Here is a 72,089-nt window from a genome sequence, read left to right on the forward strand (position 1 = left end):
CTTGTTATCACTTCTACCATATGGCTTAGAGCGATATGGTTTGTACGAGGATTCTGACTTCCTGTTAGTCGATTCGTATGTTGAGGATGCATTCATCCTTTCTTGCATCTTTTTGTCATCCTCCAATCGAATATGTCTTAGAGCCCTGTTTTGAGCTTCGTCCAAGTTCCTGCATGGGTTCATCACAAGGTCTTGGTAAAATTGAGAGTCTTTTTGCAACCCCATCTTGAAGGCTTGCACAGCTGTTGCGACATCAAGATGTGGGATGTCTAAAGATTCCCTACTGAACTTGTTAACATAATCCCTTAGGGACTCTTGAGGCCCCTGTGTTATCCTGTAAAGGTCACTTGTTAGTTTTTCAAAGCTTCTACTACTAGAAAACTGACTATTAAATAAATTGACTAGGTGAGCAAATGATGTAATCGAATGTGGAGGAACATTTAACAGCCATTTTAAGGCTGATCCTGTCAGAGTAGAACCGAAACCCTTGCACAAGCAAGCTTCCTTGAGCTCCGGAGGGATAGGGTTGATTTCCATCCTCTCCCTATACTGGGCAATATGCTCTTCAGGATCCGTGGTTCCATCGTAAAGCTTCATGTTTGGAGTCTGGAATCTTTTTGGGATTTCAGCATCACAAATAGGACGTACGAACCGAGATATCCTGTGGCTATCCTAGGATACTTAAGGAATTGGCTGAACCACCCCAGGCACACTGGATATCATATCCTTTAGCTTCTGAAGCTCCCTGGATAATGCTGACGTTACAGCTGTATCCTGCAAAGATCCAACACTGTTAGCGGCAAAAGTATTATCATTATTAGGTACGTTACCAGTCGGAGGATTCTGCCCATATCCTGAAGCATATCCTGAGCTCCTCACGGTTGACATCCTAACCGAGGAGGGTATTTCAGGAGCATGATTCTGAGGAAGGTTGGGCACAATATTCCCCCTGTTATCTTCAGTATACACAGCTGAACTAAAGTTCAAAGCTCTGGGTTGTAGAGGAGTGACGATATCTTCAGTGGATCTGCTTGAACCAGCTTTTAAGAGTTGTATCTCTCTTAGCAGCATTTGGTTTGTTTCCTGTTGTTGCCTCATTTGTTCCTGCACACTTCCAAACAAGGTTAGAATTTCATCATTTGAAGCTAAAATCGGAGCAGATCCCTGAACATTCCGGGTTGGGAGAATATCCTGAGGTTGTGAAGGAGATTGCATCCTTGGAGGAGGTGGTGGAAGCACCGGACCAGTAGTAGCAGAAGTCATAGCAGACACAGTAGAAGAGCTCATGCTTGATCTTGAGGCCATTGCAAATAATGTGGCAAAAAGTTTTGAAAACAGAAAACCTATTAATGATTTCACAAAGATTTTTAGTAAAGATAGCACCACCTGCCCCACGGTGGGCGCCAAATTGTTTTGGTCAAAAATTACCGAAGCAATTAAGTGATCAAATTAGTTAAGTGAGGTAGTGTGCTGAAAAGTGTGTTAAAATAAGTTGTTTATGTTGTTTGGAAAAACAGTGTTCAGGATATGGCTCAGGATATTGAGCTATATCTATGATCAAACGATGAGCAAAAAGTAAAGGGGTTGACACGAGATGTACGAGGAAAGCCCTTAATCAATCTAGATCGCCAGCATAAAACCTCGGGAGCTGACAACCGCAGCTGCCTAGTTCTTCTTATTACTTCAAACTTCAGGATACAGTGCAGGATATTGACCAGATCGCTAAGTGTTACAATGATTTGTGCAAGTTGCGAGAGAACAAGTGTGTAAGTGTAGTGAGTGTAGCTGTGATGTCCTATTCGATCCGGTATACCCACCTATTTATAGTAATCAAATACAAACTGAAATTCCTACAAATATGGGATGCTTCCGAATATTCCATTGTTAACGTTGTAGTCCAGGTAATGCGGCTTCAACGTCTTCATTTGAATGACTTGGACCGAGTCTCTTGGAGAAAGAGTCTTTGTGAACGTTGGGCACCTTCACGCGTACTCCTGCACTCAACACGTTAGTAATCCTGAGGATACTATTCAGGATATTCTAGACATCCTGAATGAGCATCTCGGATATAAGCAGATATCATTTATTCAAGATATAACCCAAGATATTTCCCAAGATATGAGGAGCTCAGAATTTTACCCATAACAGAGATTATTGATCCAAGCCACAGGAAAGATCCTACTTTACAACTTATCTTGGGATCAATTCGTTGCATTAATCAAGGAAAACTTTTGTCCTCAGCATGAGGTAGAAAAGATAGAAACAGACTTCTTGACTCTGGTCATAAAGGATTTAGATTGTCAGGCATACGTGACAAGTTTCAACACTATGTCCCGCCTAGTTCCCTATTTAATCACCCCTGAACCTAAACGCATAGCGCGTTTTATTGGAGGCCTAGCACTAGAAATTAAGGGAAATGTCAAGGCATCTAGGCCTATCACATATAGGTCCGTGGTGGACTTATCCTTATCCCTCACTTTAGATGCAATCAGGAATAAGTCTGTTAAGGCTTCTGGCGAGGGAAAAAGGGAAAGAGAGGGGGAGAACTCTCATCAATCTAACAAGAAGAAGAAGGGAAGTTTTGAGCACAGGAAAGATTTCGAGTTTAGGAAAAACTCGAGTCAGTCCAATAACAGACCCAGATGCAGTAACTGCAGAAAGCAACATTCTGGAAAATGTACAATTGACCCACGTGCTAAATTGTGTGGAATTTGCAAGACCAAGGGTCACAAGACTTTAGATTGCAAGGAGTTGAAGAACGCGACTTGTTATAACTGTAACGAGGAAGGGCACATCAAAACCAACTGCCCAAAACTTATAAAGAAGCCTGGAGAGGCCAGGGAAGCAAACGCATGAGTCTTCCAGAGGAACGCCCAGGAGATGGTGCAGAATGGTGACAATATAGCAGGTACCATTCCTTATCAAGAGATTTATGCAGAAATTTATTTGATTCTGGCACAGATAAGTCTATTATGAACAATAAATGTTGTAAACTATTGTCTCCACCTGATTAGGACTCTGGTCATATAACGCGAGGTAGAAATTGGTCGATGATACTTTAGAGACTGCTTCAACAAATCTTAGATAGATATTTTATATCTATTAGGAATTACTCTTTTCTGATATCCTTATGGCAAGCTTTCAAGCTATCCAAATTCATCAATACAATAAAGACAGATGTGACATTTTGATCCCCTGTCAAAAAGGTGATGGACTAGGTCCAAACCTTAAATGCCATTGATGGTCTTTTTATGGCCTAGGCTAAGTATAATTGATATATATATATATATATATCTAAATAACGTTTATCAAGAATGTTCGTACTATATTAGCCTGCATGGTTTAATGATACCATGGTTAGTATATGTTAAGGCCATCAGGATGATGAATAGCGGTTGTTGGATTGCAACTAAGTAATTATTTCATTTGGTGTTAGGAACCAAATCTTGAGTATGACAAACTCGGATGAGGCAACCGTCAATCGCACCAATGATGATGCGACGCATGCTAATGATGCTACAATTGTGAACCTAAAAATTGACAAGGATGTTCTCCAAGCTATGATTGACGCAGCTGTTGGAAAAGCTATGAGAAAGGCCGTGAAAAAGTTCAAAGAGCCTAATGCTACTTGCTCCAAATCCCATTTAAGACTACACTCCCTTACTCACAAGAAGGATTTTGTTCCTGCCTTGGATGCGAAGAATGAACTAAAAGGGAAAAGGGAGAAAGATAACTCCCATACTTCTAAGAAAAAGAGCAAGCTTGAACTTAAGAAGAACATACAAAAGTCCGACAAGAAACCTGTATGAAAGACCTGCAAGAAGCGCCATTAAGGGGAATGCAGATTTAAATCTCAACCTCTACCTTGTGGGATCTGCAAATCAAGTGAGCATAAAACGTTGGATTGCAAGGACATAAAGGATGCAGTCTGCTACGGTTGTAACGAGAAAGGCCCCATCAAGACTACGTGCCCTAAATATGCCAAAGGAGGTGCGGCTAAGGATAGACAGTCTGAGAATAAAAGCGCTTAAAATGCCTGTAGTAGTTCACATCAATAATGACACCAGGTACATTCCTTATCATTTATCAGTGATAGAAATGCTAAGAGTTTTATTTTGGTTCGGGTACCAATAAATTCTTCATAAATTGTAAGTATAGCAAACTTCTAAAATCTTCCTTAAGAAACCTAGAATTTAAGCGTATGGTAAAACTTACAGACAAAAATCAAAGGAACCATTTCTTTTGTTCCTGTCAGAAATCTTCAGTCATAAAATTCTAAAGTACCCTCTCTCCAGATGATGAACGTCAGTATATGTTAGTTTGATATCTCTTTGATCTCTATCGATTGTGAATACCAGATGGTATGACAAAAGCGCCATATGAGGATTGGTGTATCTTAATATGTTCCATAGATTGCTTCCATGCCTGATCAGTATGGAGGTTTAATGCATGGAACCAAAAAGATATTCCAATGGTCATATGGTACTAAAGTCAGCTAATGGTATTCAAAGAAGATATCTAGAATGGAATTGTCCAAGTAAATGTCTCTGATTAAGGAATCCGTGGACTCGAAATGTGTCGCTTATCTGACACGGGCAATGATAGATGAACTAGAGCCTGAGATTTGGAAAATCTTTGTAACCTCCTTGTGTCTTGATTATCTTCTCCAAAGACTACCCTGTTTACCTCCTAAGAGGCAAGTAGAGTTAAGATTCATAACCCGCTTAGGGCTGCATTATTGTGAAATCTCCATGTTGATTAGTACCACCAATTATGGAATAATCGAAACCCTGATTAAGTGAGTTTTAAGACATAGGTTTATAAAGCCTAACTCAATATTCTGAGAATTCGGTATTGTTAATTAAGAAAGACGGTCCATTTTGCTTATGCATTGATTACAGAAACCCTATTTAGGCAACAATTAAGAATCGCCATCAGCTGCCCAGGATCGTCGAATTGTTCGACTAGCTGTGAGGATTAGCTATCCTTTAAGATTGGTTTAAGCAGTAGCTGGAAAGATTATCCCACCTTAAATAAGCTCTCCTGTAACTAATAATTAGTATGTAAGTATCAAGGTTTCTCCTTTGGAGACCTTGTATAGATGAGATGTTAGACATCTGTTGTTGGACAGAAGTTTGGTGAGTCCAATTATCAGGATCTGAAAGTTGCCTTGGAAACAACGAATAAGATCATGCAAATCCGTAATCGTCTAAAAGTTGCCGGTAGTCGGCAGAAAATTAAGGATTGATGAAAGTCGCAAACCTCTTAAGTCCTTAATAAGGAATAAGGTTCAATTGAAAGTATCGCCCTAAGAAGGGTGTGCTAAAATTTTTATACAACAGGCTAGTTAAGCTCTGACTATATATAGGATCATTCGAGGAAATCGAATACATCAAAGGTCAATAGCTTATAAGCTAAAACCTATTTAAGGAACGTGGTGGAGCTCGCAATATGACCCACACTAGTGATTTAAGAATATGTTTCGCCGATAAGTCGAGACGCGCTATCACATAATGATATGCAAATTGATGATATGATAAGAAACCCGTATCGATTAAGGATCGACAGGTTAAGAAGCTCCAAAAGGATACATGAACCTATTATAAAGGTCATTTGGATGCCCTTAGAGGCCCAAATAGGTTGTGGAAGTTAAATCCATTGTCCGACAGAAAGTACATCCATTACTTTAGCAAATCTCGAGGTCGTGATTTCTTTTAAGGGGGCGAGGATGTAACACCTCGTAAAAACACGTCCAATGATAAACCCTAATAAAGTCAAACATTGAATTTAAGGGACTGATTTTACGAAAAATCAAAAAATTTGATTATGAATGGACTGGAAGTGTTATCATACCAAAAATAAGTTTTTGAATAACCTCTTAGAGTATTTATATTCACAAATGAGCCACTTGTTGATCGAGTGTAGCCATTTGCGTAATTAATTGAAAGTTTGCGCAATGAAGGGTTAAAAGCGTCAACATGTTAATTCTTACCTCTGAGTGACCTTTTAACAAACCAGGAGCTTCATGATATTTGGTTATACTCTCGGGAATGCCAATTATTGTCCGTCTAAGGTTTTTATGCCTTTAGGTGACGTTACGCGCAACTTTGCAAGTTTAAGGGGTTAAAAGCGTCAATATGTTTAATTATACCTCTGAATGACCTTTTTATGAACCCGAAGCATTATGATGTTTTATAATACTCTCAAGAATGCCTAATATGGATTAGATAAGGCTTCAATTCTATTAAACGATGATATGCGCAAGTTTGCGCATTAGAGGGACTATTTGCGTCAAACTGCAAAAGTCTATCGATTCGTGTGGTATCGAACCTTCTGGGATATGATCATAAGTTAAACATGCCCTAAATATCCTTTACATAGCTTAGAAATAGGTTTAGAGGTGTTTGGTGCGCAAAAATAAACTTATTTGATCAACAGGGACTAAAAGCGCCAAAAAGTGCACAAGTTTGCATTTTCGCGCATATCTTACGTTCTGAATATATCCGGGCATCCAAAAATTTATGTAAGCATTAAAATATTTTATTTTAGTGTTTGGCTTGATAAAATTTCATTCGTCGCGTAATTTGGTTCGTTTTTCGCGTCCGTCCGTGTTTCGTCGTAATTAGCCGAACAACGTGACCGTACGACCAAACGAACCGACATCCGGCATGTTTTTGAGCATGTTTCATGTTCCCTATGTTTGGGCATCATTGTAGAGCCTTAAAAATGGTTTAACGGGCCTTAAATGTGTCGGAAATGGCATTTATCAAGTGCAGGGACCAAATGTGACAACAAGTGAAAGATGTGGTGAGCTGGCCTGGTCCTTACGGACCGTATACCTGGACCCATACGGTCCGTATACAAGTGCCAGTAACAGAATTTGAAAACCAGCTTTGGTTTTGCTTCCTTGTCTCACACATTTGATTCTAGGGGCCTTTGATGGTTTAGAAAAATGGTATTACACCTGTTATGATCTAGTTAAACTTCTCTAACACTTGTAATGATCCTATGCAATCCAAAAACCTATATAAAGGGCCTTGAACTTCATCTCATTTCACCCAAACTCTTGAGTTCTTGCTCTCCTACTCAAATCTGAGGGTCCTGACCTTAGGGAAACTCCTTTTGAGTTATCTTTTGTCCCTTGGACCGTTTGTAAGTGTCCTATTTTGGCTAGTTCATTTTATTTGGCTCTTAAAGCCGAAAAGTAAAAACGTTTCGATAAGCGCTTTGACTTTTAGTTAGACCTTGTATGGTCAAGCCATGGTCCGCAACGAACATGGCTACGTGATCGTAATTAGGTACGTGTTAAACCCTCATAAGGGCACCTCCTAATTACCACGTTTACTTAGTTAATTGTCGGGTCAAAGTAATTAAAATAAAAGTCAAACGACTTGTTTTTAAACAAAATTCATAACTAATGATGTAAAGGCTATAAAATCAATTTTGTCACTTTAATACCTTGGTAAATATTAGTTGAACATGTCTAAGCATGTTCAACCCGACAATTCTAAGTTTAGAATCGGTTCGGAACCGAAAGTCGCAAAAGTAGACTTTTGCTTTGACTTTCAGTTCTGACCCGAATTAGCTTAGTTTGATTATGCCTTAGGGTTCCTTTGTGACCATATTATATGTTAGTATAACCCCCAGAAGTTATACTACTTGGTCCATAAATGGTAAATTTCACATATGTGAGATATCTTACTGATATAACTTATTAAAACAAATATTTTTACTGATCATTTTAGACCAGAACGTCATTTAACCTCTGTTATAATCTTTAAAATGACCAAAATGCCCTTTCGGTGCTTAATTTGGTTTTAAATTCGTTTTGGGCATAATGGAAGATATCCTACTGATATCACAATATATTTAAGGCGTATTAACTTGTGGAACATGTTCATGACTCATTTGGTTACCCGTTATGCATTTTTCGCGTTCGGTACGGTTTATGTAACTAGTTTGCATAAATTAACCGAAACGGGTCAAACCTTATCATTTTCACTTCAAAATCCAAAATGTGTTTAGTTTACCCATATTATATAAGTCTTCGTACTTGTCGGGCCTAAATCACATTCTAATCCGGTCTGCGTTTAAATCTTGCGTTTTGAACAATAAACCTTTCCTTAAACCTAACCGGTCTAAGTTACAACTTAAATAAGACCGTTAGGAATCTAATAGGTTAATAAAACCTTCGTTCCAGATTGAGAGCCCCAGTAAAGGTACTTGTGCTTGCTGATTAGAATATACGGCTGAGTATAAATTGCATTTTAAGCTCAGGTAAATACTTTTAACTTATTTTCTCTTATACGGGCTTGGGATACGGTATTATAAAAATTCCGCTTGGTCGGGTGTAGAAACCTTTTAATCGGAGATGATTAAATTGCATAATCCCGTTTTAATCACTGTTGCTTGATAACAAATAGCATTGGGGGTTAATGACCGTGTCCTGGAAATCCTTGGCTCATTTAAAAAGTGAATGGCCACAACTTAAGCACAAGGTGTAGGCATAACACCTCCTGTTGCGTATGTAAAAGATATACTCACTCATAAGGATAACTTCTTGTGAGATTATATTTATGGTGTGTCGATTAATCTTGATCGGTTTGTATAATCACCGGCCCTAAATGTTGGACAAACATGTAAATCTGATACAAGATTGTTATTAATATAATTGTCCCAAGTTATAAAAGAATATTTGTGCCTTGTGCATTTAAATCAATTTTCATAAAAGATTTTCAAAAGAGTCAGTTAATTGTATTTACCAGTGTAAACTGACGTATTTTCCAAAAATGTTAAGTGACAGGTACTGTACGTAAATTGGCTGGGAGCTCAGGGCGTTAATAGGGAATCTTGCAAGTTCTAAACGTCTAAAGTCTGTTGAAGAGTGTTATATTTCTGTTTTAAGATCCACCTGTGGATCCTCTTACATTCCGTTTGTAATACTTATGTTACTTTCACTCTGTTTGTAATATATTTTACTTTAGACTTCCGCTGTGCATTGAACTGTGATTATTTGACTATGATGATATCAACTACGTCACGATACTCCCCACCGGGCCCACCGGTAATACGTGGAAATATTGGGGTGTGACAAGTTGGTATCAGAGCCAACATTGAGTGAATTAAACACTAGCCTTTTGTGTTTAATCTCAATGACACAGTAGCACATTTCTTAACTTCTGAGTCTAGACTTGAACTAGGAATGATCTCATCCCTATTATATGTGTACATTGTTTTCGATATTTATGCATCTCATGTTCGTGTCGCCAAGTGAAGCTGCCATTGATGGAAGCTCTCCAGATCCGAAGTATAAGAAATGCTAAGCTTCATACTACAGCTCAAATAAGCGTACGACCAGTATGGAGAAAAGATCTTTTTGTACCCATTTCAAAATTTAACTAGTTGAAACCAATAACCATATTTCAGATTCTTTACCCAAGACTTTTGAAACTTCAAATGAGAAACCAATAACCATATTTCAGATTCTTCACTAATTTCATCTTAAAGATTAGACTTGTATGGACTAAACATTGCACCATAAGAAATAATATCAACACTTTTACCACCATCATCCTGTAATAAAACACACATATAATAAAATAACGAACATGTTAATATGAAAGATATACGCAAAAATAATACTTAAAAACCAGCAAAATCAATACCTTAGAAGCTTGTTCGACAAATGGATTGTTTAAATTGACATGTTCATCATGCATATGAATCTAAAAAATCAAATAAGTTAACATTCACATAAAAGTAAATAAAAGAATACAATTATTCACTGCTGCGACCTTAGAATTTTAAATCTCGCATGCTTGGTTTTTCGCAACAATTGAATTCAGAACTGGATCTATTTTTTAACTTTGTTTAGCAATAGATATAGGGTGTCCTGCTATGTATTTATAGTAGTAACTATAGAAGTGCATTAGAGTTTAATTTTAGATTTGACACCCCTTTATTTAGGAAGTTTGTTGTAGTTAGTTTTAAGTTTTTATAAGATATATCTAAGTACAGATATTAGGCAGTTTTAATAAAATAAAATGTGACACATAATATCTTCATTTTATGTTACGGTACTTTTAGTTCCTTTTGTTTTTGTTTGCATAACTGAAACCCATCTTTGTAGATTAGGCGCATTAGATCACAAGTATTAATTACGTGTACTTAAAGCATTATCGACTTGTACCTTTTAATCCGTGTGTCGATATTAAACAAGATAACTACCAAAACGTTGACAAAAATGTGTAGGTCGTCATGCTATCTTTGGATTTTTTTTAAATAGTATAGTTTATAAGATATGTCAAGAATACGTAAAAAGATTATAAGTTTGTTATGGATGAGTGAATTGTAACTAATTATCTATAATTTTGTTAAAACATTAGGGATTTAAGTGTAATAAGTTTAGGGGCTAAAAAATAAATAATGTTTAAAAGAGTAAACTATCCTCATTTTAGGGGTCCTTCTATAAATAAACTGGGGAAAAAGTTCTTTTTTTGTATCATAAAATATCCCTCACTCGTGCATTATAATATAGATAGATTTACTAGCCTAATATCTCGCGAGTTTCGCGGGTAGCTTAACACAAATATATAATATCTACTGGCATTGAATCCTCAGGTAGAACATCATTTTTGTTCTAGGCCTTTCCAAACTTAGGCTTCACGTCTAAGGGTCACTAGATAGATACCTTCTGGACCAAATATTAAAGCAACAAACAAAACATTAGAATGAAAAGGTAACATAAAGCATTGATGAAGCATGTCGGAACATTAGAATGAAAAGGTAACATAAAGCATTGATGAAGCATGTCGGAACTAAGTCACGACATAACACTATATTTTGCGCTTGAATATATAAAAACTCATGGTGTATCAACTTAAAATTAGATTTATATACACTAAAATATACATATAAGTTGCCTAATATGCAGTAAGTTGTCATCCCATTCCAATTTAAGGAGACATTTTTAAAATCATTTTGCTGAATTTGTAATACACTTATAATAATAAAAAAAACTTTGAAGACATTCATTCACCTGGAAGCTGAACACAAATTGTCGCGCTTTCTTGGTCACACCCACATTTGGGTGAGATTGCAGCTTCTCATACATAGTGCGAGCTTCATTGGATCTGTCAGCACAGGAAACAATTAAATATCTGATTCTGACAAAAATATATGAAATAACAATGAGTAAAATGCCAATTTCGTCCCTGAGGTTTGGCTAGTTTTGCGACTTTCATCCAAATGTTTGTTTTTCCACATCTGGATCCAAAAGGTTTCATATCTTGCCATTTTCATCCAGCTCATTAACTTCATCCATTTTTCTCCGTTAAGTTAAAGGTACTTCCCTTTTTTTGTTAACATAAAGGGAAATTCAGTCTTTTTCACTATATGTTAAAAGACCGAATACCCCTGAAAAAGATTGAATTGCCCTTTAAGTTAACAAAAAAGACAGAATTACTCCTGACTTAACGAACAAAAAGGATGGAGTTAATGAGCCGGATGAAAATGGCAAGATTTGAAACCTTTTGGATCCAAATGCGAAAAAAACCTTAGGGACGAAAGTCGCAAAACTGGCCAAACCTCAGAGACAAAAATGGCATTTTACTGAATAACAGTTTTGATTTGAAATTTCCCATAGTTTGAATGTTACCTTTTAAAATAAAATCCTTAAATATACTAAATTTACCAGATTGCAATCTGCATGATAACTAAGTAGCAATAATAGCAAGTCTAAACCTATTGAGGGAGTCTTGACGAATAGACCAGTGCGATGCAGCTAAACCATGAAGTTGAAAAGGATTTATAGGCGAATGGAACAGTGAATGAAGGGTGTTTGAAGGCTCTAAATGAACCTTTTGGTAATTTCCCACAACTGAGAGCCACCAAACCTGCAACCTTAAGCATCACACCCCTATTGAACGCCTTTAAATCTGGCTTAGAACCAACTCAAGAAGCTGCATTAGATGCGATCTTTCTTCTCAGGCAAGCTTGGTCAGCTTGCCCGCCTGATGCAATATGATAGGAACAACAATAGTCTTATTAGTGACTTGTCAAAATCATCAACCACATAAGTAGTATGAAGTACATATCGACTTACCAACAGTAGTTATGTCACACTTCCGATCATGATAAGTATCTTTGATATGTTGCACAACCTCTAGCGCTTTAGCCCTTTCTTGAATGTTTGAATTGGAACCGTTAAAGTGGAATATCTTATTCGCAGTATCCAAGATAAAGATATCATCATGATTGAGTGAGGATCAATCGATAGGAACTGCATTTGCTGTCAAGTTCCATCTACAATAAACAGATTGGTAAGTACGGTTTCCCATAAGTGCAAATTTGGGGACTAAAACATAATTAGTTAACCGGTTACCTGATCGTTCTGGCCTAATTCATGGACCAGTGAACCTGGTAGGTTGGTGCAATGGGCAATGGACCAGTGAATCTTGATCTATTTTGTCATATCCTTGTCAATGAAGGCGACATTCAATTCTTGAGAATAAATGCGTCTCTTGAGTGTCTCTGATTCCAATAAATGAAGGCGTCTTCGATTCCATTCTGGCCTCTTAAACCCCTAACGGCGCCTTCATTCCCATACACATTAACATATCACCTTTGAGTGTATGCCACCTTGCGAATAATCCCAAAATCTCTCCATCCCCTCCACTTTTAGCAATTTTCTACAAAACTGAACCATTCAAATCAATTAACTGCTCTGTTTCTCGACTTCTTTCTAATCCAACTCACCAACACCATCTACAACAAAATCAACATCATCATTTTGTTTTGAATGTTTAATGGTTAATCAAGAACATACCAATTAGGTTACCAAAACACAAATACAATCTAAAATCACACTCAATAATGGTAAAATCCTGAAATTCAACATCATATATGCTAGTTCAATTAAATTAACTAATGAAACAACCTTAAATCGACTATAGTCAACAGATTAAGCAATAGAACCACAATCAACATCAAGTAAAGATGAACGATGGTTCACGTATAATGGAGAGATGAAACGTGTAGGTCCAACTGAACAATTATGAGGCAAAATAGATGCAAATACCAAAAGAAGAAGGTAGTTTGGGAGTAATGATGATACTTACCTGTCACAGAACCCTAACAACAACGCCGACGTTGATGCGTTGAAGATGAAAAATGGTTCACAAGAAAACTTAACCAACAAAAAATTAGGGTTTTTGGTACTCTTGTAAAGATTGAAGAATCCCTTTTGAATCGTCAGTTTCATGGTGAAATAGAGTGGCATGCGACAGTGGATGATTTAGGGTTATGGAAAAGGAAAATTGATAAAGGGAATTACTGATAATTAGGGTTTTTAAATGATGCGGATGAAAAGAGTGTTTGAGAAGCCGCTTATTATTGAGAAAACAAATTGCCGCTCAAAATCAATTGGGGAGGAATATCACATTGCCACGTGGCAAGTAATGGTTTAAGCAAATGCCATGTGGCATAAGTTTGTTTTGCTTTATTAGAAGTAGTATATTAAGAAGAGGATGCTAGGGTTTAATAAAAGTACCGGAAGATGGGCGGAAAATCCCAACAACTACAATTTCAATATGTTTAGATCATGGTTGTCATACTCCTCCTACTCCTCTTCCTCCTCAGGCAATTATTAAGTCACCAAAAGAAAGCATTTACATTTTTAGTACAAAGTTCATGACTTAAACATGAATTTTAATTGTGAAGGTAAAAGAGATGCTAATAATCTAATTCTAATAAGCTAATGGGCCTAACCCAACCCTAACGTGTTCTAACAGGCAATGAAGTCAACCACATTATGAGTTAGAAATCTGGAAATAACCTGTAATCGCATATATCTAATACTTTCATGAATATGACACATCTTAAAAGCATGTCCCCTCTTCGAACTATCATTCTATTAGAATTCAAAATTCAAGTAATATTAGGAAAAACATACCTAAAATTGGTTCTTTTGAGGACTGATCTAGACTTCGGGAAGGCTGTTCGGGGGCGGCAACGACCATTGGTTGTTAACACTTGTGTGAGTATGCTTTTTTAGTTAGAACGAACCCATAATGGCCCGGATTGCCAAATTTTCCATTCAAATTTGAAGTACGGAACTTAATAAATGCTAAAACCAAAGAAAATGAGAAGAACATTCGAATTCATGTATATTTTTGTTGATCAAAACTGCACTGGGCTAATAATTCTTTCCAATAAAATAGCTTGAATCCAGATGTTTAAATAACCAAAAACCATTTGATTTCAAATGTTAAATGAGGCTCATTCACTACTAAGACCATTTGCAGCCATAACAAACTCAACTGCCAGTATATAAAATACAGATCTCAACTCAAAAAAACCAATGAAAGTTATGAAAATAAAATCTTTAAAAAAGATCAAAAAATATCTCTTGATATCTTCAATAAAACTTCAAAAATAACTAACCAATATTCCTAAATTACCTAAAACAGCTGGCCACATATTCTCTTCACTTTTTAACAGGCTTTTTTATTCCAATTACTATATCACTTATGTAATGAAATAAGAAATGATTTGCTTACTTGCCAAACTAAGTGGGGAAGAAGAAGCTCGGGCCGCGGGCTTCCCCTAGGTCTTTCGATAAATGTAACATGTAGATCGTTAGCAGCATCGCAAACTTTCACTCTAGCATCGTTAGCCCATGCGATTAGATTTGTTCTCCATTTCATTGCATGTATTGGACCTTCTCCGGAATCCAAAACCTATGCAAAAAGATGTATTTTGTTTTTAGTGAACATGTTTTATATCAGATGATGGGTCAAAATGGGCGCAGGCCGGAAAGGGCAATTTTGGAAAAACAGGTCAAACAGTTTAGGGTCAGGTTGACCCGTTAATCTTCTAACTAACAGAACAAATGTGATCATAAAACTATATACATTCACTAAAAATTAATAAGAGTATATGTTATAGCTTTTATGGATTATTTTGTGTATTGGGATTATTATTTACAGATATAAAACAAATATATTATAGCTTTTATGGATTTTTTTTTTCGAAACGGCGATAAATGATAAAATGCACTACAAAATACCTGATCACGGTAGCCTAACCATTTTTTAACATTAAAATATAAATTTCGAGCCAAACCACCAGCAACAAATCTTCTAGATGCTTTCCTTGAATAATCTGGATCTAGTGCAATAGCCTTCAAAGGGCGATGATACTCAAATGTCAGTTTCTCATCTGCGAAAAGACTGATAATTACTACAGACCTGTCGTCTGGACAGCTTCCAATGAATTCATCCTCCAAGTCAAAGTAAAGATCATTGACTGCAGCAGTATGAGCCCTAAATTCTTTAATCTGTCAAGAACATCAGATATAATAGAGATTCAAATATGAAGAAAATAGTATTGATGTGAAAATTAATTAGAACTCACAAGGGATGTTACTTGCTAGATATAGATATCTAGAATGCTCAAAATTTGATGTGTTTTTTCCACATTCTTAAAAAAACAATTTTTATATAAAAATACAATTTGTAAAGGATATATGAGTTATACAATAATATAACTTGGAGGATATATGGTTTTTGACTATTTTCTCATAGGCCTTTTGAGATTTAATATAGCCTGGCTATAGGACTTTTAGGTTGCATAGGGTGGGGGAGTGGGCGCTCACGGTAGAAGTCATCATGTAAAAGAGTATAATTAGAAATTCAATTATTGGAACACTTTACATACTTGGCTCTACAATAAAGTCATTATGCAAAATATTGTCGTTGCAAAAGTACATTGCTAATAAATGTCATCACCTTATGCAAATAAGAGTGAAATAAAACACATGGTAGATTATACATACCAGTATACCACATAGGCAATTACGTTATGAAAAAACTAAACAGAAATTTAACAATTACTTTGAAACATATATAGAGAGTAATTAATCTTCACCATCTAACTTGTTTACATGCTTTATCTTTACCAAAGTTTAGTTGATATATGAAATGAGATGTCTATTTAACAGTGGTTTACAAATGAGAAAGGACAACAATGTGAACTTACATCTGTAGAGAAATGTATATCTCCTCCATCTGAACATTTTTAATACCGATTACAGCATTAGTTTGAAGGTCAGTTTACTGTACAATAGTGCTCATATCTTTCTAGTTCTTATACAGGTGAAGTTTTGCTTCTTACTTTTGTTTAATTGCTTACTTTAGTCCAACTGTTTGGTTGCAACATTCGTTACCACGCCAAAACCGCCACCAAACGCATGGTTGACCAAGAAGCCTTTAGATGAACTAATTGTCTTCATCATCAGGCAGCAGAGCTGAAAAGGTAATCAAATCATAATTAAATCATCGAAGGCAACAAATTTTATGAACTTCCATGCGGTCTATTTTTTTAGGCATTTCCTGCAGTAAGAAGTAAAAAAAGTCACTAAAATTTCAATAAAAACAAAGATAGCAACAACTTCAATGAGGCTAACTGCAAGTTCATGCAAATTTACCTTTTTCTCCTATTCCTCCTAAGATATCCATCTTTTTGTACCTCTGGAGAAATATACCTCTGGCCAACAAACAGTTAAAAACAATCTACAAATTGTAAATATGGGCTACCTTAGTTTGACAGTTTAATGAGGGAAGGGTAATAAAGTAATCTCACAACCATGCATAAGCCGTAATAAAGTAATTTCAGGATACAGGTACTTCATCATTGCCAATATGGTAGTGAAGGGGTAAGGTCCCAAAAACCCCATAAAAGGCAATGGGAACCATACCAAAACCTTACGGATCAAACCTTATACCTTGCGCGGCCGCGCACTGGTCTTACAAACAGAGATCTAAAGAACAGTCAAACTGTCAACACTTGCGCGCCCAAAGGAACTCATAAACCTTTGCGCTTTCTCCCATAAATAAAGGATGAAAATCCTGAGATAAATACTCCCGCCTTTATATCCGGACTTGGATATTATTTACCCGGACTTGGGAATTATTTATCCATCTGTCTCCACACGATAAGGTGACACACCAGATTACAGCAGTAATCTTCTAGAAGGAATACAATCGTGCACCACCAAGATGGTTACAACCAAATGGACACGTGTCACCATCTCATACGTCCCTGGAATCACAACGGAAGCATGCAAATAAAGAGAAATCTCCACTTGATCACTTTACACGTGGCAGATTCCCAGCCTTCGATCTAAGTCACAATCCGTGTGCTCTCACGTCAGATCAGAAAGCTTAACGGAAGGAAATGTAACCACTTACGGGGTTAGCATCTTCCGTTAACTTTTCACTAACAGGTTTTCCCGCCCAAATGACTCCCGGCTATAAATAAGAGATAAAACCCATGTATGAAACAAGTTACACACACTTACCAAATACATCATCTTCTTCTCCATTGCCAATACTTATTCTCACACCGGAGTCGGGTCAAGGAGAGAACCCCCTTCTCCGCTTGACGAGGGTAACGGTGTTCTTTTTTGCAGAGTTATCAGCGAAGAAGGTCAATCGGATCTGAATCAGTCGAGTGGAAACTAACCTTTTATGCGGATTCAAACCCCCTAGATATTTCGGTTCCGACCATTTATCTAGTGTTTCTTCATTGGCGCCCACCGATTCCTCTGTTTTTTCAGTTTTCATCTGGTTTCGATTCAGTCCTTTTTTATTCTCTGTTTTCACATGGCAGAAAAATCATCATCTTATCGACAAACCGGTCTTCGACCAAACGTCGGAAACAATGTTCAAATAGAAGGAATTCCAGAGGATGCCTCGGATGACAACGAAGTTCAGTCTAACCGGGCAAATGACCCTCCAGGAATGTTACCAGTAAACCCTGCCCAATCAATTTTGCCACCAGGAGAAACTCCAATATCCTGGTATGTCAGGTCTCAAGGGGCACTAAACGCAGTATACACACAGCTGTGTGCTCAGACTGTTCCTTTAACTCAGTCACGAAGACCAGGATCTCGGGCAAATGCTTCCCAACGAGAAAATTCAGCTTACGGGGGTACAGAAGTTTACGTCAAATCCACATCACAACATGAATACACTCAGACAGAAAGTCATCAGAGAGAAAATCATGGTAGATCACATCCTCACCAAAGACGATCGATCCATGACAGGTTAGGTTCCCAACAAGACACCTACACTGACGAAACTGACCCAACATATCGTTTAAGTGCAAATACCAGTGTGTTCAATCGATTACAGCCAAACTATAATAAAAGCAGGCCTCGAGCGGTTTATAACCCTGAGGCAGAACACAATTATGATTTGATTTACCGCCCTGCGGAAGCAGCGGAAAATTCAAAGTTCATCATGGAAATAGCTTTGGCTCCACTTGAGAAAGCCAAATTACCATCCAATATGGGAAAATTTAATGGGCTGACAGACCCCGACGATCACCTAAGAGTATTTACCAGCGCAGGTCTGGTTGGGGGTTGGACCCTCCCACTATGGTGTCATCTGTTCGTTCAGACCTTGACCGGACCAGCGCGAATTTGGTTTGATAACCTACCAATCGGACAGATTGAGTCCTGGAAGGATCTGCGTGAAAAGTTTTTGACACACTTTAGCCAGCAACGACGTTCCATTCGTGATACATCTGACGTCATGAACATTTGGCGTCGCGATGACGAGAGTCTGGAGGATTTCATCACCAGATACAATAAAGAAGTATTGGAGATTGGCGTAGTTCATGAGCAACTAATCCGCGCACAATTCAAATATGCGGTTAGATGTGACGACATGATTAAGGTCTCATCTGGAACCGAAGGCCTTCCCAAAAGCTGGGAGAAGATAATGGCGGCAGCCAAGGTTTACGCGCAAACGGAGAAAAACCTTACTACAAATAGGCCACCGCCACCACATAACAGGCCTACGGACTTAAGCTCAACCGGCGAAAGAAGGTCAAAGAAATCATGGCGTGAATCTGGAACAGGAAGTCGTTCGTCTGAAGATGTCCGCACGACAATCAACAAACTCACCGCGCAGAGGGAAAGCAAACATGAAAACAGGGAGAGGCAATGGACTCCCCTAACAAAAACCCCGACGGAGGTCTTAAGTACTGAAGACTATCAATTCAAACCTCCGATTCCAATGAAAAGCAAGCGTGGACAAGACCCGGCGCAATACTGCGAATATCACAAAGATAACGGGCATACCACTAACAACTGCATTTCTCTGCGCACAGAAATAGAAAAGGCCCTCAAGAGCGGCGAACTCACACATTTACTCCAAAATGTGCGCAAAGAGGTTAAGCAGATAACCCGGGGTGAAGAAGGCCCAAGCAAACGGGCAAAAACCTAAGAAACGACTTTAAGTTCCCTACGGAAAGACATGGTTCATCAAGCAGAGCAGGAATATCAGAGAGTAAGTTAAGTTCCACATAATTATTTTAAGCAAAACTTTGTAAAAGCCTCTGTGCTCTATCCGTAAATAAAATTACAAAGTTTTTATTATTTCTATGTTTACAAAGTGCATGCAATTTCTTTTAGTAAGTGCAAAAACATTATGGTAAGTTCTAAAACAAGCTTCATGACGGTCAGTGATAACATCACAAACGACCACAGGTTCAAACATAAGCTTTATACCAACTTCATTCGCCTTACTCAACAAAAGCAATCGTACTCACGCAAGATATTGTAAACAGACAAATAAAAACATCATCCAAATTTTAGCGTATGAATACGCCCTAAACAAAGAAAAATAAAAAAAAGCTTCAAACACGGCAGTGTTTAAGTTACTTGCGCAGCAGCGCATCGGCAGAAATAAGGATTTACATCCCAAACATTACAAGAAAATTGTTCAAAACATTTTTCAACCTATGACAAATCTTCACCCTCATCCGGGAAGATTTCTCTTAGTTGCACTACGTGATCATCAGATTGCAGCGCAACATTTATCAAATCCATAACCGGCAGTTGCAAGTTGCTGAACTCTGTCTTCAAGGCAGCAAGCGCGGCAGTAGTATCCACACCAAAGGTTGCAGACTTACTATTATCCCACTCAACCTTTAAAGCGCTGTTCACATGATGGGAACATTCAGCATATCCTTGCGCATACCCATCTTTTCGCGCAGCAACCACCAAACGAGCAACAGTTTTATCTAATTCTTTAGAGTTCAACACAGATTCAGCAACCTGCAAAGAGAGAAAAAAGATGAATGAACAAAAAAAAGCACGTTAACAAGTTTTACAACAAAAAAGGAGAAAAGAAACTTACGCAAGCAATACCGCGATCTTTTAACCAAGCCATATCGCTCTTCAAAGGTTCAAGCTCGCTTTCCGCCGTAACTCGCGCCATTTCTGAATTCTCCAACTTCTCTTTAGCTTCAGATAAACGGCGGGAGCTTTCACTATTCTCGGAGTGCGCAAGCTCCAGATCTTTTCTAAGTTGTTCCTAATCAGCAACCAAAACAGTAAGTTCTTCTAACTCTTTATCTCTAAGGGCAAGAGTGGCTAAAGCTTGTACCTCTCGTTGCTCACTGCGCTCCCTATGAGAACGCGCTTCCGCTAGCGCAGCTTCTACATCAGCTTTCTCCTTCTTCAACCTGTCTACTTCCGCATCCTGATTCTTCATCTTTTCAACCTCAGCTTTAAGGTTATTAATAATGTCACGAAGGTTTGACTTTTCAGCATTATCTTTTTCGCAAATTCTTCTCCAGTTTTTGCGTTCCTTAGAAAGGAGAGCAGCTTCAGCTTCCGCCTTTCTTTTCCAACCAGCTACAGACCATTCTTCAGTCTTGCTCTCAGCTTCAAACTTGGCTTGATCAGCTTCTAATTTAGCCTTCAACTGAGCCAAGCGTTTTTCATCCTTGGCAAATTTCTTTTGAGACGCCATAAAGGATTCCTGGTCTTTATGCATACTATACCACTCACGCACTATGCGATGAGTGGTAGACACGTGAGAAGCAGTCTCTTCAAAATAAGATTGGAAGGTTTGTTCATAAGACCGGCTTTCTTGAAACTTGACTTCTCTACCCCTGCATCCAATCTTGGCACACGCGCCAATTCGAGAAGGTGTCACCCTTCTTTAAATTCCAAACAGGAGTGTGAGGGTCAGAGGCATCTTTCTCCGCATAAGTCCGGTAATAATAATCTCCTAGAGATTCTTCCGGACGAATTGGAGACTGCTTACCAACATTAGCAGATGAGCTTTGCTTTTCAACCGTCACCTTCTCAACTTGCTCGAGCATAGCATCAGAAGGAGTAGGCGGCGAAATCGAAATTTTTTCAGCAGACGCTTTTTTCCCAGGGTCGTCAGCCACAGTTTCAGGGGTACGCGGCTTACCAACATCATCCGCTACACCTGGATCAACAACCTTTTCAGCCTTTTTAGCAGTGTCAACAGGCTCCTTAGCCTCAACAACATTCTCCGCACCACCATCAACAACCCCTGTAGACTCTGACTGGTCAACCCCAGAAGCATGCGGAGGGGTGGATGGAAGCTCTTCATTTACCACAGATCGCAGTTCTGTGGGAATAGGAGAAACAGGAACTTCTGGGAAAGCAATAAAAGTTTTAAAAGAAATTTTTCAACGCACATAAAGGGAACATGAAGGGCAACACTTACCAACAGATTCTGAAATAAAAGAGTCAAGATTCCCTTTTCTGGTAATTTTCTTCCTCTGAACTTTCTTAGGAGGTTGACCCTCCGTATCAATATCAGCTTGTTTCCTTTTACCAGTTTTCCTGTGCACCAAGTGTTCGGGACTAGAATCCAAATCGATAGGATCACTTGGATTAGATGGGGGAATATCAGCAGGATCCTTCGGTTCAGGTTTCGGCTCTCGTACAGTTACTGCAGGGGTAAGACCCTCCAAAGAATCAGAAACCACCACATAATCACACCTGGAGTCAGAGGAACGGCGCTTACCTTTCTTCTCTCCAACATTCTTTGTCTTCAAATTATGGGATTTTTCAGCGCCACCTTTCTTCGGCGCAGGAATAGAAGATACTGCACGTTTCTTCTTTTCCGGACCTATGCCCAAATTCAACAACTCACCTACAAAAGAGCACATAAAAATTTACCCACAAAAGTGTGAAAAGGAAAAACAAAGCAGATATACAGCACCAGCGGTCGGTTGGACGGACAGATCCGCATCTCGCGGACGAGCAAAATTTCCTATAATACGATGGTACCAAAGTTCCTCGTCAGGTTTCTTCTTAATGGTACCCATCTTTCCGCCTTCCCTCTTGAAGGCAACAACATACAAAGAAACAACTACAAGGGAAAAATATCAAGTCAAAAAAAAGAGAGAGAGAGAGAGAGAGAGAGAGAGAGAGAGAGGAAGGAATGGGGAAAAACCCCAATCGTACCATGACCATCCTCGGTGTATACCGGTTTGTCATCACGATCCATCTTCCAATTCAAACTCAAACCAGCCCCAATAAGAGCTCTCTCTGGTAAAGCAATATTAGGCACATCCTTCAAATCTTGATACCAAGTTTCATCAACAGGGGTCTAAAGCGTCTCGATCGGAACGTCTTCCTTCCCCCTTAGAACCATCTTCACCGGAATTATCCCGGCCTTGATAAAAAAGAATTTTTGTTTCCAGTCGTGAAAAGATTTTGGGGGTTGATGTAGAATCTTCTTCGCAGAAGCCCTCTGAACAAACGAATAAAACCCTTGGGTACAATGCATCTGATGAAAAAACCTAAATCGGGAAACAGTTGGCTCAACATGCATCGTCCGACACACAAATTCAAAATAATGAACCCTAACCATACCGATTGGATGAAGTTGGGAAAGGTGCAGGTTGTTAAACCCAAGGATTTCAAGAAAAAACTTAGTAACAGGCAAGCGAAAGTTACCCTCACAAAAGAAATCCCAAAAAAGTGTAATATACCCAACCGGAGCATCCGCTGCAGTCCGGCCCTCTTCAGGATACAGAGCACCCCAGCTTTCCGGAAATTTGAGATTCCGAATCAAACCATCAAAGGCCGTTCTGGACCACTTTAACGGTGGAAGAGCAGTTGACATTTCTTCAGCAAAATCCTCGTAGTGTTCTCCGGTCGACATAAGAAGAGGCACTGATAAGCTTTTTCTCAAAAGAACGAAAGAAGAGAAGTTTTCAACAAAATAATGATTACCCAAAAAGAGGAGTCACTCAATCGTTATATATACTCATCGCAATAAATGGCATGGGAAACCGCCACAGCAACTTTTTCGAAAAACACAGTTCTCCAGGCAGAACAGAGAACAGTAACTGACGCGAACGTGCCTACAAACGCGCGTGTAGGACACGTGCAGTAAAAATAACTGACAATGACAGACTGTCATTTAGGTTTACTATACCAAGTCTTATCCAAAACCAAAAAATTGACAACACCTTTACGAAAAATCAGAACGAATCTTCCTCCGGAAGATATTCCCTCATTTTTCGTAACAAAAAGCATTTCCCTCTCAAAAGTCCAGTGCTCCACTTACTTGCATAAGTACAACACTAGACTGGGGGACTTGAAGGGGTAAGGTCCCAAAAACCCCATAAAAGGCAATGGGAACCATACCAAAACCTTACGGATCAAACCTTATACCTTGCGCGGCCACGCACTGGTCTTACAAACAGAGATCTAAAGAACAGTCAAACTGTCAACACTTGCGCGCCCAAAGGAACTCATAAACCTTTGCGCTTTCTCCCATAAATAAAGGATGAAAATCCTGAGATAAATACTCTCGCCTTTATATCCGGACTTGGATATTATTTACCCGGACTTGGGAATTATTTATCCACCTGTCTCCACACGATAAGGTGACACACCAGATTACAGCAGTAATCTTCTAGAAGGAATACAATCGTGCACCACCAAGACGGTTACAACCGAATGGACACGTGTCACCATCTCATACGTCCCTGGAATCACAACGGAAGCATGCAAATAAAGAGAAATCTCCACTTGATCACTTTACACGTGGCAGATTCCCAGCCTTCGATCTAAGTCACAATCCGTGTGCTCTCACGTCAGATCAGAAAGCTTAACGGAAGGAAATGTAACCGCTTACGGGGTTAGCATCTTGCGTTAACTTTTCACTAACAGGTTTTCCCGCCCAAATGACTCCCGGCTATAAATAAGAGATAAAACCCAGGTATGAAACAAGTTACACACACTTACCAAATACATCATCTTCTTCTTCATTACCAATACTTATTCTCACACCGGAGTCGGGTCAAGGAGAGAACCCCGTTCTCCCCTTGACGAGGCTAACGGTGTTCTTTTTTGCAGAGTTATCAGAGAAGAAGGTCAATCGGATCTGAAGCAGTCGAGTGGAAACTAACCTTTTATGCGGATTCAAACCCCCTAGATATTTCGATTCCGACCATTTATCTAGTGTTTCTTCAGGTAGGTATAGCCCTTTGCATTACATGAATTTAATTTATCTCAAATTCAGTTTTCAAGTTGAAACCAAACTAATTGGAATACACATTCAAATACTAATTTGCGGCATCAAACAAATAAACAAAAAGATATCCCTCCTAGCATAGATACAATGTTTGTATATTCGAAAACGATCTTTTAACCAAAATTGGAATACATAAGTACCATTTCAGCAAAGAATCGAGACACAAATACCAATTCAGAAAAGATTCAAATACATAAATACCACTCGTGTTGACACTAATCGCTACAACTAAACTTTGATTCATAAGCACAATTGACAATGACAAACCAAATCACTCATGGACTTTCGCCTTTCGACTTCTTTAGCAACAGAATCTAATCAGATCTAATCGAAAACAATACATGACCCTAAATCAGTTGTTTATGAATCATATATATTTTTCTTCAAATGACAAACATACCCAAACCTAATAAATAAAATGAATTAAAAACAGATCTTGATAACATTGTATTGTTCTATGAAAACCCTAGACAGAATCATTGTCTCTAACCCACTCATCCCACATCAACATACGTGGCAGTTCTGTATCCTCTGATCGGATTTTGTTAAGTTTTTGTGCAAAATAATAAACAATAAGAGGTGCGACCTCACCTGCCATTTCAATTTCAAGAAGATAGATTTAGGGCTCGCCATTTCAATTTCAAGAAGATAGATTTAGGGCTCAACTTCTATGATATGGGTATCGATTTAGGGTTTATCAATTTCAAGAGAAATATGAGACAATAGGAGGTGCGACCTTACCTGCCATTTCATTGGATAGGCCGCCGGTGGTCCGTCGGAAACTCATCGGTATCTTTCTAACCTGATTTGTGAACCCTTTCTCTCTTTAAATTTTGTCTCTATAGCGTCTATTTATCACAGGAATCAAATGGATCTTCAAGATCTGAAAGCAAGTTGAAGATGATAAAGAACCTGGATTAGAGTTTTTGTGTTTGAGATAATTGAGGAAGTATGAAATCGTCAGAGAATCACTATATGATAATTAGGGTTTTTGAATAATGCGTGTTTGAGAAGCCGCTTGTAAAGGAAAAAGAATGAGAAAACAAATTGCCGCTCAAAATCAATCTGTGAGGAATATCACATTGCCACGTGGCAAGTAATGGTTTAAGCAAATGCCATGTGACATAAGTTTGTTTTGCTTTATTAGACTGAAGGGAGTGGGGCAACCTTTAGAGGGGGCGTCTTGCGACACGTGGCGCCACGTCAGATCAGAGGATTTTAAGCAAAAAAGGGGGCGTGGTGTTTGGGGCAACTCAAGTTGCCAAAGAAAGATGTGATTGGTTGTTTGAAAAGTTAAGGTTTTTTGATTGGTTGTTTGAAAAGTTGGTTTTGAAAAGTTGGTTTTGAAAAGTTGGTTTGTTGTTGGTTTGTGGCGTTCTCTGCAAGACGGGCAAGCAAAAATTTTCAAGAGGTTGCCATAGGGGGCGGTGTGGAGGGCGACTTGGGGGCAACTTGAGGGTGGGAGTCGCCCCACTCCCCTCAGTCTTAGAAGTAGTAGATTACCGCGCTAGATTACCTAAACATCTATACAGTACACACGTGAATACCCGTGGAAATACACATTACTCAAATCCCGATCTTAAACTCTACTTTAAGGGTGTGTTCCCGAGTTAAAAATCCCTCCCCATCCCTCCCCTCCCCTCCATGTCTTTCCAAATTGAAAAAACTATTATCAGGCAAAAAAAACTCCATTTTCCCTCCCCTCCCCTCCCCCTGTTAAGTGGATCTCTGGAACACAGCATAAATATACTCAAATCCCTAAACGGTAACTACAACATAATATCTTTCATATTTTTTCATTTTTCATAAATTATATCATATAACCCGTGCTTCCATACGATATCTAGATCCCATAATTTTCAAACCGCGTAATAAACACCCACCCAGATTCAACCGACACTGGCTGGCCCCAATCTTTTCGATTCAATTTCCATGAACAATCCGATTCTTCCCACTTAAGTATAACTTCATTAATAATTTCTCCCTGTCTTAATAATTTTCTATTCTATTTCCCCCTATTATCATCCATTCATTTATTGAAACACAAACCCTAATTTCCTTTTTCACCATACGCATCGCCGATCCAGCAGCAGTTCTTACAGCAATGCTTCACAAACGATTCAAGTCCGCCAAATGGTATAATTTCTCTAAATTCGTATTTGAAAGATTTTTTTTTTTTTTTTTTTTTAATTTTGACTATTTATGCGAATGTTTTGTTGTTTGATTCAGTAAAACGGCGTTGAAATTAGCTACATCTCGGATTAAATTGATGAAAAATAAGAGAGGAGTACAGATTAATCAGATGAAGAAGGAGCTGGCTCAGTTGCTTGAGACTGGCCAGGAACGTACCGCTCGGATTCGAGTATGTTGTTTGATTTTCTGAATATGATTATTGAGAACTACTCTATTTATAAATTGAATTTATCATTATGTTTATTATTTTATTAGGTTGAACATGTAATTAGGGAAGAGAAGATGGTGGCTGCATATGATTTGATTGAGATATACTGTGAACTTATTGTAGCTAGATTGCCCATTATCGAATCCCAAAAGTAAGTTAATTCCTAAGTAGTTAATGCGGTAAAATATTGGATATCGGTCAATGACCAATATTTGAGATATCGGTTATCGCGGTGGGATATCGGTGATTTTAATATCATGCTAAATTTATATATATAGAAATTTAACACTAACAATTGTAACAAGTAAGAACTGACTAAGACTTAAAACACTAACATTTAACGGTAACAACTAACAATTAAGACTTAAAACACTAATAGCAGCAATAAGAAGAAAAATGAACGGTAGAAATAAGAAGAATGGTACTGATATCGGGAAAATCGGTGATTTAACGATCAAATATTGCTCCTATATCGGACAACATCGCTGATATCATCGGTACTGATATTCTGACCAATATTTTGTACCGCTATCTCGGCAGAGGACCGATAACCGATATCTCACTGATATATCGGTTGATATATCGGGATATTAACTACGTAGGTTAATTCATTTGCTTAGAATAATAATATATACTGATTACTGTTGAATGATATATGCTTGTAAATTGTAATATTGTAGAACTTGTCCCGTTGATCTGAAGGAAGCCGTCACGAGTGTGATATTTGCAGCTCCTAGATGTTCTGATATATCTGAACTTTATGATGTTCGAAAACAGTTCACTGCAAAATATGGAAAAGATTTTGTTTCTGCAGCGATTGAGCTGCATCCTGATTGCGGTGTGAGTCGCATGGTAAGTTGGATGTTAATGTCCTAAAGTTTCTACGTTTTAGAAAGAGTAAATTATGATTTTGGCCTCTGTGGTTACATCACTTTTACGCTTTTAGTCTAAAAAAGATTTTTTTAACATCTGAGCCCCCAACATCTTATTTTCTAACCCTTTTGGCCCCTAACAGTAACCCCATCCATTAAATGTTAGGGGCCAAAAGGGTTAGAAAAAAAGACATTGGGGGCTCAGATGTTAAAAAAATCTTTTTTGGGCTAAAAGGGTAAAAGTGATATAACCACAGGGGCCAAAATCGTAATTTACTCTTTTAGAAATATTGTTTTTTACCATGTTTTTGCGTTATCTTGTTTACAGTTGGTTGAGAAGTTATCTGCAGTAGCTCCTGACTTGCAGACAAAAATTAAAGTGTTAAGTGCTGTGGCGAAGGATCATAACATTGATTGGGATCCTACTTCGTTTGAGGAGAAAGAGTCTAAGCCTTCGAGTGACTTGTTGGTGAGATTCGTTTTTTTTTTTTTTTTTTTGATAACATGAATTCCGTTTTTTAAAAAAACTTAGTGTTAGTATCTTTTTGTATAAAAAAGTCTGAATTTATTTACTTGAGCAGAATGGGCCCGCTAGTTTTGAGAATGCCAGCATGGCAAATGTTGAGCTTCCGAAGATTCAACCTGTGCATAGCCATGAAGAGAAGCAGAGTGCACCTGTTGACTTCTCTGAGCAAAACCGAAAATACACACTAAATACTCAGAATGTAACCTCTACTAATAGTGGTGTTGAAACGTCATCTTCAGGTATTTATTTTTTAATTATCGATCATCATAATAACAACCTTCGTCATGCAATTTTTTCATGTTAAATGACTAAGTTATGTTTCTCACTCGATCAGGAGTAACTCATGACTGGATGGAAACGAAACAGAACTGGAACATGGAGTTCAAGGATGCTACTTCTGCAGCACAAGCAGCCGCTGAGTCAGCGGAACGGGCAGCTGTGGCTGCCCGAGCTGCTGCCCAGTTTTCGAGCCAGGAAAAGATCGCCAATCGCCCACCAACTGGACCCCACGTGTTTAATAGCAGAGACGAATATCCTCACGGGTCTACCTCTTCAGGATATCATGGTGAAAGCTTCTTGGATGATGGAAAACCTAATATGTCGAATCAGGACATTGGTCAAAGTCAACATGCTACTTCACAAAAAGCTACTGAGAGATTTAATAGATCAAACAATGATTCGGCTGGACCCCATGTGTCTAACAGCAGATACGAACCTTCTCATGTTTCTGCTCCATCAGGATATAGTGGTGAAAGCTCATCGGATGATAGCAAACCTAAGACGTCGAATCAGGACATTTATCAAAGTCAACATGGTACTTCACAAAAAGCTACCGAAACATTTGATAGATCCAATAATGATTCAATTGAGAATGAGACATTAGTAAACAATTTCCACATGACAGATGGATATTATGAAAACTCCTTGCATGAAGATCAAGAAGGTTCTTCCTCTCCTGAAAGGGAATCTAAAACCGAGTTAGTGAGTGATCGTAAAGGAAGTATTGAAAATGAAAATATCAATTTCTTTGCTACTGAAAAGCAACCAACTATTCATTCATCTCAATCTCATTTTAGCTCGTATAGCGATGGACCTGATGTTCGTAAAAAAGCTGTTGTTGGTAATCCTTTTGCTGTAGTTGATCAAGAAAGCCCTTTTAAAGAATCCGTAAAAACAAGCACGAATGTTGATGATGATGTCATCTCTGATGACGACGACGACGTTGGCGGTGGTCCTAGGTTTGATACAGGATTTGAGTATGACGAAATGGAGGCTAACATCTGGAGCCCTAAAATGAACACCATTGACAAACCAAATTCTCAATCGCATATTTTTTCTGAAAGTGTATCCTTTGGTGACCAGTCTATGAAATCTATAGAACCTTCGGAAACAGATAATTTTGCGCCCGCAAGTTTCGATCATTCCGACGGTCCAGATTCCGGAAGTGAAAATGAGCTTTTGTCTATGAATCCTAAATCATCATCTGTTACCGAGTCTTCACAAACTTTTAATTCAAGAAAAACCCGAATCGAGCTGAATGATTTGGTTGAAGAGGGGACATCGTTCGAGGATGAAGAAAAACAAATGCAGTCTCAACATGAGTTGAAGAAACGTAATTTAGACCAAGAATTTTCTGATTCATCGGATGGTAATGATAATGGTGATTCTACAAATCAACGGTTGAACTTTGGAACATTGACAGGTGGCCTTCGAAACAAAGGTGGTCTTAAGTACCCGCCTTATACAAAAAGTGGAACAATCGAGAAGTCAACAGCAGGAAGTCAAACTTCCTTTCAGAGCTCGTTAGATTCAAGAGCGAGTAGGATAGAAGATAAAAAACCGAAGGTTCCTATATCAATTTCAGATTCTGATTCAGATTCAGATTTGCAAGCAAATAAGAAAGTTAGCACAAGACCGATATTTTCGCCTCCTGCTGCGTTCTTTAATGATGACGGAATGGATTCCGAGGACGAGGCTCCAAAACAAGTGACGAATAAGGTTCGGTTGGGTTCGGGTCTTTCTAGAAGGACAAGAGGATCTCCTTCAGTTCCTTATTCGAAGACTAATGTTGAAACTGGTCAAATCAAGTCAACCACTTTCGAGCCTCAAGTCAACCGCTTTGCACATACCAAACAAGAAGCTGTTCAGACAATGCCAGAGTCTAAAAATCCAAGGGGTGAACGCATTTCTTCAAGAATTGTTGTTGAATCGGGAAATATGAAGGATGTTAAAACACAGAATGTAGGATCTGAAATGACGTCTGAAGTCAAGAAAGCGAGCCATGTTCATCCAAAGCTTCCTGAATACGACTCTTTAGCTGCTCGTTTACAGTCCTTGCGAACTGATCGGCAGTAAGTTTATAATATTATACTGCGTTGTGTGGTTACTGGTATATAAATTAGACTTGTTCGTTTACCTTTGTTATATGAATGATTAGGTTTAAACCTTTGTTAAAAGGTCATAATCGGTTTTGAGTTGTTTGAAGATATAAAATAAATGATATTGACAATTCTCCACTTTTTTGGAGACCACTGTTTTGCCCTCATATGGGTTGCACATGACCTCACTTAACTGAAAGTCTTAACCAGGTTAGGGTCAAAGGACCTAAGGTGTAACAGGTTTTGCAAATAAAGGACTGTGACTGTAATTATTAAAGTTAAAGGTCATCCATTGCAACCCGCTACAAAACATAAAGGACGAAAAGTGTGTCAAATTTTAGGTTTAAAAAGTTCATTATCTTTTTGGTTTTTCAGTTTGTTTTTTTCTTGGCTGGTGGATTAGTTATATACTTGACTCTAATTATCAGTCTTTAGGAAGTATCTATACCTCCTAACATTTCTGTAACTCTTATTATTATATACACAATCGTTATTCAATTACTCCTCGTGGTTTAACGTGGCTTTGGCACAACAACTGCGGAAAACCATAGTAACCACAGACCGCTTTCAAACACTGGCCTGCTGTCCTAAACCTAAGACGCTGCCACATGTTGCTTCTCACCATTATCGGATCACATCCAACATGTGAACCTATATTTGGAAGATCACAATGAAAATAAACTGCCACACATGCACCATTCGTCGTTTGAGCTTGCCAGAAATGCAACTTTCGGTCATATTCGTTTATTGGGCAGCGCGTTTGCCATTGCTGTTTTTTCTTTGTTTTAGCCTTCATCATCACCATAGCTAACTGCTACTTTGCCACAAGGAAAAAAACATACTCTGAGATCAACCAGTTGTGTCATAATGAATCAGAACCTAAATTTCGCCATCACCAAATACCCAAACCTATAAATTACTGCTATGGACTGGATCATACGGCATTTCACCTAAATCAAACTTCAACCATGTTATCTTCTATCCTCACCAAAATATGTGTCAAGTCCACAATGAGAGAGATCATGAATGGGTTAAGTTTGCTCCAAAAGCAGACTCCAATATACTTTATCAGCGGATGATGATTGCGGCTGAGATTTGTAACATTGGTTTTGTTTGTGTATGGTTTATTGTTTGATTGGTGTATTTGTTGGTTGTTGCGTTTTTGAGAGCGTGTTTACTCTCGTATGGCATGTCATACGTGAGAACTGAGGAGTATTTTTGCTTCTCACTTGGTTTAATTGGTAATAAAATTTAACGGGGTAACCCTTTACCCAAAAAAAAAATAATATGCTTTGTCAGAAACTTGGTTTTGTCTCGGTTGTTTTCTCTCTCCTTGAAGCAAATGTGTCTGCAATAAGACCGTGGCGTATGGTGGGGCGGGGGTTTGAGGCATGGGTTGACACGTGGCTTGGGGGGGGGGGGGGGGGGGGCTTCGCTGGGCTGACCCACATTGAAGACGGTATGGTGGGGCGGGTGTTTGGGGCGTGGCCAGCCCAAACCGCTATTTGAATTTTTTTTTAAACAACAAATTTAATTTTTTTAATATTTTTAAATAAAGAAAATTACATAAAAAAATTCCTAACGCTTATATTTTTTCTTTATCTCTTCTTTCATCTCCAAGATTAGTTCCAACTCTTCACCCTCTAGTTGATCAATGGGCTGGGATAGAAATTTCAAATTATCTCGTTTTTGTTTCAGGGCATCTCTAGCTTCTTTGCTTTTTCGAATTTCGGCCCTTTGTTGTTGAAATACGTTGAATATATCTAGCTTGCATGCAATGTCATCCAACTGATCGCTGTATATTCCCCTACGCGAGCCCGAACTCCTAAGTGAAGGTGATGCCGTATCCGATCTTGATTTTGAGCGCGCCTTTTTGCGGCATCTCTTCCATATTCAGGCCGGTTTGGTGAATCATCCAAAAGGTCCTCAAACTTTTGATCTCGTGCATCAGATTGGGCTTGGGACGAGGCCCTTGACCTTTTGGAAGACGTGTTAGTTTCGCTACCGCTGGGGATATTCGCCCACTTTGGATGGTACTTACAAATCTCCCAACAAAGATGGTACTTACAAATCTCCCAACAATGCATGAAACGGAAGTCGCTCCCCACATTTGTTTTGAATGCAACCAATGCATTTGTCACAATATCGGCTTCGGTTTCACCACTTTTTGGGTTTTGTTTTGCTTTATTTAAAAAAACACTAAATTTTGTAAGTTGGCCGCTTATCTCGCTCCACTTCGAGGATAAGCTATCGTTTTCACGATAAGCCTCCCTTCCCATTTCTTGATGGAATGCTTTACTAATCGCTTCCCACAAATGGCTTCGATGTTGAGAATTTCCTATTTTAATAAAAACAAAATTTAATATATTACAAAGTTATATAAAAAATAACCATAAATATTAAAATAAGGGCTACAAAATATTTAAAAATACCTAAAGTTGGATGTTGAGATTATTGAAGCCAAGCCCTCGCCAATGCAAGTTCTTCATTAACGACCCATCTTTGTTGTTTTCGTTTGGCGGTTTCAAGTGCTTTCTCCGCCTCGGTTTTTTTCTTATGACTTCTTTTTTTTATGGCTTGGGATGCGGAAGGACCATCGTTGGGTGGTTGAGTTTCGGGGACGGTTTCGGTTTGGGAAAGGTTGATGGAGGTTGGTGAAAGGTTGATGGGCGTTTGTGAAAGGTTCATCGGGCCAGGTATTGAATCGTCGGTATGTGGGAAGTTAGTAAACAAACGATTCCCGAGATACGATGCATAACTCGCCATATCGGGCATAGAGGAGTGTATTAAAAATGGACGAGGCATTGGACAACTGGGTGGTGGGCTAGGATTATTTTCTTGGAATGCAAACGGGTTGTTCGGGTCATAACCACGATTATGAGGATGCATTTTTCGTTTTGTAGAATGAGAATAGAGATGATTATAGAAATTGAAGATGATTATTGTGGTTGAATGGTAAAAATAGGAATTGAAGTGTGATATTTATAGTGAAAAAATAATTTTTTTTAAACATAGCCGTTGGCCAACGGCTAGTTTGGTAAACTCCCGCCCCTTGGGCCACGCCCCAACCCAAGCCCACCTGGGGTGGTGGCTTGGATGTTTTCAGCCAACCCACGCCCCAACCCAAGCCCCATACCCCACAGTCTAAGTAGGGGAATGCAATTGTAGCATCACATGGATAAAAAAATCACATAATAAGGCTAGTGGGTGTGGTATAAAGTCTCTATGGACTTAACCATGCCATGTTACATAGGGGGCTTTAAAGCTCATCCCTTTAACTTGCATGCAATGGTTTAAAGCCCCCATAAATATTACCTAATTATTAACTTTTATTACATTTTGTATTTTTTTAGTTTATATGCCAATTTTATTTAAAAAAACATAATTTCAATAGAATAAATAAAAGATTACAAATTACTTAAAAAATAAAAAAACTACAAAGTTACTTAAAAAACTATCGTACTTGAAAATAAAAAACAACTACATATATTTGGCTCGGATTTTTGCGTTACGAGCTTCTAAATTGACTCTGTCATCCTCAGGTAGGTTGGAAAAGTCTTTCTCGAAAAACTTCATATCTTGCTCGATTTGTTTCTCCATTCTAAGTTCATGCTCCTTTTCCTTGATCGAGAGAAGCCGATTTAGTCTATCGTCGAACTCGTCCAACCTTGATGGGCCATCTGATGGCGTTGAAGAGGATGTGTCTTGTGCTCGTGCAGATGCCTTATTTCTATCCCTACCCTTCGGTCGTGGCAGCTCCTGCGGTTTCTCAAAATTTAATTCATCCAACTCGTCGTTTAAGTTAATAGTAGTACGAGCATCGGACTCGGATGCTTCGCTAGCCGTTGTTGATTTGGACCGTTTTGACCTATCGGCCATTGGATCAAACGGTGGTACAAGATGCCACTTTGGAGATTTGCGTTGAACGATATTCACCACGATCCATTGCGACGAAAAACTTCTCACGTATACGCCTCCAAAATACGGAAGCGTCTTGGTCGGTTGCTATAATTTAAAAAAATTTAGTAGCAACAAAATAAAAATAAAAATACATTTATAAAAAGTTAATGGAGAAAAAAATTACAAACAATCGGATCCTCCGACACGTCGAGCCATGCTTGTGACAATGTAAGTTCTTCGGTAGGCGTCCACCTCTCGATCGTTTTCGGAGCACGTTCTTCATTCTCGCCCTTCTTATGGTGCCTTCTAGATCGTCCACCTTTTGAGGAAGTGGGTTGGGTTTGGGGTATGTTTTGGGTTTGGGAAAAAATGGCGGTGCGGAATAGTATCCAAAAAATCAGGAAGCGGTGGTGGCGTTGTCGGATGAGGGGAGGTTGGGGTGGTAGGTGGCATCGGGTAATACCCAATCTCACCCATTCGCAGGTCTCTTCGATATCGTTCTTCTTGCTCGTTGTTTGCTAAATTACCCCAAAACGGATTTTGTGAGTCTACCGACAAACTAAATCAATCTAAAATTATTCACACTTAGGTTAATTTGTGTTGGATAAAGCCCATACCACGTAAGCGCCAACTAGACAAACAACTCCATTGTTAGTTTGTTTGCATCGGGATAAAACCAATGTCATCATTACTCAATTATTTATTTTTAATTTAAAATTTTAAATTAATAAACACTATATAAAAAAATAAATATCAAAAAAATATTTAAAAATAGAACGTTTTATTTAACTAGAATAAAAAGATTACAACCCAACTTAATTTAAAACAATACATAGAAATTTAAAACAAACGTATTAATTGTTAAAATGGGCACATAAAATTCTCCAAGTAGCAAGAGGACGAAAGTTTTGCCCTGATTTAGTTGGTAGTCGGCACGAGCCGCCTCATTCACTTGCTCTTTAGTTATGCCCTCTTCGCGGTTCATGGCATGACGGAAGATCATCTTAAAAACCTCGCAATTTGCTCACATCAAAAGCCACCTCCCAACAATGTGATTCAAGTTACGATTATTTGCACCCACTTGTTGACGAAAGTGCGTCAAAATCGCGTTCCAAATAGCACCAGGTGGTTGCCCTTGCTCCGCAACATGCACACAACCGGTAGACAAAGCGATGTCGTCTTCCTCGGTCCAACAGTTCGCCATAAAATGGTTGAAATTGTGACAAAGATGATTAAAATTGTGGTGTGAATGGTGATGAGTTTTGGTAAAAATGGTAAAGATTGGAGATTTATATAGGGTATGTGGGGATAAAATTTGAAAAAGAAATCTTAAACAAGAGTAAATTACTTTTTGATTCTTTGTATTTTAGTGGTTTTAACCACTTGAGTCCAAAATTAAAAAGTTTAACGCCCTGAGTCCCTAACCGCTCATTATATAACGTTTTGAGTCCAATTTTGTTAAAAAAAAATGGACTCAAAGGTTAAAAGATTCGACTCAATAGGGCTGAAAAGGTTATAAAAAAAGCATCTAGGGACTCAGGGCGTTAAACATTTTTATCTTGGACTCGTATGGTTAAAACCACTAAAACACAAGAACTCAAAAAGTAACTTACTCAAAAAACAATTAATTCCCTCACTAGCCGTTGGTGCTCACCAACTAACTCATAAACTCATCGATAGCGACCCACTTTAATATATCTAGACCGATGTGTGGGACGCCATCATGCCTAGATGGCAGGGGACCCTCCCGACATTATTAAAACCTTATTAGAGATAGTGATTGTCACTGAGTCTAAAACCTCCTAGGTAAATTAAATGCCTAAATGGCATGGGGAGCCTGTTAAAAGCTTATTAGTGATTGTCACCAAGTTTAAAACCTCCTAGGTAAATTAAAATTAAAATACATATTAAACTTTCCTTGATTTGTTGAGTGAATTTCAAATTTTGTCATTTATCTTTATATCAAATTTTAGGCGATATCCTTTACTTTTAAAATTGACAAGTTTTGTACTTAATGTTTTAAAACGTTACAAGTTATGTCCTTTAGCGCTGACTTAATTAGATTTCATCGTTAAATCAGGTCACATAGACCCCACATAGGGGCAAAATAGTCTTTTTACATTTCTAATACAAAAAGTAAAAAAAAAAGATTTAATATAAAAACCCTCTTTCTCTCCCTCCCTCGCCTCACCCTTTCTCTCTCTAAAATCAACAATTCGGTACAGACAAAACATAACCTACATCTTTCTATTAGGCTAGACGGTATGGGAACCGTCCCCAGCCTGTTGCCGCACTGCACACCATCCCCCCCCCCCCGGCGTCGTCCAAATCGTCTAGCTTAAGACGTTGGGGACGTGCGAATAAGACAAAAAATGGAACGTTAGGGCATGGACCGTTGGAAAAAAATAATTCAAATTCCCTTTTCAAACATCAACGGGCAGAATTTTCAAAAACCCCAAAAAGCAGTAACTTTTTTTATAAATACAACCCAAACACCCTATTTTTACCCACTTTAACCCTGTCTCTCTCAACTTTTTATAAAACTCTTCTACTTTTTATAAACTTTCTTCTACTTTTACCATGGATACATACAACCCGAACAACCCAAACCCGAACATTTTTGCGGTGCCCGACTACTATCCTTCAATGGAACTGAGTTGGTCATCCTCTCAATTTCTCTCAACGCTTTTGCAGGTTTTCAACAATCTCCGAACGCTTTCTCGCAAATGCAACAAATGCAATCGTCAACACAACACATGATGATACGAAACCCGTTCAACACGCAACTTCAATCTCAATAACCACAACCCGGAATCTTCTCAACAACCACAACCTGTTAAAGACGACATTCCAGAGACGCAACCGCAATCATCGAAACGTAACAAAGGAAAGCAAGTGGCGGTTGACAAAGATCAACCTTCGAAAGTGAAGGCAAAAACGTGGACGAGGATCGAGGAGGAGGCCTTAGCGAAGGCGTGGATTAGCACATCCAAAACATGTAAAATTATATATATTTTACACTAAAAATATAGAAATTTAAATTTTTTTAGTATATACTTTTGTTACATTCTAAAAATATAGGTACCAACCAAACAAACGATGGGTTTTGGAAAGCGACATTAGCAAAGTTCCTTGCGATCATGGAATAAGGCCATTATTGTGATGTCGACTCGATCTCTTCAAAGTGGCGAAAGATGCATCCGATCGTGAACCGGTTTGCGTCGATATATAATAATTTATATACAAGTAATCGTCGTAGTGGGATGAGTGACGAAGAAGTTTTCAAAGCAGCGATGGATAAATACAAAACTACGCATAAATCCATTTTCCCACACGTACGGGCTTGGGAAGTTTTACGAACCAGTAACAAGTGGGCGCCGGTTCCAAATGAGGTTGAGATGGCTAAACAACAAAAAAACCTCGGAGACCGGTAGTTTTAGTGCGAGGGGTTCGGACGCACGATGTCAAATTAATATAAACGACGAGCCCGAATTTGACGAAGAAGAGGACACGGTATGAGAGGAGGAACGTCCCCCGGGCAGGGATAAATAAAAAAAGGAGGCGGCTGCAAAAAAAAAGTCGCAACGGGGGGCGGTTCCAAAATGGACGAGTTTATGGTCCAGTTCAAAGCGTACACGAAGATCACGACACAAAAGGCAAAGGCGAAGGAACGCGAGGTGGAAGAACGGGCTCGGTTGAAGCAAGAAAAAAACGAACTAAAAGAATGGGAGATAATGGCAACCGATATAGACATTATCCCGAAGAAAAGCGAGCGGTTTTAAAAAAATGCAAGAAAAAATCATGAAAAAGAGGGGTAGTTCTTAGGATTTTTATTTTTTTAGGCTATGTTTTTTTTAACTTATGTAATGTTTGGTTTTTAATATTATGTAATGTTTGGTTTTTTAATATAAATGATTTTATTTTTATATCTTATTTAGTAAATGTTAAAAAAGTAGATGAAATTTAAAAAATAAATAAATAAAGTTGGTGGGGTAGCTCATCTTCCATTTTCTTGGTTTCATTTTTGGAGGGGCATCCTCCAACGACTATGACGTGACGCTTACGTGGTGGGTCATCCTCCAAGAATGATCCTCAACCATACCGTCTAGGCTACACAACTCACGTGTATGCTTTTGTCCAGTTAAATCAAATTACAACTCAAAAACCTTCTACTTTGTCTTAAATTTCAGATGATTTCCTTATCTTTTTTTAATTCAAGATTACAAGAAGAAGAGTGAATGTGCTAGTCTTAATCTGTTACGCTTTTCACACCTGTAGATTTGTTAATTGTTTTAGGGTTTTCACAACATTTTGATTCAAAGTATATTTGGAAATGGAATCTGGGCTTCTGTGCATCTTTTTAGGGCTACAAAGATTAGACACCTATGCTTGATTTACCCTTCGGAAATACACACGAAATGGGTGATCCAAACTAAGGTTCTTGATTTACCCAACCAACCATCTCCACCACTATCACCGAACCCGACCACCACCACTGCTGTCACCACCACCACTGCGGCTAAATCGAACACCGTCACAGTGGTGGTGGCCGGAATCGTTGGCATGCGTACCACCCTAAAAACCCTAAAATATCTTTTTACTCAAAACGATGGTTCTTGAACAAGTGGTGTGGTGGATAGCAGCGGAGAATGGTGGTGTGAGGTGGGTGGTGGCCGACGGTTCTCAAAAATGGGTGGATGGTGGTGTGTGGTGGGTGGTGGTCGTAGGGGTGCAAAGAGCCCGAGCTCGACCAGGCTCGAGCTCGAGCTCGATTAACTTAGAGAGCTCGGGCTCGATTAACTTATGAGTGCTCAAGCTCCTCGGCTCGTTGGTATTTTCTCAAGAGCTCGGCTCGTTTGTTATCTATTAATTGATATATTAAATAAAAATAATATAAATAATAGACTTTTTAGGCTCGCGAGTTCGATAAAGTGAAACTTGGGCTCGGGTTCGTTTACTAAATAAGCTTATTTTTAGGTTCGAGGTATGCTTGTAAACAAGTTTAAATAAGCTCGGATCGACTCGACCTGTTTACACTAAGGCTCAATAAGGCTCGACGAGCCTAACGTACTGCTGTCACCACCACCACTGCGGCTAAATCGAACACCGTCACAGTGGTGGTGGCCGGAATCGTTGGCATGCGTACCACCCTAAAAACCCTAAAATATCTTTTTACTCAAAACGATGGTTCTTGAACAGGTGGTGCGGTGGATAGCAGCGGAGAATGGTGGTGTGAGGTGGGTGGTGGCCGACGGTTCTCGAAAATGGGTGGATGGTGGTGTGTGGTGGGTGGTGGTCGTAAGGGTGCAAACGAGCCGAGCCCGAGTTCGAGCTCGATTAACTTAGAGAGCTCGGGCTCGATTAACTTATGAGTGCTCAGGCTCATCGGCTCGTTGGTATGTTCTCAAGAGCTCGGCTCGTTTGTTATCTATTAATTGATATATTAAATAAAAATAATATAAATAATAGACTTTTTAGGCTCGCGAGTTCGATAAAGTGAAACTTGGGCTTGGGTTCGTTTACTAAATAAGCTTACTTTTAGGTTCGAGGTATGCTTGTAAACAAGTTTAAATAAGCTCAGATTGACTCGACCCGTTTACACTAAGGCTCAATAAGGCTCGACGAGCCTAACGAGCTTCACATGCAAGGCTCGAGCTCGGGCTCGATAAACAAACGAGCTTTATTTTAGGCTCAAGCTCGGCTTGGGCTCGATAAGGCTCGGCTCGTTTCGAGCTTTTTCTCGAGCCGATCTCGAGTCATTTGCACCCCTAGTGGTGAATTGTGGTGGGTGAGTGAGAGAGAGGTGAAAATATATAAACAGATTTTTTAATGAAATACCTATATATATATATATATATATATATATATATATATATAGAAAAAGTATATCATACATTAGTCTTAACGTACTTCACGTACGACGAAGTGCGTGATTTGTTCTATAACATGCGTGATTAATGTTTTCAATATGCGTGATTATTGTGTTTCAACATGCGTGATTTTGGATTTTTGAGTTATAATGTGCGTGATTTTAAAATGAACGTGCGTAATTACCTGTCGTACGTGATGTACGTTAAGCCGTAATGTACGTTAACCTTCCCCCCTTTCTCTCTCTCTCTCTCTCTCTATATATATATATATATATATATATATATATATATATATATATATATATATATATATATAGGGAGCCGCTAAAATAGGAACCACCCCCAGTTGTAAGAACCGTGAGAACCACTTTCAACCAATCAGATTATGACAACATAAAGGGTATTTTAGTCATTTACCCCACATGTCAAATCCACTATCTCTCCCCATTTAATGCCAACATAGATTTTTAAATCTCTTACATTCCTCTCTCTTCAAAATATAACCTCCTCACTCATGTCCCTGCTCTCTCATTTCCCTCAAACCCTAACCTAAACACAACCAGCCGCACCATTTTTCTCTCTTGCAACTCCTGTCGACGGAGCAACTCCGGCCGGCTAGTATCTTGTTTATGGTTTTTTTGTTGAAAACCCTTGAAAATCTTGGAAAAAGAGGGGAAAATAATTCACATTAGTGGATTAGCTATGGTGTATTATCTAAACCAACAGAATGCAGTGGATTAACTATGGAAAAAGAGAGGAAAATCATTCACGTATCACAAATCATTCAACTCCATCCTCTCTCTCTCTCTTCAATACTCCTTTTCTCTCTCATGCATTTGAAGATCTGAAGTAAAATTAAAAAAGAAACCCTCTTTTTTGGGGGTGATTTGATGTAGATCTAAAAATCTAGTTCTGAATAAAAATCAAAGCAACCCCATCTTTTGTTACATAGATCCGTTCACCCAGACCTAGAGTTAGAGAGAGAGTGTGTGTCCAATTTCAAAGAGAAAGTAAGAGAGAGAGAAAGTGAGGAAGAAGGATGTCCAATTTCTCCGATTGGGTGGTGGGCCGGCGGCAGCGCCGCCGTGAGCGGCGGAGTTCCCCGGTCTCCTCCTGACGAGTTGATGCTCTGGTCGACTTTGGAGGTTATGGGTTTAGTTGGTTCAAGACTGGTGGTGGCGGTTTGACGGCTGGGTGGTGGGCCGGCGGCAGCGCCGCGGTGAGCGGCGGAGGTCCCGGTCTCCTCCTGTGTTGTTGATTTATCTGGTATTTTTTTTTTTGCCATATGTTCTTGATTTTTCTTGGTTTAGTATGTTGGGGAATTTGATGTTTGATATTTTGTTTTGATTTGGTATGTTGGGGATTTTCATATGGGCCTCTGTTCTTGATGTTTGTTTTGATTTTGGTATGTTGGAGATTTTGATCTGTGGGTTTTGATATGTTCGTTTTTGGGTGGCGATGTTCTTGTTTGAAATATGTTTGAATGATGTTCTTGTTTTCCTTTTGAATGTTCAAATCGTTTGAATATGTTTGAATGATGATCTTGTCCCTTTTGAATGTTCAAATCGTTTGAATATGTTTGAATGTTGAATCTGGGCTTGAAATATGTTTGAATGATGTTTCTTGTCCCTTTTGAATGTTTAAAACAGTTGAATATGGTGCCTCATTTTGAATCGGCAGTGATGATGTAAAAATAACTGACAATGGCGCGGCAAGGACGGTGGAGGGTAGGTTTTTGAACCTGCAACCCCATTTTGCAGCCGTTGATTATCGGAAAATCTGAGCCAAAACTTCGTTTTTTTTTTCTAGAATCCACTCGTTCTTTTGATTTTTGTTTGTTGGGTTTTTTTTTTATTTTTAGGCGTCGATGATGATAACAATATATCTGAGACGCTTCATTGAGTTTGCGATTTCTGGGTCCGTTCGTTTTTGCGTAAAAAAATTTTTGTAAAAAAAAATTAAACTGTAAACTTTTTTACGTCAACCGTAAACTTTTTAACGTAGAAAATTTTAGGTAAAACGTAAAAACGTAAATTTTTTTTACTAAAACGAAAAAAACGTTAACGTAAAAACGTTAACGTAAAAACGTTAACGTAAAAAGTAAAACGTAAAACTTAAAACGTAAAACTTAAAAAAGTAAAACGTAAAACTTAAAACGTAAAAAACGTTAACGTAAAAAACCGGCGCGTAAAACGTAAAAAACGTTAATGTAAAAAACGTTAACGTAAAAAACCGGCGTGTTAAACGTAAAAACGTAAAAAACGTTAACGTAAAAAACCGGCGCGTAAAACGTAAAAAAACGTTGACGTAAAAAACCGGGACGTAAAACGCAAAAAAACGGCGTGTAAAACGTAAATAACGTTAACGTAAAAAACCGGCGCGTAAAACGTAAAAAAAACGTTAACGTAAAAAACCGGTGCGTAAAACACAAAAAAAACGTTGACGTAAAAACTGGGACGTAAAACGCAAAAAACCGGCGCGTAAAACAAAAATAACGTTAACGTAAAAAACCTGGACGTAAAACGCCAAAAACCGGCGCGTAAAACGTAAATAACGTTAACGTAAAAAACCGGGGCGTAAAACGCAAAAACGGCGCGTTGAAAAAACGACGCGTGAAAAAGCCGGGCGAAAAAACGGGGCGTCAAAAAACGAGGCGTGAAAAAGCCGGGCGAAAAAACGGAAAACATAATTTTTAACGTAAAACGTAAAGTTTTTTAACGTAAATGACGGCGTAAATAACGGCGTGTAAAAAAAACGACGTTTGAAAAAGCTCGGCTCGCAAAAAACGTAAATTGTTTTGTTAAAAAATCTGAATTTAAAAATGATTTTTAATAAAAAGATTATGATTAAAAAATAAAAAGTAATATAATAAAACAAAAATGTAATAAAAAAATAATAAAGACTAAAAGACAAAAAAAAGTAATTTTACTAAATTACCCTTTTTGATTAAAATATTAAAGACATAATAAGACAAAAAATACTTAATATTATTTTTTAAATACTTTTAATCTCATCCATCCATCTACTTGATCTAATGGCCAGAAAGTGGTTCACGCGGTTCTTACAACTGGAGGTGGTTTTCATTTTAGCGCTCCCATATATATATATATATATATATATATATATATATATATATATATATATATATATTAGTTTTCTAGTTTTTAATTACTTTTTACTTATTTCTTAAAATATTTTAAAATAAATAGCTAAAAATGACTAAACTACCCTTGTGTGACTTGATTTAACATAAAATTTTAATTGGGTTAGGGTCAAATGACGTATCATGCAAGATTTTGAAATAATAAGTAGAAAGCTTGTCAGTTTTAAAGACAAAGGACACATACTGAAATTTTGTATATATATAAAGGACAAAACTTGCAATTCACTCTGATTTGTCTCTAGCACTAACATATAACACACTACCATAGCCAATGATCTATAGATCAAGTGATGGAAGACCTGCATTTGCATTTCTGTTGGGAGATAAAAGTTCAACTCTCACTTGGTGAAGAGTGAAGCACTAATGGACAATGATAGGAGACAGTGGCGGAACTAGAAGAAAAATTTAGGGGTATCCTAAAAAAACTTTTACCTAGACCCGTCCCTGAGAATTATTGGCCCTCAAAGGACCCTGTGCGACAAATAAAAATGGGCTCTTTAAATTTTCTTTTACTTAGGGTCATCTCTGAGAATTTGAAAACCCTTAGGGGCCTTATGCGGCTAGTAGTGTTTAAGGGCAGGTAAAATAATAAATAAACGAGTTAAATGCCATTTTAGTCCTTGTGGTTTGGGTAATTTTATCAATTTAGTCCAAATGTTTCATTTTTCTCCTGGGGGGTCCAAAAAGGTTTCATCGTTTCCATTTTAGTCCACTGGGTTAACTTTATTTATTTTTTTCAGTTAGCGAGAATGGCAATTCGGTCATTTTATATTGCCGAATTGGCCTTCTAGTTAACAGTATTACATATAAAATGACCGAATTTCTCTTCTCGTTACTAGAAAAATGGATGAAGTTAACCCAGTGGACTAAAATGGTAACGGTGAAACCTTTTTAGACCCACATGCGAAAAATGAAACCTTTATACTAAACTGACAAAATGACTCAAACCACAAGGACTAAAATAACATTTAACTCTAAGTAAACAAAGTGAAGAAAAAACAACACAAATAAGTAATGTTTACTGTCCGATAGAACACTATTAGCCGCAGTGGCGGATCTAAAAACTTTTTTAGTGGATTTATATTGGTAGATTCTCATTGATTTTCACTATCTTTTTCTAAACCATACTCACAATTTTTTTTTTTCCATTTTTTCCAAACTGAATTGGTTCATGGGGACCTACAAAAATGGCATAGATCCGCCCCTGATTAGCCGGTAAAAAATGGTAGAGTACTAATTAAATTTGATTTCTGACATTTGCAGAATAGCACCGCCAAATGCCATATTATCATATTAACTTTAAATATAACTTCATCCTCTTCCTTCTTTAACAATGTGCGCCACTTGCAAGTTCCTTCCCAGAAATTTTTGTTTCCATCAAATGTCAAATTTCATTTCATTTTATTTTCACAAACACTTAGAGGTATCCAAGCATTTGTTTAGGGGTATCCTAGATAAATAAAACGAACATTAAAAGAAAAATTATACTTCGCCAAGAAAGTTGAGCCGTAGCCCGTGCTACGGCTCATTAAACATTCGGTCCGCCCCTGATAGGAGACATAGAGAAAGCTGAGTTTGATCCTTGAGCCAAACGAGGTTTACTGATAATTTCAGTGTCGTGCATATGGGCGGGTGTGTTACCGGATTTTCTCCAGAATTAGTGGCAAACTCGAGTTACTCTTGAAGTATTCCGTTTGATCCGGTTAGTGTCCTGAAAATGCTCGGCTATTGGCGTTAGAAAAAAAAACGCACTCCTCATCCTAAGATAATGATTACTTGATCTCGTGATCTTTCCCTTCAACTCAAATCCTCCTTTTTAACTTGAAATGAGGTCAGGTTTATTTCACCTATATAATTTTTTCTTGACCAAAAAGAAAAAGCAGACTGTTACGTGGCCATACTCGACTACCTCCTCCATATAAACCCAAACACACCGTTGCAGATCCTCCCGATTTTCAGTGTGTGAGAAATCACCGATGGATTTGTTACCGGCGGAAACGTCATCGGAGATTGTGAAGAAGCACCGATTTAGGTCACTGAAAATGGTGGACTTGAATTACGAACAGCTTTTATCCGATGTTCCGTACGGAGCGGACTACGGTACACTCGACAATGGCCTCAGTTATTATGTACGATTGAATTCCAAACCTAAAATGAGAGCTGCACTCGCACTCGCTGTCAAAGTCGGGTAACATATAACAATTATCTCGCCAATATAGCTTCATTTTGGTTGTTATGCGTGTTTGTTTCGTTTTTGATTGATTTAAGCCGATTGTTGTTAGTTTCGTCTGGTGCAACCAATTGTACTGTAGAATTGTAAGGGTTTCAGCATAATTCTACTGATTTTACTTGCAGTTTGTGTGTTTTTATACTTATTGTTAAGTTTTTGATTGATATTACTGTTTAGGATTTAGGTTAATTTATCTGGTGCGTTGTAGGTTTACAAGGGCTGCACTCTGCAGCGTAATGTTAGTGTATCAGTGATTGATTAACTTGTTGTATTGGTTATGCATTTGCTAGAGCAGTTATACCTGCAAGCGCGTTCTATTTAGTCGTCGTGCAATGCAATGTGTTACGACTTAATATTTACTTATTGATGCTTATGTTTTTTGGTTCTCTAAAAGTTGTGTTTGATTTCTGTTGCTACCGTTAAGGATTTTGTTGTTGATTTTCTCTAGTGAATGATTCAGTTTAAGGTCTTCTTCTACCATAGAACTGTACACCATTGTGTTAATTAAGTATGAGAATTTAATGCATTGGTGGGAAAAGTGCGAGGATGACAGTTAATAGACTAGTGGCTTTGGTTGATGAGCAGTAGCTTTCAGTTAAATGGTCAAAAGTCTGGAAATTTTAGAAGACAGCTAATTAGGGAAAAGATTGCTCAAAGTCACATGAACTTATAAATTACTACTTTAAAAGATTGCTTAAAGGTTAAGTCTAGTGTCAACTATGTATGTAGTTTACTTATCTCTCGATACATTCTCAACACAGACACTTACAAAATTACGTAATGTATGCAATTTGAAGAAATACGGTATGAACTGCTATTTAATTCACACAATAGTGGTTGACATTTTACTTTATTGGGATGAGTTTTACCGATAATTTCAGTAAATAATCTAGGAGCCATATTCTGCCCTAGCTTTTCTGACATTTATAATATTACAGAGACAATGGTGAATTAGTTTTTTTCTGATTGATTTGTCTGAAGTTTTCATGATTAAAAGTCCGTGCCTTCTTTTTTAACTCTCGTTGCAGTAAAAGAGGACCTGAAAGTTATTCTTATAATATGCAAGTCATGGGCAAATGGGGTGCTAGTTTCTAGTAGGTTGTAGTGTTACATCTGTATTCTATTGCACGAGAAGTATGAGGTTCGATAACTGTATCATCATCATCATGGATGTCTTCTTTTGTTGTTTGTAATGTTATATCTGTATTCAAGGAGTTGACTGGGCTTTAGAAATGAACATTAATGGTCAAAAATTGGAAAGAGTATGATGGGACTGGCCTGCCTTTAGAAGAACTACGATTGTTTGTGGGTGGGAGAGAGTGGGTTGAATGAGTGACTTTCAGAAAATGGAAGTGTTTGTTGACACTAGTTTTTTTTATCTTTTTCTGTATCAGTTATCAACTGGATTCCACATCATTATATCTTATTAGATTCTCTGATTAATTGATTATCTTAATACAATGACAGATCAGTTTTGGAAGAGGAAGAAGAACGGGGAGTCGCCCACATAGTTGAACATCTTGCTTTCAGTGCCACTAAGAAATACACAAATCATGATATTGTCAAGTTTCTTGAAAGCATTGGAGCAGAGTTTGGTGCTTGTCAGAATGCAGTTACATCAGCTGATGAAACAGTTTATGAGCTGTTTGTTCCTGTTGACAAACCCGAGCTCTTATCCCAAGCCATTTCCGTCTTGGCAGAGTTTAGTTCAGAGGTAAGAATTTAGACCAGATGTACTTTACAAGTTTACAATATTAGACTAGACTAGAAGGTATTCAATTGTAACATTTTACTCAATTTGTACCTTGTGGCTGCAACTCTGGTCATTACAATGATACAAATATATACAATTCTTTTGTTGATTATAAGAATATATTTCTGTGATTTAGATCATTGCTTTTTTCTTTCCGTGCTCCTTATTTTTAATGTGTGCAGATTCGAGTATCAGCAGAGGATTTGGAAAAAGAAAGAGGTGCTGTTATGGAAGAGTATAGAGCAAACAGGAACGCCAATGGCAGGATGCAGGATGCACATTGGCTTTTGATGATGGAAGGTTCAAAGGTCTGTAGTATTAACTGAAACTAATCTTTCTGTTAGTTTAATCTGCAATATGGCTATCTATATATAAATTATATATGTGTGTGTATGTGTGTATATATATATGTGTATGCATATGTATCAGTTGTTAACATTTTTAAATTCCAATGTTATTATTATATATGAACTCTGATATCAATCTTTCTCTCACTATATCAAACATTAGTTAGATGATGTATCTTCAAATGAAGAACAACCCTCACAGTGGTATGCAGTTATGCACTATAGCTGTTTCTGGTTCAATATCTCATTTTATGAATATCAATTATCAATTGCAGTACGCTGACCGCTTACCAATTGGATTAGAGAAAGTGATCCGGACAGTTTCTCCTGAAATCGTAAAGCAATTCTACACAAAATGGTACAATTTGCAGAATATGGCTGTCATTGCTGTTGGAGACTTTTCTGATACGAAGGTCAGTATAATATTAATATAAATGCTCGCCTACAATAACTGACAAATTTGTTAGCGTTAACTTTCAATCATCGCCATATGACATCAACAGTCAACCTTTTTCTCCCTTTCTTTCTGGCAGAGTGTTGTCGATTTAATAAAGACCCACTTTGGTAGTAAAGTACCCGCCACTGATTACGTGGATATACCTAGATTTCTAGTCCCATCTCACGAGGAGCCTCGTATTTCATGTTTTGTGGAATCTGAAGCTGCTGGGGTTAGTGTTCTACAGTTTCCAATGTAATATATCTGTATAGCTGAGATAGATTACGGTTATTGGTGTATGAGTAGCACATGAACATGTTATGTGAATATAACTTCTTGTTCTTGTTACAGTCAGCAGTCATGATCAGCTGCAAATCACCAGTAATTGAGCTGAGAACTGTAAAAGATTACAGGGATTTACTTGTAGAAGCCATGTTTTACCATGCAATGAACCAACGCTTCTTTAAAATATCACGCAAGAAGGACCCACCTTACTTTTCATGCTCTGTTGCTGCAGATGTTGTTGTTCAGCCAATAAAGGCCTATATAATGACTTCATCTTGTAAAGAAAAAGGAACTCTTATTGCACTGGAATCAATGTTAACAGAGGTTTGATTTCCATCTTCATCTTCATCTTCATCTTCATCTTCAAGTGTATTTTCACTAACGTATTTTCTTTCAGATTGCAAGGGTTCGATTACATGGGTTTTCTGAGCGAGAAATATCCGTTGCACGTGCAACGATGATGTCTGAAATCGAATCTGCTTATTTGGAGCGTGACCAAGTGCAGTCAACCAGTTTACGTGAGGAATACTTGCATGTATGATTGTATACCGGCGGTTATAATTATCATCATATTTGGTTATGTTTTCCATTGTCTAATTCTTTTTGTGCTATACTTTTTAGCATTTTCTTCGTAAGGAACCGGTTGTCGGAATCGAGTACGAGGCCCAGCTTCAGAAAACTATATTACCCCGTAAGTTGCCAATGTCATTAATTTCTGGTTCTGGTTTTGGTTTTGGTTTTGAGTGTTCTGCAAACGGTGGCTTTACTTTTTTGATGTGGTAGATATATCTGCATCCGAGGTATCCAAATATTCAGAGAATTTTCGCACTACACATAGTTGTGTTATAAAGGCAATCGAGCCTCGAGCTGCTGCAACGGTGGACAATCTTAAAACTGTTGTGTTAAAGATAAATTCACTTGAAGATGATGGCATCATATCTCGTTGGGATGAAGACCATATTCCAGAAGAGATTGTTACAATAAAGCCAAACCCTGGGTAAATTCATGCAGAATACATCCTTTAATAATATTTTATGGTAACTTAACGTGTCTTTTTTTTTTTTTTTTATTGCAGGAGTGTAGTGCAGGAATCTGAATATTCAAATATTGGAGCAACTGAGCTGATCCTGTCAAATGGCATGCGTGTCTGCTATAAGTGCACAGACTTCCTTGAAGACCAGGTCTGTTTTCATGCACCCAAGATTAGTTTTAAGACTTGATATCTGCTCATTAGTTATAAACTAGTTTCTTTTTACTTGTCACGTACGTGCGTGATAAATTAGAGACTACAATCAACCCGACTTGTTTTCGAACAAAACTTACGTTGAAACGTAGAGTAATCCGAATTTATCTCGTTGAATGAAAATGTATTATATTTGACCCGACTTGCTTCCAAACAAAATTTACGTCAAAACTTAGACCAACTCAAAACGTACATAAAATGAACATGTGTGTTGGCGACTTGGCGATAAAAGTATAGACCACAATCGACCCGACTTGTTTCCGAACTAAGTTTACATCGAAACATATAGTAACTCAAATTTATACCGTCGAATGAAAACGTATTTTATTTGACCTGATTTGTTTCCAAACATAGTTTATGTCAAAACGTAGTCCAACTCAATACGTACATAAAAATAAAACATATATAATTGACCTGATTTGTTTCCAAACAAAGTTTATGTCAAAACGTAGTTCAACTTAAAACGTACATAAAAGTAAAACATTATATAATTGACCTGACTTGTTTCCAAACAAAAATCACGTTAAAGCGTAGACGAACTTGAATTTATACCGACACATAGATAAAAATAAAAAAGTAAGAAATTAGTTTTAGGGTAAACTCGAAACTTTGAAAACTTGAAGGGGTCAAAATGACATTTACAAAGTTAGAGGGTTATCTTTCAAATTCTAGCAAACTTTAGGGGTAGAATGGGTCGGTTTACTACCGACCTTTTTTTTTAAAGGTATTAGTAATTGAGATGGTGAGTGGATTTTACTTATGAACCACATGTTGGTAGTCTTAGGGTATGTTTGGCATAGAGCTTTTAGGAGCTTCTAGCTTTAAGCTTTTAAGAAAAAGCTCATACTCAATAAAAAGCCTTGTTTGGTTGAAGGAGCTTGAAACTAAATAGGAGCTTGAAGCTTTTGGTTGAACGCTCCTACTAGCAGCGTTTAGAAGGAGCTACAAGCTTTTAGGAAAAAATGACTATTTTAACCTCTAAAGATAATGAACTTTTTAGGTATATTTTCTTAGTTATGTCTATTTTGGTCATTTTATACATTTTATTAAAAGCTTCAGCTACTCTGCCAAACACCTAAATATATCTAAAAAACTACAGCCACTAGCTACCAGCTACCAGCTTCCAGTCACCAACTACTTTTGCCAAACATACCCTTAGTTTTTTTCTTATTGTTACTTTGTATTACTCTCTTCAAGTGACATATATTGGTCAGAGTTATGAGCTGTTACACGTTTTTTATGCTTACTTTTGTCAATAATCTGGCACTTGTATATAGCTCTTTAAAGTTGAACAACTATCCTTCTAAGCTTATACGCTATTAATCACTACATATAGACTTTACAAGACAGAAAATAGAATATTAAAAAAAAATCCAGAACCCTAGTAGACACTATATAGTGGTGTCAATTGTATAATAGTTATCATTTATTTCAGAAAATTACATCAATGCTTGCAGATTTGTTGTGGTTTGCCTCTTGCTACTCGAGTATCGTTACTTTTTGATCACTTATTTCAAATCCGTGTGAGACAGTGACTAGTGTTGATCTTTAGCTCTTTATAGAAGTTATATCCAGAAAATAATGCATCAGCTACTAAATATTAGATAAGACTTTTTCATCATGACGAAATTTATGTGATTGATACATACTGTTTGAACAGGTTTTATTTACAGGATATGCATATGGTGGTTTATCCGAACTTCCAGAAAGTGAATACATCTCATGTTCAATGGGCTCCACCATTGCTGGAGAAATCGGTATATTTGGTTATAGACCATCAATGTTGTTGGATATGCTTGCTGGTAAGAGAGCTGAAATCGGTACAAAGCTTGGAGCATACATGCGAACTTTCTACGGTGATTGTTCACCAACAGACTTGGAAACCGCTTTGCAGGTTTGTTCTGATAATCATTAATCATTAATGCTACTAATATTTTTTATATTCTTGTTAACCTTTATTTTACGTTTCATTCTAGCTGGTCTACCAACTTTTTGCAACAGAAGTAGTACCGGGGGAAGAGGACATTAAGATCGTGATGCAAATGTCAGAAGAGTCTATTAACGCTCAGGAAAGAGACCCGTATACAGTGTTTGCAAATCGTGTGAGGGAGCTTAATTACGGGAACTCCTACTTTTTCAGGGTAAGTCTAATTTGTTGTTTAGGTTATGGTTCGTCTAGTACATCATCTAATCGTTGTTTCTTTTCCGTAGCCAACAAGAATAAGCGATCTCCGAAAAGTTGACCCGTTTAAAGCTTGTGAGTATTTCAACAAATGTTTCAAGGACCCATCAACATTCACTGTAGTGATCGTTGGGAATATTGAACCTACTATTGCAAGGCCCTTAATATTACAATATTTGGTGAGCTGAATATGAATAGCATTTTTATTCCAACTTTGACCTAGAATTTGTAGATATGATTATGTGAGGAAATGTATGCAGGGTGGAATTCCGAGACCATCTGAACCGATTTTAAAATACAACCGTGATGACCTCAAAGGCTTGCCGTTTACTTTCCCCACTACCATAATTAGGTTTGTTTTGTACTTCTTTTCTCCTAGATGATATACACAACGGGATGTTAATTTAGTGTACGATTTTGTTTGTAGAGAAGTTGTCCGTAGCCCCATGGTGGAGGCGCAGTGTTCTGTCCAGTTATGCTTCCCTGTCGAGTTAAAGAATGAAAAAATGGTACTTGCTTCGTTGACCCATATATTTGTGACGTGTTGCTTTGGGTTATGTTTCATCTCTAGTTGGTCAAACGGGTTTAATTAAAAAAGTAAAGTACATGAATGGTCCTATGGTTGACCAAAATTTTGGATTTGGTCCATAGCTTTCCAAAAGTATATGGATGGTCCTTGTGGTTTGCCTTTGTAACACATTTAGTCCTCAACTTTTTCCAAAAGTACATGGATGGTCCCTATGGTTTGTGCTTTGCAACACATTTAATCACTAACTTGGGTCTTGGACGTGTTGAAACCTTTAAATTTGTTAGCTGGGGAGTGGGAACTAAATGCGTTACAAAGTGCAAACCACAGGGACCATCCGTGTACTTTTGAAAAGCTAGGGTCCAAATCCAAAATTTTGATTAACCACGGGGACCATTCGTGTACTTTACTCTAATTATAAAAGCCCAAAAGAAAACAGACCAAATGGGTTAAACGAGTTAAAAGAAGGCTGAAGTGTATTTCTAATGTACAAAAGTCCCTTTTTATTCATAAAAATATATTATTACCGATATAATGCAATTTTGTAATCATATATGACAATAAACACTAACTATATGTAACACATTCAAAAGTTTTGGACAAAAGTGTTTTAGGTCAACCTAACTTGATTCAGTCCAAAACTTACCTGTTTGACCCGTTATCGAACCGTTTGTGACCTCTCTTGGTGAATGATGTGAGATCATTTTCGATGATAGATGGAAGACGTTCACTTTGTTGGGTTTTTGAGCAAGCTCATAGAAGCAAAAATAATTCAGGTTCTCCGTTTCAAACATGGACAGGTTTGTTATTTGTGTCTATGTTTCAAATGTAAACTTCTTTGGCCCATTTAAATTAATTATTTACGTTAATTTCTGCTATAATGGTGTCCGGCTGCCAGATTTACTCAGCTGGCGTTTCTGTATTTCTTGGTGGTAACAAACCTTCACGTGTTGGTAATGCTCGTGGTGATATCAGTGTCAGCTTTTCGTGTGATCCAGATGTCGCTCTAGCACTGGTATGTCCGTTGACATCTGCGTTGTTAAAAACTTAAAAATTACCGTGAAGGTTCTTTTTTTTTTTTTGTAAAGATATTGCAACTTTTCTTGCAGGTTGACCTTTCTTTAGATGAGATACTACGTCTTCAAGAGGAAGGACCCTCAGATGCAGATATTTCTACAGTACTTGAGATTGAACAGCGCGCACACGAAAATGGATTACAGGTGATTTTAATTATAATTGGTATATTTATGGTTGCGAAAATTGAATATATGCAGTGCTAATAGTGTGTTTGTTCAGGAGAATTATTGGTGGCTTGATCGGATATTGCACGGTTATCAATCTAGGATCTATTCTGGGGATGTTGGCTCCTCTTTCGCGGTGAGTTTTTTGCTTAAAAGATTAGACGGAATGAATTTGCTTGATTTCAAATTTTCAATCATTGCAATTTACAGTGGACTATGCTATCAATATTTAATAACAGCAGTTAGTGATTTTTGGACGCAGATTCAAGATGACAGTCGTTCAGATGTTAGGAAAATTTTAACACCATCAACGGCTCGGCAAGCACTGCAGAAGATTTTACCTTTCCCTTGCAAAAAACAGTACACAGTAGTCATTTTGATGCCTCAGGATTCTCGTTTTCAGTTACTAAAGTCAATGGTCACCAATGCAAAGGTCAGTCAGTTATAACATGTTACCCTACTATTTTATGGCAATTTTTTTTAGGAACAAGAAGCGGAAATTTCAATCGAGGTACTTTTAACTCCATTGACAAAAACCATTCATGTTGTGGTTGCAGGTTCAATTTGGATTCGCTGGTCTGATTGTTTTGGCTTTCTGCATCTGGAGATACTCCCGAACTTCATCGAAACAATAGTCGGTGTTTTTGAGTTGTTGCTCAAACCTAGAAATTTTGAACGGTAATAGGACATTTGGAGATTAGTTACAAGATACTCTGGCACACTTCTAGGGGACATCATGTTACTAGATTTATGAAGAAAAAAATGTTGTCGTATTTCTTTACTATTCCCCTTGGTGCTAGTTTGAAGCTATTATTTTGCTGATTTGGTTATTTAATCTTGTAAACTATATTCATCGTCTAGTGGTTCAGGTCCGCGCCCGCAAATGGTCTGTGACAAGTTCTAACACTTCCACCTTTGCTAAACAATTGTTAGGCCTCAAAAACGGCTGTTGGCGTTCACATCTGTGCATCACCATCGCTTCAAATCATATGGCCTTCAGCTTTGATTCCATTGACCATTTGAATGTGGTTTCAGTTTAGTGATATGAAAATGGGTTAATTCGGTTTATATATTCTATTGAGTTAATTACCAAGTAAAAGAAAACAAATAAAAAGTAGATATAATAAATAAGTTAATTTAAGTGCTTGTTAACATCTTATTTTATTTAAAAGAATGTAACTTTAACGCTATAGTTTTTTTAAAGGATTGATTTTTTGGATATAGTTTCTTACTTTAGCACAGGATCGATGTCCGATTTTTCTCTTCCATCTCGACTCTCTCCTCTGCTTAGATGCTGTCTAGGTTTGGGGGATTGTATTGGCACACCGGTCCCCTATTCGCACACTTTGACAATTCAATACGGATCGTATAGGCATATACGATCCGTCAGTGGCGGATCCAGAAATATTTTTCAATGTGTTCACTTTTTTAGATACTCCAATTTCATATGACTGAACATAAACAATTTCGGGTCGGTTCGACAGTTCGGATCGGGTAAGGTTCATCACATAATAAAAGTACGATACAATGATGAAAAGAAAATCGTCATTAGAAATTTAAAAACACATAATATAAAATACGATAGTCTTTACAAATAAAAAAAACTACCTAAAGTTGTTGACGACGAGTTTTCATCTTTTGAAAACGTTGCATTACACTCTCAATGGAAATGTCCTCTGCAAAACAATTACAAATGTCTTTTTGTATTGATGGAGCCGTCATTTGGCAATTCTTCGGAGCATTACTTAATATGTACTTTCCAATTTCTTCATTTATTTGTGCGAACAATTTTAAAAACTCTATGAAATGTCCTCTATATAAGGATGCTTCAGATTCATCATGACCCCGAAAAGGTAAGCCGCCATTCAACAATCCTTTAGCGAGTATAACCGAAGTACTTAATCGGATTCTATATTCTTTGTTTCGTTTGGGTTTTTTTTTAACCGCGGGTAAAGATTGAGCTTCTTTAAGTAAGTCTTATCCTTTTTGAACCGCCCTGTTGTGAAAACTATTGCATTTACCAACATGACTTTCGAATCTTTCTTCTTTCCTATGCCAACATTGTACCTCCTCACTCGCAAATGCATCTTTTTGTCCACTTTCTTTGAATAAGTAACAATATAAGCAATCCACTCTATTAGCTTTGACACTATATTCCAACCAATTTTCATGCTTTTCTGTGTATCATTTTGGATTGAACCGTCTTAACTTATCACCATTACCAATAAGTGTTTGTGGAAAATCTATTTTTTCCCTTTCGGTTGACTTGGACCTCGAAGCAAATATGTTCGTCTAATTTCATCTTTTTGACTAGGGTGCTAAGATGAAATTGGTTTCCTTTTGGAAGGATCCCACGGAAGATCATCCAAAACGATTTTCAAGGGTTTACTAGTTGAAGATGACGATTGAATGTTAGGTGGTGGTTGCCTTTAAAAAAAAACTTGAAATATTCTTCTGCATAACTGATAATGCCTAAATACCAAATTCAAGTTTAAAACATACATCAAAACCTGTTTATTCTCAACTCAATAAAACATCAAAAGCTGATTTAAAACAAACAGATGGTTAACCGAACTTTTTTTTATCGTATTATAGCGTATCGTGGTGTATCATATCACATCTTTATTATTTTTTTATTGTTAAGTATCGTATTATAGCGTATCGTGGCGATCTGTATCACAAGCTTTTGCCTTTGGAACCACAAACCACATCTTTGATGATAAAAAATGTTCCAAATAGATATACGTACGTAACTCTTCATTTATGACGTGACGTAGGATATCGTATCATCCTTGTACCATATCATGTCGTAGTTGTATTTTGTATTATCTTTTATGTTGATGTATTCACGACATGTGATATTATACATTATACGTAACCAAGCAAACCAATCTAAACAGTTAGAATAAACAATCACAAATACAAATAAACTGAAACTGCAAATTTAATTACATAATAAGTTTGTATATATACATGACATCGTCCAAAATACATAAACTGTCAAAATACAAAAAAAGTACAACGATCCTAAACCGCTGTATCATGACCCTCCTGACTGGTGCCTAAGGCCGCCTCCCCCTGAGGGCCCCACCCCTTGATCCACATCCTGTCCAGGGCGAGGCGGCAACTGCGGTATCGGCAATGGGGTCACGCGTCAGGTGCATGCCGATCAGGGTTTGCCGTGTCAACCTGCTCGGCTCCACCGTGCCCCCTTGGTGAACACTTGGTCCTGCTGGGGAACAAGGCCCAACGAGTGGGCAATACGCGTAATGTACGCCCCCCGTACAACAGAGACCTATCCTGCCGCTGGTACACCGCCGCGAACCACTGGGCTCGGCAGTGATGGAAGGCGCACGTCTCCCCCCATAAAAGACAATATAGATAAAAGAGATCCCCCTGATTGCACCACTAGCGACTCTGCTCGCGTGGTGCAATGTATGTGGCAATAAGCCTGTGTAGGTAACGGTACCGGGTGTAACAACCAGACTTTTCGGATCGTTACTCATCGATGTCTTTTCAATCGTAACCGCTTGTACTCCCGAGATTCTGATTAACGCTAATGGATTTAAACTATATTTTCAACACATTTTAGACACTTATTAACAACGCTTATTCAAAACGCAGTAATTGCATTTAAACGCTATTTATAACGCTTACTACTAAATGCATTTTATCGCATGTTACATTGCTTGTTTAGACTTAAACGCTATCGCAACGCAAACTCAATGCAGACTCGAAACGCGGATTTACTTATGTTATGTGTGTTATTTGTGTGATTACTTGTTTAAATGATATGTGATTATCAACGCAACACTTATACGCTCAAACGCTTACTCGCAACTCGATTAAACGCAACGAAACACTCAACAAACGAAACGAAAGTTGGAAAACTAACAAACATAACTCGGTCGTCCGAATGGACATCCGACCGGATGACCATCTGACCGGATGACCATCCGACCGGATGAGCATCCGACCGGATGACCATCCGACCGGATGACCATCCGACCGAATGACCATCCTTCCGGATGGCCATCCGACCGAACACCACCCTCGCGCACCGACTTAACTCTTCGCACCTCCACTATAAATACCACCCGTACACTTCATTTCTCTGATTTGACACTTCCATCTGCTCACACGCTCTCAGTCACTCTTAATTGCGATTTAAGGCCATTTTGTAAGAATTTCTTCTCAAATCTTGTACAATCTTCATCTCTAAACACTTCTACATCATCTTCTTCATCAAGATCACACACAAACACCAACTTTTTCTCTGAAATCACTGATTTAGACCCCTTGAAGGTTGGTTCCCTCTCGGTTTGCTTAGGCAAACTGTTATGAAGCTCCATTCAATCGAGATTGGTTCCAGATCTAAAGGATTTCACACTTTTTAACTTAATATCAAAAATATTTCAACACTTTCTCACATGTTTTCAACTTTTCTTCAGTTTTCACACAAACTTTGATGGAATCTGGACTCAATCAGACTCTCGACTCGTTCCTTAGTCGAGAGCCGGCTTGAAAACGGATTTCCACCGGAGAGATGGACCGATTTACGGGTCAAGCATGAATCTTCATCAAGAACATCGAGTTTGTCGAATGGGCTGAGACCATTCGGCCGAATGAGCTGGACTTGGTGTTAATCCGTTGTTTGACACGTCGTCACGCCGCCCCCGTTAACTCGAAAACTTTTACTTAGAAAATTTTACAAAAAAAATCAGCTACACATCATCTCGATCGAATGGCTATCCAACCGGATGACCATCCGCTCGGATGACCTAGCATCTATATTTTCCATTGTTTAAACGACTTGACGAAACTTCGAAATTTTAACGATTTACAAACACCCACACACTCATTCGAATGGTCATCCGTTCGAATGGGCATCCGATCGGATGACCATCCGTCCGGATGACCATCTGCTCGGACGGGTTATACCCATTCGCTCGGATCACCAGTCGAACACTTAGCCACCCGACACGCTGTTTACACTCTGCTCAACGACTTATGCTACTGTTTCCATACACAGGCTAACTCAACGTGCTCCCTTCAATCCAATTCCACTTGTGTTTACTAGCTAAACACACACTGTGAGTATACTCGAACCCATTTTCGTTTAACGCACTTTTGGGTGTTACACACGTTCTATATCAAAACACCATGACGCAACGCAAACACTTTAAACGCTAACCATTCTCGCATGCTATACGTGATCTATGAATGCTTGTACTATGCTTATACAATGTTACACTAGATCGCCTCTAGCAATGATAGTACTATAGTTTGGATTCAGCACCTGTCGTGGACAGGGGTTGCTAGGGATCATATTACTCTACTTCACGTGTTCGCTGAACATGTGTTGCGCATACTCTACAATGCAGTCTCGTGGTTAGGTTGTATCGTTGTTTGATAATTACATGCTTCGCCCGTTACGTGATACATGCTGGTTATGCGTAAACGCTTTTCATACTATATGCTATGCAAACTTGTGTACTCACCTTTACATTTTATGTATTGACTTTATTTTAACGTATGTGACAGGTTGATTGTGTTGGACTCTGTATGCCCAAGACACATATTAAATTGATGTGGCTAGTACGTTATGATCCAAGTCGGGTCATACCCAATAACAAGCTAGACAAACACCTATAATATTTATTTATGATATGATCAAACAAATAAATATTAACACTTAGAATATATAGAAATTGGTTTTCTAAATAATTGCACTTGAGAAACTAATAAATTATATGGATAATTTATTTTGAGAGAATAATTAATCATGTTATTTAATGGGTTAAATAACATTATAAAAGTTATGATTTGTTGCATAAAAGTCTTATATTTATAAAAGTTATATTTAAAAAAGTTATAAATATATATTACAAGATTTAAAATCAAAAAAGGGAAAAAAATTTTCATTGGACCAAAATGGTGGCCCTATGGTCTTCCCAAGGTGGGATTCCCCACTTGATTTACATGCAAAAAAATCTCATAAAAGATTACACTTGAATTTTGATTTTTCAAGACACACTTTCTCTCATATATTCAAGTTGCAAGAACTCCTTCTTTGGCTCTCTAATTTTCGGCCAAAAGGGTGCATCCAAGAAGTTTTTTTTTCAAGTGAAAATCCTAGCAATATAAGGTGTTTGTTGGAGGCTTGGGGGTATACTAGCTTGAGGCTTTCTCGTTTGGAAGCTACCATTCAAGAATCATCATCATCATCTTCCATCTCCTTGCTCTTGAAAGGTTGTTTCTTAAAACACCATATGGTTGTATTTTGATAGCATGCATGTCATATATGGATCCGGTTATTGGGTTTTGCATTTAAAATGGTTTTAAATCTTGTAAAGTAACATGTTTTAAATATATATTCCGCTGCGTTTTAATTTTATTTGGATAAAATTAGCTTTGATAAACATGTTAAAAACCAACAATGGCATCTAGAGCCGCTTATATGAGTGCATGCTTCATCGGATTTAAAATTTTCGGGTTTGGAGAAACCCTATGGCCGAAATTTTATCCATGGTTTTCCTTTTTTTTTTTTCAAGATTTATTTCCTACAAGCATAAAGGAATCTTGAAAAAATTATGTCATGTGGATGATTTGTTTTGTTTGGACAAAAACCCACATTTTTCGGTTTTTTCATTCTTGGCCGAAAAATGTAGGTTGTAAAAGGAAACCATTTTTGCTCTTGAATTTTTATTTTTTTGTCTTCCATTTGTAAAAATATGTAATTTATTTATTTTCACTTGGTATGTAAGTAAATAGATTAGGTGCATTTTATTTTACTAGAAAAATGTATTAGGATACTTGTTTTTGTAAAAGAAGATGCACACACAAAAAAAAATGCGGTTTTGGTTTTTGCCAATTTCGGGCATAAAGGACTCCATAGTTCTTAACGAGATTTTAGCCCGATAACCAAAACACATTTTTGAAGTCCAAAGGAGTTTGGAGCTGAATTTAAAAGACATTTGGAAGCTCAAAGAATGTGAAGAAATCACAACACAAGATGAAGACTTGAAGCATTTGGATGCGGGATCAAGTGGGAGTTCACCGACACATTATTTGTGTCTATATTCACCCTTTAGGAAGGACCTTTTGACACACTTGTTTCGGCTAACAAGTGTGGTCAAAATAGTTGGCTATGGTTATGCACCTATTGATATGTGTGTTGTGCTTGTATGGTTGTTTATTTTATTGTTTGGTGATATTTGGATATGCATGCTTAACAATTAATAATCAACAACAAGCTTAAAATTGGTTCTTAACAAAATCGTTAAAATGGTTAATAAAAGGTTTTATTAAAAGTTAATGATTTTATAATAAAATGGGTTTTATTAAAAGAACCTTGAAAATTGGTTTTCACTAAAGTACTATTGATTTGAATGCATGCAAATATATGGTACATAAAATTTTTCTAAACTAGAATTTTGAAAAATAAAAATCCTTTTTTATAAAACAAGTCAAACACCATCCTTTTATACAACACTCGAATTACTTGCGAACTCTTTGTGGGATAAAGGTCACCTAACCACATTTGAGGAAACTTGTATATTTGAGGTGGGGTTACCATGTTTGTGGGATAAAGGTCACCTAACCACTTATATGTGTAAACTCACATGTGTGTATAAGTTGAACGACTTGATTTGGAAACCATGAACTTAGGGTCACCGAAGCATGGGGAACAAATATGTTGATGGGATTAAACATGCCAACTAAACATAAAGATGTTTAACCGATCCCATATGGCTAGAAGTTGCAAAGGGTTGCAATCGTCAAACGTTGACTACCTTGTTAATTTAAATAATGGGATAAAGGTCACCTAACCAATATTTAAATGTAACATTGGATTCTAAATTTTAATTATTAATTGTCTATGAGACATAAAAGGGTATTAATGATTAAAATTCTAATAATATCGAAAATACTAAAATAGAACGTTGTTAAATTTTGTAGATGGCCGCTAACAATGCAAACCCGATTACCCAAACCGTCCATAACCTATCACTAGGAACCATTCTTGAAAAGGATCGTCTCAACCATAACAACTTCATGGATTGGTTTCGAAACTTGAGAATTGTTCTCAAGCAAGAGAAGATATCCTATGTGTTGGACGATCCTATTCATGATGAACCTGACGAGGAAGATGTAGAAGCCTACAATGATTATGTTAAGTATACCGAGGACTACATGCAAGCCTCATGCCTCATGTTGGGAACTATGATTCCCGAGATTCAAAAGGATTTTGAACATCATGGGGCATACGACATGATCACCCAATTGAAGGAAATGTTCCTACAACAAGCAAGGGTAGAACGCTTCGAAATGGTTCGAGCACTTCATGCATGTCGAATGGAGGAAACCCAATCGGTCTCATCTTACGTCCTTAAGATGAAAAGCCACATTGATCGCCTAGAAAGGCTAAATTGTCCCGTCTCTAAAGAGTTGGCTACGGATTTGATCCTTAACTCTTTAACAAAGAAATTTGAGAGCTTTGTTATGAACTATAACATGAATGGATAGGAAAAGAGCATTGGTGAGCTTCATGCAATGCTCAAAACGGCCGAAGATGGAATGGGTAAAAAGGTTTTACCCGTTCTAACGATCAATGAGGGAGGCAAGAAAGGGCATCACCCCGACACCAAAGCAAATGTTGCCAAGGGAAAGGGGCACGCCAAAGGGAAGGGAAAAAGAAAGGCAAAAGCAGAACCACCAAAACCAAAAGAGAAGAAGGCAAAGGTTGCCACGAGCGATCCATGCTTTGAGTGTGGAGAGATAGGGCATTGGAAAAGGAATTGTCCAACCTATCTCAAAGAGTTGAAAAACAAGAGGGATGCAGGGCAAACCTCAGGTACAATCTTTATGATACATATTGATCTAAATGTTATTTCTTCTAACACATGGGTATTAGATACCAGATGTGGAACTCATATTTGCAATTCGTTGCAGGGGTTCAAAAGAAATAATCATTACAAGAAGGGAGACACTAGTCTCTTCATGGGCAATGGAGCGAAGGTTCAAGTTGAAGCCCAAGGAGACTATGTTTTAAAACTTCCAAGTGGTTTGGAAATATGTTTGAAAAATGTTTTGTATGCTCCTAGTTTGACTAGGAACATTATTTCTGTTTCCCTTTTAAGACAATATGGATTTGATTTGAAGTTTGTGAACAATGAAATTTATGCTTTAATGAATGACATGTTGTACTTTAAAGCTACACCTTCAAATGGTATTTATGAATTGGTTTATGATGATACGTCATTTGATAATTCGATGTACCAAGCAAACACCAAGAAACTCAAAATGGATTTGAGTGAGACCTATCTTTGGCATTGTCGTCTTGGTCATATAAACAGAAATCACATGCAAACACTTCAAAAGAATGCTCTTTTGGAAACAAATGAAATTGGTTCATTTGATACATGCGAATCTTGTTTACAAGGTAAAATGACTAAGAACCCCTTTAGTGGCACAAACCAAATTAGGCATCATACATTCGTATGTATGTGGTCCTTTTAAGCCAATGACTAGGAATGGTAAAAGATACTTCGTAACTTTTACCGACGATTATAGTCGTTATGGTTGTGTGTACTTGCTAAGACACAAAGACGAAGTTTTTGAAACGTTCAAAATCTTCCAAAACGAAGTAGAGAATCAACTCACCAAGACAATCAAAGTTCTTCGTTCCAATAGAGGAGGTGAATACCTTAGTGATGCTTTTCAAGATCATCTTAGGAGTTGTGGGATCATCTCACAACTTACTCCACCTAGAACACCACAACATAATGGTGTGTCTGAGAGGAGGAATCGAACTCTATTGGATATGGTTCGATCTATGATGGCTAGAAGCACATTGCCTCTATCATTTTGGGGTTACACTTTGCTCTCCGCGGCTTGTATATTAAATATGGCCCCAACCAAGAAAGTGGATAAGACACCTTTTGAAATATGGCATGGAACGGTTCCATCTTTATCATATTTGAAGGTATGGGGTTGTGATGCTTATGTGAAGCAATACACCCCAAACAAGTTGGAAGTACGATCCACTAAGTGTATCTTCGTAGGATATCCTAAAGATGATATACGATATTATTTCTATGTAACACCTCGAAAATTCATGTCCAATAGCATATCGACACGTGTCATGGACTTAAAACGTGTAAAGGATTAAATTAGAGGGACTAAAGTTGACAACAGGGAATCTTTGTGTATAAAAGGATTCAAAATGTCAACAATGAATAAATATATCTTTCAATAACCCTACATGATGTTTATACCCTTAAACGAATAAATCATGGATCATACGAAGCTAATTGTGAAAGAAGGTGAGGAATTACAAACTGCAGGGGCTAAATGGGTCAACATGTTTAAAGTATACCTCTGATTGATCTTTTAGCGAACCCGAAACTTTATAATGATAAATTATACTCACAAGAATGTGTGAAAAAAATTTCATGAGGTTTCGATAAAGTATGAGAAAGTTATGACAATATTCGTATACGAGGGGTTAAAAGCGTCAACGTTGAAATTTAAGACTTTTAGGTGAACGTATGAATAATCAGGGACTAAAAAAAGTTGGTTTATGACTTGGGGTCCTTAAAAGTCAAGTTTGGGGGTTTAAAGTGCAAGAAATGAGCTTAAAATCAAGTTTGGAAGGACTAGGGACCAAAATTGCAATTTTTTGAAACTTGGTGACCGGATCAGACCCTCACACGTCCCGCGTAAAACCTCTATGGGATCTTACGCGGCCCGCCTAAAGTCCCCAGATGCAGAAAATGTGCACAGCTGCTTGTTCCAGCCGGTTTAACCGACTTAGATGCCTGGTTTTCAATACTTGGAGCTTATTTGATAGTTTTTAAGGGTCTAGGGACACTTGGAATGATCCCATAACATTTATAGACTTAGTTGTAATGATCTAAAGGCATCAAGAAACCTATATAAAGGCCATAAGTTGTGTTCTTCATATGCTCATTCACTTGTAAACTTCACAACTCAATTCTTGGAGGTTCCTGGAGCTCAAGACTCATTCCTAGTGATCATTAGTCGTGCTTAGGACTATTGTAAGTGTGTTTAACCTTTCTTAATTCAGTTTAGCTTAGTTATTTAACGTAAATTCAAACCGTCGTAATTAAGATTTGACTTCGTCATTAATCTTAATTCCTCCAGTCAAATTTCAAATTGAAAGTACCTATGAGTTGGTAATTATGTGGGCAATAAACCCTTAAAAGGGTATTCTCCGATTCCCACTCTAACTAGGTCAATTGTCGAGTCAAACTTAATTATAAAAAGTCAACAGGAAGCCTATTTTCAAATAAATGCATAACTAGCAATATAAAGGCTATGCAACCTGTTTTATCATTAATATAACTTGGTAATTAATGTAAGAACATGTCTAAACATGTTCAACTCGACAATTTTCAGTTTAGCCTCGGTTCGAGACCGAAAGTCGCATAGTTTGACTTATGCTTTGACTTTCAGTTCTGACCCGTTTGAGCAGGATTTAGAAATTCCTTAGAGATTTAATAGGACCAAGTTACCTATAATTATAACCCTCTGTGATTATACAACTTGGTTCATTAGTTATCCGATTCATATGCATATTTTCGTTAAATGCCTAAATGTTGACTATTATGCCCATATGAGCTTAAAACATGAATTTTGAAAATGTAAAAGAGTAGAAACCTTATGTACTGATTTATAAGCTTGTGCCTAAATTTTGACATCAGTTTGAGGTCTAGATTAAGAGTTACGCTCAATAGCGTAATTAGAAAGCTTTTTAATAATTAAATGGCGTAATTAGCATATAGCCTACCTAAACCCAAATTTTTATACCAAAACTTATACCTACTGATGTAAAATAATATTTTGGGATTTTTGGAGATTTTTATTTATTTTTAGGCTGATCATAACCTAGAGTTCTAAGCTTAATTCGGTAGTTATCGGTTTTGCCCTTTAAAGCTATAAAATGAGTTTTACCAAACCTTTTGACACTAAACCTTTTTCTACTGATCTGATATGATAAATAGAATATTTTAAGCCTTCTAGAATAGTAGAAATATCAGATTTTCTTTAAGAACCCGGAAATAGCTCAAAATCGCCTTTTTAAGCGTTTTTAAGCATTTTTAACGCATAGTATGTATTAGAACCATATTAGATATATAAGACTTGATACCTACTGATGTTTTAAGTAAATTTTTATACTTTAGCAGTAAGCAAAAGTTTTAAACTCAGATTTCCAGATTTGACCTTTAAACCTTAGGTGAAATTACCAAAATGCCCCTTCGGTGCATAGTATGGTTAGAAATGATAAATTTCACATATAGGTAATACCCTACTGATATAACTCATTAAATTAAGTATTTTTACTGATTACATCAGACCCGAAACTCATATTTATACTTAAACTCTTTTATAACCTTTTAAATGACCAAAATGCCCTTGCGGGGCGTAATTTGAGTTTAAATTCATATGGTGCATAATAGAAGACATCTTACTGATGTCACAACATATTTAAGGCATATTAACTTAGAAAACTTGTATATGACTCTTATGGTTACTCGTTACGCACTTTTCGCGTTCGGGTCGGCTTATGTAACTAGTTTACATATATTAGCCGAAACGGGTCAAACCATATCGTTTTTGTCTCAAGATACAGAATGTGTTTAAATTACCCATATTAAACAAGCATGCAAGCTTTTCGGGTCAAAACCACATTCTAAACCGGTCTTCGCTTTATTATGCGTTTGAACCGTGTCTTCCTTTTGAAAACTAACCGGTCTAAGTCGAGGCTTAATTAAAGACCCGTTAGGATTCTAATAGGTTATTAAAAACCTTCGTTCCAGATTAGGAGCCCAGTAAAAGCTACATGCACTTGCTGTATTTGATTTATACTTTGCTCAGGTAAATACTCTTAACTTATTTTCCCTATACGGGCTTGGGATACGGTACTATAAAAGTACCGCTTGGTCGGGTGTATGTATTCATTTAAATCATATTGTGATTGATGTATTTACATAACCTGTTTGATATGTATTATTTGGTGTATGGCCCTTGGGGGTTAAATGACCATGTCCCGGATATCCTTGGCATCATTCAAAGAAATGGTCACGAACTAAGCACGGGGTGTAGGCGTACACCTGACAGATGCATTATGTAAAAACTGGTATCCCACTTAAAGGAATCGACCTTGTGGGCATTATACCTGTGGCGTGTCAGTTAACTTAAGTCCGGCCTTGCAACCGGCCCTAATGGACGACAAATGAGTAAAACCGTATACAAGATTATTTTGAATAATTGTCCCAAGTTACAAAAATATTTTTGCCGAAGTGAATTCAAATCAATTTTCAAACCCTTTTCAAAATGAGTCAGTTAAGTTGTATTTACCAGTGTAAACTGACGTATTTTCCAAAAAGGCTAAGTGAAGGTACTAGACGAAATAGGCTGGCTACTCCAGGCATCGTTACTCAAGTCTCGCAAGCTTTAGATGTCAAAGTCTGTTAAACAGTTTTCCTTTTTATTTGATCCGCCTGTGGATCTATTTCGACTGTTTTGTGATACTTAAACATTACAATTTATTCAGTTGAAATAAATCTATCTTTTGCTTCCGCTGTGCATTTAAATATTGTGTTGATTGACTATGATGATATCAACTACGTCAGGATACTCCCCACTGGGCCCACCAGTGACACGTGGAAAATAGGGGTGTGACAGTCTACGATCCAACAGAGCAAAAGGTATTTGTTGCTCGAAAGGCAAAGTTCTTGGAAGATAAGTTCCTTATGGAAGGAACTAGTAGAACAGTGGAACTTGATGAGGATCAAGAACCACAAGCCGATACACGTTTGGTTGATACTAGCACTCAACAAGAGGTTGTTGAAGATGATCAAATGGTTGATCAACATACACAAAACATTAGCAGATCTGGTAGAATTAGTAATCCACCTGAAAGATATAGATTTTTCATGGATGGATGCTATGTGGTAGATTCAGATGAACCAACCACATACCATGATGCAATGTCGAAATCCGATTGCGACAAATGGCTTGAGGCTATGAACGTAGAGATGCAATCCATGTATGACAACCAAGTTTGGGAATTGGTTGTGCCACCTCTTAACTCCAAAGTAGTTGGAAGTAAGTGGGTTTTTAAGAAGAAAACGGATATGCATGGTAACTTGGATACTTATAAAGCAAGACTTGTAGCAAAAGGTTTCACTCAAACTCAAGGGGTTGATTATGATGAGACATTCTCGCCCGTGGCGATGCTAAAGTCGATTAGGATATTATTTGCCATAGCTGCATATTATGGCTATGAGATTTGGCAAATGGATGTCAAAACGGCTTTCCTCAATGGATATCTTGATGAAGATGTCTATATGGTTCAGCCTGAAGGTTTTGTCGATTCAAAACATCCTAACAAAGTGTGCAAGTTAAAGAAATCAATCTATGGATTGAAACAAGCATCGAGAAGTTGGAATCACCGTTTTGATGAAGAAATTAGGAATTTTGGGTTCATCAAGAACGGCGATGAAGCTTGTGTGTATAAAAAAGATAGTGGGAGCACCGTCACTTTCTTAGTATTGTATGTCGATGACATTTTACTATTTGGAAATGACATTCCAACCATGGAAGGTGTAAAAGCCTGGCTTGGAAGATGTTTTTCCATTAAAGATCTTGGAGAAGCTGCCTATATTTTGGGAATAAAGATCTATAGGGATTGATCAAGGCGCTTGATTCGGTTTAAACCAAAGTGCATACATTGATAAAGTCTTGAAAAGGTTCAAGATGGAGAACTCTAAGAAAGGTTTGGTACCTATTAAAAGGGACAATATTGAATGTGACTCAATGTCCAAGCTCAAAGGATGAGCAAGAAAGAATGAAAGGAATCCCATATGCTTCTGCTATAGGATCCATAATGTATGCAATGATATGCACTAGACCGGACGTGTCATGCGCTTTAAGCATGACAAGTAGATACCAGCAAAATCCAGGTAACAGTCATTGGATGGCTGTTAAGAGCATATTGAAATACCTTAGGAGGACTAAGGATATGTTTCTAATATATGGTTCTGGTGAAGAGGAACTCGTTGTAAAGGGTTACACGGATGCGAGTTTCCAAACTGATCGAGATGGTTCTCGATCACAATCTGGGTATGTCTTCATTTTGAATGGAGCTGCAGTCTCATGTGTGACAACCCGAATTCTCTAGTGCACTAATCTAGCATCACTCCATGAAGCTTGAATCTAAACCTAAACGTTACATCTTGTTAAGTGTGAACCTTTGTTATGTGTTAACTTGTTAAACGCTACATGTTTATGTAATTAGGCCACCGCACATAAGTGATTCGGCCCAGTTTACTTGTGTTTATGTATTTGGGCCACATGTTTATATATTTGTGCTACTTCTCGGCCCACCCCTTTCCCCTTTAATCAGTTTGGCCCAATATTAAACCTCTATGTATACGTAAGCTAGTATGTATTGAGTTGCATAATCCTTAATTTACCAAAACAAACCCTACTCATCCTTCCCTACTTATACAGCAGCTACTGTAGTCGAAGTCCCACCCCCCTTAATTGTTAATTGTCACTTGGGCTTGAGCCCATTATCACAAGTCGGCCAAAAACACCCCATTATATATTTCATGTTTACGTAATATGAAAAGGGTGGATAGCAAGAACTTAAACAAAACCCTACCCCCATAAAGATATCTCGTCGGCTGTGGAACCCCCCTCCTCTCGAGACATCACATCATTAATTGAAGAGCTTGGTTAGTGAATCCCTACTATATTAATTATTAACTGATCGTTCTTTATATGCTAATGTTTAGCAAAAGGGTTCTATGATATTAATAATGTTATATGATAATGTTTGTGTTATATGATACTGAGTGTGCTTCTGATGTTGATCTTGCAATGTGTAAAACGTGAAGAACTGGATTATGTCCTTGTGTGCATGTATTTAACAATTATCATGACGAATAATGAAGGCCTTGGTGATTGTTTGTTATGATTACGAACTGTAAATAAATCAAGATAAGTAATCCACGGCCTTGGTTATATTATGGTAGGTCCGTAACAGTAGCTATTTGACTCGATTTTATTTGGGTAATTGATATTGCCGATTTGATAATTGTAACAAGATTGAGGGCATTATAAGTAATCGTTGTTATCAACCTGGTAGTCTATGACGATGAGAATGATAATATATGATAAGATGTATAATGAAGTATGCTCAAGAACTCAATGAGTTGGTTGTAATTAGAGAACTAGCTTAGGCCCTGCATGTTGACCGATTTACATTAGTGAATAGGTCATATATACATTTGAATTAGGATGCATATATGTGATCGTACCATACATGTTTGTTGGATGCCCACCACACATAATCAAATTACACACTATTTGCGTTAAACACGACCGTAAGATCTCACGTTTATGTCATGATTCCTTGAGAGGATTATATGTTTAATTAGTGGGTTATCTATTATCAGTCTTGATGTTTGTATATGATGATATGTGAATAATGGAACTCTTGAATTAAACATATTAACATTTCAAATAATTGGTATTTAATGTTTTCTAAGGTGCATAGTAGGACTAATTTATTAATGCAAAGAAGAAAAAAAAACTGTTACAAAAATTTAGTTAGGTTCGAGTGGGCTGCACACACACGCAGTTAGTGGACCATTTATGTTGGGGCGTGCATCTGTGGTGGGCTGGGCCCTGATGAATCAGCTAAATTCCTTGGGTTCATGACCGTTTGGGTTGGGTGTTGAAGTGGGCTCCGAAGCACACATACCCTCATTATAAAACTTGTCACCTTGGGCCACACTTTACTTTGTTGGGCCTGAACCCGAACTGGGTCGCACCACACTTTAAATACAGGAATGAGCTGCCAATTTATTACTAGTCTTGCATAATTTCGATACAAATTCTTGTGATCAAAGGACTATTAAGTGTTATGAGTTCTTGTTTTTACATGCATGGTTATTTGAATGTGAACCGAACCCTTTATCATGTGCTATGGCCTGATATGAACATGTATGTGGAATGCAACATAAACCCGGATGCGTGCTAGGACCAGTACAATGATGTATGCATTGCTTGGTTAATAATTGAGTCATATGTGCTACGAATATGTGTATTATAAACTGACTGTCTATGGTAACTACGGTAGGGTTTGGATTGGCCAACTAGGAACGGGTAACATAGCATACCGAGCAATCTAAGGTGAGTTCATCTCTTGAGTATGCGTCCCGGTGGTTGGGACAGTCAGTGGGTATCTCAGGGAGGGATAAGTCTTTTGGGTAAAAACGGGAATGTTGGATAATATACTCTTCCTATCACCTTTAAAGTCCCTCCGTGTTGTTTGGTTACCTAGGGGGTAACATGGTATTAGTTAGTAGCGCTACTTAGGTTTGGCAACCTCACCCCGTTCCTGGGAGGACGGGTGTTGAACTGTAACACCTCGAATTTTTGTGTCCAATGATGTGTTAACACGTGTCATTTGTTTACACGTGGCATCTATAATAAATAAAGGACTAATTTTGACAAACCTTGAAAGTATATAAATTCGAGGGTTATAAATGTCAACAAGGGTAAATATACTGTATAGTATCCCTAAATAATGCTTAAACCTTCAAACGAATAAATTATAGATCGTACAAAAACAAAACGCGGAAGAAAGTGAGAGATTACAAACTACAGGGGTTAACTGTGTCAACATGTTTAATAATACCTCTGAGTGACCCTTTAACGTTCCAAAGACTTTGTAACGGTATTATACCCTCACTAAAATAATATATATGAATTTCGCGAAGTTTCGATATGAAACGAGAAAGTTACGATCGAATTCGTAGAAGAAGGGTTAAAAGCGTCAACAGTGAAAGTTAAGGCTTTCCAATATAATTAATAAATAAACCGGGGACTTAATAAAGCGGGTAAATAACACGAGGCCCCTATCGGTAAATAACCGAGGGCCAAACCGCAAAGTTACCCCTTCAAAACCGAAAGGTCAGGTAAATCATTACGAAAGATTTCGTTATTAATTACCGGATTCTGATAATCATGACAAAAGATTTTAAAAATCTGAAAAACAGACTTCTCGCGACCCGCGTGAAGGTTAGGCTTAAGTGTAGGCGGGCCACGAGCCTCCTAAATAACACGCCTGATATTTGAACTTTAGGCGACCCGCGTTAAAGTGCATGGGAACTCCCATGCGGGTCGCGTAAAGTGCCCAGATGCAGAATTGTTGTAACTACTTGGCCTTTGGACCATTTGAACGATCAAACCTCAATCAATGAGGCATGGGCACCCTACAATTGACCCATACACCTTAGGGACACCTG

General features: G+C 37.7%; 2 protein-coding genes across 3 annotated transcripts; both read left to right on the forward strand.

Annotated features, from left to right (window-relative positions):
* The first annotated feature begins 26,222 nt into the window (after positions 1 to 26,222).
* Positions 26,223 to 30,716, forward strand: LOC110936882. 2 transcript variants are annotated; one of them, XM_022179296.2, is made up of 7 exons: positions 26,223 to 26,522; positions 26,616 to 26,748; positions 26,835 to 26,938; positions 27,468 to 27,639; positions 27,988 to 28,128; positions 28,241 to 28,424; positions 28,520 to 30,716. In XM_022179296.2, the coding sequence occupies exons 1-7, from the start codon at positions 26,491 to 26,493 to the stop codon at positions 30,538 to 30,540; spliced, it is 2,787 nt and encodes a 928-aa protein (XP_022034988.1). In that variant the 5' UTR covers positions 26,223 to 26,490; the 3' UTR covers positions 30,541 to 30,716. The 2 variants fall into 2 exon arrangements, with proteins under 2 accessions (XP_022034988.1, XP_022034989.1); XM_022179297.2 differs by lacking the exon at positions 26,223 to 26,522 and having other exon boundaries at positions 26,714 to 26,748; positions 26,835 to 26,942; positions 28,520 to 30,703.
* A 14,587-nt stretch (positions 30,717 to 45,303) lies between these two features.
* Positions 45,304 to 54,569, forward strand: LOC110936884 (zinc protease PQQL-like). Its single transcript, XM_022179298.2, has 21 exons — positions 45,304 to 45,684; positions 47,194 to 47,440; positions 47,662 to 47,787; positions 48,102 to 48,239; positions 48,360 to 48,494; positions 48,614 to 48,871; positions 48,945 to 49,082; positions 49,169 to 49,238; positions 49,331 to 49,544; positions 49,623 to 49,728; positions 51,451 to 51,684; positions 51,767 to 51,931; positions 52,002 to 52,151; positions 52,233 to 52,324; positions 52,400 to 52,481; positions 53,215 to 53,298; positions 53,397 to 53,513; positions 53,608 to 53,718; positions 53,795 to 53,875; positions 54,002 to 54,172; positions 54,297 to 54,569. The coding sequence occupies exons 1-21, from the start codon at positions 45,473 to 45,475 to the stop codon at positions 54,372 to 54,374; spliced, it is 3,009 nt and encodes a 1,002-aa protein (XP_022034990.1). The 5' UTR covers positions 45,304 to 45,472; the 3' UTR covers positions 54,375 to 54,569.
* Positions 54,570 to 72,089: the final 17,520 nt, after the last annotated feature.

The sequence above is a fragment of the Helianthus annuus genome, chromosome 4 (genome assembly GCF_002127325.2).
Source record: "Helianthus annuus cultivar XRQ/B chromosome 4, HanXRQr2.0-SUNRISE, whole genome shotgun sequence".
NCBI lineage: Eukaryota > Viridiplantae > Streptophyta > Magnoliopsida > Asterales > Asteraceae > Helianthus > Helianthus annuus.

Excerpts from the sequence above, each read along its gene's own strand:
- LOC110936884 (XM_022179298.2), top strand. The coding sequence starts at position 45,473 with ATGGATTTGTTACCGGCGGAAACGTCATCGGAGATTGTGAAGAAGCAC. Across the intron at positions 49,083-49,168 it reads TACGTGAGGAATACTTGCAT|CATTTTCTTCGTAAGGAACC; the intron begins GTATGATTGTAT and ends TATACTTTTTAG. Across the intron at positions 52,152-52,232 it reads CCTTAATATTACAATATTTG|GGTGGAATTCCGAGACCATC; the intron begins GTGAGCTGAATA and ends AAATGTATGCAG.
- LOC110936882 (XM_022179296.2), top strand. The coding sequence starts at position 26,491 with ATGCTTCACAAACGATTCAAGTCCGCCAAATG. Across the intron at positions 26,523-26,615 it reads CGATTCAAGTCCGCCAAATG|TAAAACGGCGTTGAAATTAG; the intron begins GTATAATTTCTC and ends TGTTTGATTCAG. Across the intron at positions 27,640-27,987 it reads ATTGCGGTGTGAGTCGCATG|TTGGTTGAGAAGTTATCTGC; the intron begins GTAAGTTGGATG and ends TCTTGTTTACAG.